Source organism: Phaethon aethereus, assembly GCF_964289735.1.
Source record: "Phaethon aethereus genome assembly, chromosome: 8".
Classification (NCBI taxonomy): domain Eukaryota; kingdom Metazoa; phylum Chordata; class Aves; order Phaethontiformes; family Phaethontidae; genus Phaethon; species Phaethon aethereus.
Window position 1 is genome coordinate 14,276,103 of NC_138584.1, and position 72,089 is coordinate 14,348,191.

At 36.8% G+C, this 72,089-nt stretch overlaps 2 protein-coding genes across 2 annotated transcripts; both read left to right on the plus strand.

The window, feature by feature from the left end:
* Positions 1–267: 267 nt before the first annotated feature.
* On the plus strand, positions 268–59,134 carry CDC14A (cell division cycle 14A; the record flags this gene model as incomplete). Its single annotated transcript, XM_082003287.1, has 16 exons — positions 268–484; positions 1,070–1,160; positions 11,562–11,637; positions 19,129–19,221; positions 24,572–24,651; positions 33,345–33,411; positions 35,601–35,663; positions 38,248–38,335; positions 38,624–38,854; positions 41,239–41,377; positions 44,135–44,291; positions 46,620–46,735; positions 47,314–47,361; positions 48,983–49,111; positions 50,023–50,345; positions 59,121–59,134. The coding sequence occupies exons 1-16, from the start codon at positions 379–381 to the stop codon at positions 59,132–59,134; spliced, it is 1,821 nt and encodes a 606-aa protein (XP_081859413.1). The 5' UTR covers positions 268–378.
* A 4,182-nt stretch (positions 59,135–63,316) lies between these two features.
* On the plus strand, positions 63,317–64,401 carry GPR88 (G protein-coupled receptor 88; the record flags this gene model as incomplete). Its single annotated transcript, XM_082003301.1, has 1 exon — positions 63,317–64,401. Exon 1 carries the CDS (start codon positions 63,319–63,321, stop codon positions 64,399–64,401), a length of 1,083 nt encoding a protein of 360 aa, XP_081859427.1. The 5' UTR covers positions 63,317–63,318.
* Positions 64,402–72,089: the final 7,688 nt, after the last annotated feature.

Below are 72,089 nucleotides of genomic sequence, written 5' to 3' on the forward strand. Positions count from 1 at the left end.
AGGCGCCGTGAGGCGGAGGGCGGGGCTGCCGGACCGGGGGGGATCACTCGCACGCCTCGGCCCCGGGCCGGGCGAAACAAAGGCTCTGTAACGCGGTTGCTAGAGCGCCGCCGGTCGCCTGGTAACCGCCCGCTGCCTCTTTATCCGGGGGCGTCCCCTGGCTGGGGGCGGGGTGGAGCGTAAGTCCCTGCGGGTACCCGCCTGCTGGCTCGGCGGCTCGCCGTGTCCCGGAGCTAGTTCTCGTCCCTGCTCCCGTTCCTATGCGGGCTGCGGCAGCGGCGCTCCTAGTAGCGTGGGCCCTGGCGGGCGGCCCCTCCGGGCAACGGGTCACTTCCCAGCTAGCGGGCTCCGGCCCCGCCGGGGCTGCCCGGGAGCGCCATGAGTTCGGAGCCGCCCCGCGCCTCGCTGCTCCGCGCCTTGTTTAAGATGGAGCCGGCGGCAGCCGCCTCCGAAGTGCTGGGGGGAGCCTCGGAGTTCGTGAAAGGTGAGAACGTGCCGGGGAACTGTCCCCTGGCCCCGGGGGTCCCGCTCGCCGGAGCCTCCCTCAAAGCGTAAACCCGTTGGCTTCTTCCCCGTCCTCCCCGCCTCCCTCCCCCGGCTCCGGGGGCTTGGCTGCGTCCCCTCCTCGCGCGCGGCTCCGGCCCCACCCGCCTTGCGGTTTGCGCGAGCCGCCTGCCCCTCGGCTGCCGCGGGGCACGCCTGAGCGGCCCGTTCCCCCTCTCTTTTCCGGTAAGAAGCGGGGCCAGCACCTGTTGCTACGTGTTGCTGCGTTCTGGGTCAGGAACCTTCCCCGCCCGCCTGAAGTCGCTCCCGAGGGGTGTCCGGCCGGTCAGAGTGGGGCGGGGGGGGTTCCCGCGTGGGCAGGGCCCACGGGCAGAGCGGGTGCTGCCGCTCCCGCCACCGCTCACGCAGGAGAAAAAGGACGAGCGGTGCCTCTTCCGCTCCCGGGCCGCGGCGGGGCGGGCTGGGCCGCGGGGTGCGGCGCCCACCGGCGGGGTGACAGGCGTGCCGTGGGGAAGTGGCGATCTGCTCTCTCCGTCTGACGCTGTTGCCCTAATCTGTCTTTCAGATCGGTTGTACTTTGCTACTTTGCGAAATAAACCGAAAAGTACGGTAAACACCCACTACTTCTGTACTGACGAGGAACTGGTCTATGAAAAGTAAGTGTTGTCATCTGTTGTGTTTTGCATGTTCAAAGTGATCACCTAAGATTCTTCCCAATGCGTTTTAATACTATATGGAATATTTTTGCCACATTTAGCTACTTGCACAAAGCGTGAGTATGAAGTTAGCCTGAATAATTTAGAAGTTAGCTAAAACTAGTTTAACAAGATTGATATTTTAAAGAAAAACAGAAACAACTACAAGACCAGTTAAATGGCTTAAATTGTGTTTGAGCTAGGGGAAGGATAGCTGAACTTTGTAAGTTTTGTTTTTTGGTTTTTTTTTTTATAAGGTGGAGAAGATCTCTTAGACTAGTTACATCTTATTAAATGGTGTCTTTAAATAGAAGGCTATTGTTTGGTATGAATAGATGAAACAATTTGTTTTATATGTATTTTCCTGTGTAGAGATTATGAAGTGATCACCTTTTATAGAGGCTCATAAGAATACAAAGCTTAAACGTGCTTTTGAAGAACATCTGCAACTGTTTCTATAGTCTGCAGAAGGTTTTGAGATAGCACTTCCTGTTGCCTTTTGTAGCTCTAGAACAGCAAAAAAAGTATTTTCTCTGAAGTAAAAGCTTCATGTGTTTGGAAGACAGTGACAGCGCATAGAAAGTCAACACTAAAATTGATGATAGTTGTGAATACTATTAAAGGACGTAAAATACAGTAAATGCATAAAGTAATAGCTCTATGCCGTGGTTAAAAAGTAGTTGCTCTACTGTGATCCCAGATCAACTGTTTCATGTGTGACGATATATCTAGCCACTTGACAAGCGGGTTGCTGCAGCACAAATGAAACAAAAATGTGCCTTAGTTAAAATACAACTTTCTTTCCATATGAGTTGAAGAGCTTGTGAGCATCAACTATTCTTCTTCCCCGTCTCCAGTACTGCTTCTGTGAAGATGTAAACCAATCTTCTTTGGTTTCTAGCTTACTTGCTATGCACAGCTTATAGTTTTAGGGTTTATTTTCTACACATGTTTTTGAGTCTTCCTTATCTTCATCTGTGTGTCTTCTACTGGAGTTCCTAATGATTTGTTCCCAAAGTTGACTTTTGTAATTAATTGCTTGGGTTGGGAGTAGGTTATGAAATGATCACTAGCTAATCTAGGTTGGAAGGGACCTCAGGAGTACTCTAAAGTCAAGGCTGACCTACTATTAAAAGCAGAATTTAGCTGGAGAAGGTCCTGAGCAATTTGTCTTATATGAATATGTTCCACTTTCTTTAATGAAAGAAAAATTTGATCTTGTTTCTCTTCTAAGACTTCTGTGTTATGCTTGAAACATAACTTTGTTTGTAATTCTTAATATGCTTCTAGAAAGGGTGAAGGAATCTTATATGGGATTTGATCTTGGAGGTAGGAAGGGGGAGCAGTTCTGTACTCTCTTAGTTTGTATCATATTTACCAAAAAAAAGTACTGAGAAATTTGAGGGGGGAAAAAAGGTTATGTTCTTTAACATGTATACAGGAAATTCAGTATGTATACTCCTTAACCCAAATATATGTTAACCACATACTAGAGTGTAACTTGATAGCAGATACAATTAAAAGATAATGGAAGGAAACAAAGTTTCCTTTATCTTCTAGGGCCCAGCTAAAGATTTTGGATGTGTAAATTGTGGTGTATTTTCTGAATTGATAGTTTCTAAACTATTTGGTCTTTTTAAAAAGTACAATCCTATATTTGATACAGTAATAGTGTGCTCCCTTTTGTGCTCTCAAATTAAAATACTTAAACATAATATGAAGTATTCCCCTGATATTTGTATTGCAGCACCCATCACTATCAGTGTATGCAATATTTGGTAGTAAAACCATGCCTGATCTTATTTTTGTTTTTTTCTTCTCTTTTTCCCCTCTCATGTCCAAGGAAGTTTGTATTGTCTCAGGGAAGTAAAAGCAGGTGTTAGCAGAAGAAAATACAAAATGGTAACCCTAACTATCTCTCTGAAATTAGAAAGCTAGAGGCAAAATGAGGAATAGAATGTGAGTCTCTTGGTTCTTGGAGAAATACTGATTTTACTACAGCTCCCCTTTTCCTTATGGTCATGGGTGAGCTTGACATCAGTCTGTTATGTTTCACAGGCTGCACAGCAAGGTGAGGGCCTTGACATCAGGGGTTGTCTGTAAATAGTAGTGGAGTGTAACTTTAATACACCAGATTGGATCTTCTAATTTTCTCAAATGCAGCCTTCTTTCTGAGAAAGTGATTCAACATATTTGTTGTGTGATAGCAGAATAAACACTTGGAAGTGAGTTTTGGAGTAGCTTGGAACAGTGGTTTCCAGAGTCTTCATTCAAAATGGCCTGTGCTGTTCTTGCTGATCAGAATTTCATGTCCACTTCTGCTTTTTAATCAAATTAGTTGTTCAGATTGTTACAAGGAGGAGGATAGGAGATGTCTACTCAAGGACAAAATCCTCAGCACCTCCAACGTACACAACTTTGTTAATACGACTGTTCATTGATTTAAATTTGTTTAGATGCATCATCCTAGTGACAAGAATGTCATACTTCATCGTGCATGGAAGTAAACTGCTTTTCTTTGGGCTGTTATTCTGTTACTTTAGTGATAACTCTGAAGTGTGAAGTATTACAGAAATTTATTTACCCAACTTTACTGAGGTGTCAGTTTGCTTTAAATGAAGCAGCATATGATCTAAAAACCCACGAATATGTAGGTTTGGGGTTGTTTGATTCTGGAGAGCATGTTATTGGATCACATGGTACTTTTAAAATCTCACTGCCTTGGTTCCCTTTTTTTCCCCACTCTTGAAGAGACATAAGGAAGTAATAGTGTACATTAATAGTATATCCTATTCATTAAACAAAACAGCTGTAGTGCTAATTTGGAAGTTTGGGTCTAATTACTTCTGACTTGCTCTTGCAGTTTGTCATGTGACTTATTCCTAAATTGTACACTGAGTGTGGTTATGTAATTTTGAGTACTTTAGTCTTCAGTTTTCACTTGAAGTTGTCAACTGTTCTAATGAATTCATAATACTGTCTTCACTTATTTAAACATTCACACTTTTAAAAATAAGAAAGATAGGCCTAAATGCTTTTAAGAACATCTCAAATGCTAGCTGACTAGGAACTTGCTACTAGAACTGTCACTATTTTGGTTAAATGTGCTGCAATTTATCTTTGAACCTATTATGCTAGGGGAAATGGTATGTGAATTCCACAGCTGAGAGAACAAGGAACTGAATTAATTTATCCAATTCTGATTTCTCTCTTTTTGATCTGATTCTGTAAGATTGTCAGTCAGTCTCTTTCTGAAACTGAGGTCCCTCCTGAGAGGTCTGCACTACTGCTTAGAAGGGAATACAATTTTTCAGGGTAATGTAGTGCAGGTAACAATTTCTTCAGGAAAATTGAGTTAATGAGAAATAATCGAGCTTGATGAAGACTGTCATTTGGCAAATAGACAAGCCTTGCCTTGGCAAGACCTCAATTAATGAATTAGGCACTAGTAAGAAGCTTTTTCTTCTCTAAGAATAGCTTCTTTCATGTTTCACCTTTCAGTAAACAGATCTGGGTTGAGAATACTACACTTGACTGGTTAACTTGGCTTTCACAGATTTTCATCAAAGCAACTTTTTATGTCCTTTTTATTGTTGAGTAGTTTTCTCAAAATCAAAATTTAGATAATGAGAAACAGGAATCTCTTACTGATAACTTATAATAGCAGCTTTCATAAATCATAATGTTTTTATTCAGTCATTTGTTCTGACTTTGGATCTCTTATGAACAGCTTTTGCAGATCTAGTCTCTGACATCTTATGAGCAGCTGTAGAAGTAATGAATATGATATTCTCTGTACAACCTATGTTTTAAAATAAAACTCTTCCAAGACATGGTATGTTACTTGCCCGTTTCATAGCAGTCTTAATGTTAGCTGCACTTTGAGTTCAAGCAGCAGTAGAATAAGACTCTCATATGCTTAGCTACAACAATATTCAGTGAGTACTGTTTAGATTTCGACTTGTAAGGACTCATTTCATTCACTGCATTTGTATATGCAAAGAAGCACTTTCTCTTCCCTGTGACAAGAGTAAGGGTTAACTTGTTTATTTTTACTTTGGCTAAATGATTCTTTTCTGTCGCTATCCAGCAACAGTACTTTCATAGGAAACCTGAAATTCTCCATCGTTCCTGTGGCTTATATCATTTGAAAGGAAAGAGAAAACTTAAACTTGTTACAACAAACAGAGCTGTCACTTCACACAGGGAACAGGGAGCTCCTTGTTCACATCAGTAGCTTTTGAAGACTTGAACTTGACCATCAGATGACCAAGATAATTTAGTAAGCTAAAGTCCACAAAACAGGAAATTTCTCAACTTCTAACATCTATCAATGTGAATGTAAATACAAACCAGAAAAAGTTCATATACTAATACCAGCTTTTGTATGTCTAATTCCTACAGATTAATTTTAAGAATAGTACTCCAGCTTTATTTTGTGTTCCATCTTAAAATGAGAGACTTAAAATTCACTGCAAACAAGAATATCAGAAGATTTAAGAATGGGGAGTGGCAGTTTTTCCTTTAGACATGATCTACTGACACAATTTTCTATATGAAATTTGTGAAGTGCTATGCCTTAACATCTGTGGTCTTCTCTTCAGTCCAGCAGTTTCATAAATTTTATACCCACTCATTGCTTTACCATATTTGTCTTCACTTCTTTGTATGGAAAAGATAAAAGCAATTGCCAAAAGTATTGAGGGATTTTTTTGTTTGCAGGAAATGAGTACCAGGATAAAACAGACTTGTTTTCCAGGCTCCAGTTTTATACTGAACAGGAGTGTAGCTTGATATAAGAACCTCCTTATGAGAAACTTGGCTCGTGTTAAGATTACTTTTTTCCATACAGAGCAGCTTTTTAACGTGACCTGAAGATTGTTCTACAGGAAAACTTTTTATGGGAGAACCTCTTCACTGGTACTTTGTTCTTGATGTCAAAGAGCATTACATCAAAAATGCATATATCTGGAATAGCTCTTTAATTAGCTGTAGTTTGGATCTATGAGTTCTTGTTGGATTTTGAAGAATCAGGATCTTGAGCAGGATTTGGAACATTCAAGGGGAAATGGAGTGAGTACCTGGTGTTTTGCGTAATGCAGAGCCTCTGCATTATTCCTACCTTTAGATGCAAGCAGTGAGGTGATATACCATTTCTAGGGTTATATTTGCTGTGTCATTCTGCGTCTATTCAGAAGTGTGCAATCCCTAATTAGTATTAGTGTGGACTGATTCTCTTGGCGTTCATCCAGTAACATTTTTGCATATAAGATGTGTTCAGCTTATGATTTGAAGCATTTATCTGTAGTAGCCACTTAGGTACTTCTGCAGTAGCTGGTTCTTGTACTGCTTAATGGCTAGATTCAGAGCACATGCAGCAAGGCCTTTACAGTGCAGTGACCTGAATGTTCCAGTAATCCAGCCTAGGAAAGGGGGAGAGAAAAGCAAGTGGAGAATGTTCTTCTCATTCTAATTCAGCCTCATTGCTTAATTTCAATAGTAAGCTGGATTTTTGTAAAATGCTGAAAAATTAGTGTAATTTTGCAGTTAGGAAGCTGTATTTCTGCTAGTTTCTGAAGTTCTTGTGGTTAAATAATTTGCTCTGAGTAATTGAGTAAAAGTAATGAGCAGGCTTGGGGTGCTCCTGTTTTTGGCAGGAAAAGGACTTCATATGGTTGGTGATCTCCAAGGAGGCAAGGTTCCTACCTAAAAGAGAAGTTTGTACTTCAATTCTGGTATACATACTCCAGAAAATGATTGCAATTGCTAAACTGTGCCTCTTTTCAAGTTACTAAACCAGTAACTGAGTAAGCTGCTACGCAAGTAATGTCATCCCCTCTGAGCATTATTGCATTGTTAGTTCTAACTTGGTGTATCTGCCCTATTTCTACCCCCACATCCCCAATACAGTAATTAGGCTTTGGACCATATTCAAACCATTGGAAATGCCTATGGTAAGAATGTATGCATACGCTCATTTTCAGTGTAGCAGTAACACTGAACTTGCACTGGTCTGTCATGAAGAAAAGAACCCTGAAACAGCTTTTCAGGTAGGAATCTCCTATCCTTTCATCTGTACCTCTGGTGCTGTATCAGAAAACCTGTAAGTGAATGGCCACATAAAAATACTGCTCTGCTGTATTCATCTGTGCAGGGAAAAAGCAGCAGGCTTCTGTGGTAAAGTGCAAGCAGAGCAATTTATCTTTGAAGGGTACCTTGATTATCTTGGCCATAAAAAGATTGACTGTGATGTTAATATGGAGGTTATCAATTAATTTCAAAGTCTGCCAGGTTATAGTATTCCTTCATTGACTGTAACCAGGCTCCATCCAATAGTTCAAGATGTGGAAGCTGTTTATCATTCTAGTGCTGTACTAGATGTAGTGGTATTCAAACACTTAGTAAAAAGTGACTTTAACATTCAGAAGAGGTGCCCAAGGCTTCAGCTGACTCATGGCTCCTTCACGTGGCTTCCAATAGAACTGCAGACAGAAACAATAAGTTGCTGTCCAGGAGAGTTGTGGACTACACTTCTTTCACCATTAAATTCACTGGAAGAATGTACAGTAACTGCTTGCATAACAGAGTAGACCAACAAGCTCTTTATGGGCTGGCCGTTCTAGGTGGATGACCATTCCTATGATACAATACAGCAAATACCTCGCATGTTACGGTATCAGAACTGATAGGAAGGATTGGTTCTAGGAGTCTATTGCAAGGAGAATACAGATTCCAGAAACCTATGGTACTGCTTCCAGGTAGTGTTACAATAGTATTTTTGAAGTAGAGTATTTAAATATTCATCTAGTATGTTCTGGGCGTTTGCTACTTCTTAGTTTGAGAAGCATAAGTATAGCAAATATCCATGGGATGAGGGGGAAGAATAATTTAAGCTATCATCTAAGTACTTGATTAAAACAAAATATAATTAAATGTAGATTAATACCATACTTTCCTTCTGTTCCTCATATCTGGTTCCTACCACCATTGTAAATGACTGCCTCAACTGGCTTAAGCTTCAGAGGCATCCTGACTTCTTATTGTGTATAAATGCTTATTAAAACATCTAGTAACAAAGAAAGTCTATTAGCTGTAAAAGAGATGGAAGTAAAATAATATTGGATAGATTCTTATCAGTAACTGTCATAAGACTTGATTTCTTTTATGTTTATTTTCAACTTCTGCCAGATAGAAGTCTTTATTCAGATGATGACTTGGTGTGTCATTTCTTCCTTATTCCCTGTAGCCCCCATTTCCCATCTTCCACTTATATTTAACTCTATGTCAAAATTCTCTTCTTAAGAATATCCTCTGGGTGAGTCGGGATCAAGTGTGTCTCATTCAAGTACAAAAATGTCCTGTTATAGTAAAAGTAACAAGGTTGCATAAGAGCAAACCCTTCTGTTTGGACATTTGTAAAGCACTTGTTTCACTCCCATTTAAAAAAAACCCTCGATCTTATTCCAATTTAGAGGTATTAAGTGGAGAAAGTTAAAATTATACATGTAACAACCTTTCTCCCTCACATATCTACCACAATGTTTTATCAACTAAGCCAATGGCTGGTTAACACTGCCTACAATGGTGTTATGTAAATAGCTTTGGAATTGCCAGTGTTTGGTGTATGGGTAATAATGCTGGTGCAACAGTGACCAAAAGTGCCTTTCCTTTATGATTGTGTTTGGATTCTGAGAAATACCTTCTATCTGCAGCATTAGACCAACAGTGGTAGTACCAGAGTCTTAAACATTGATGCTTCCCCTCCACCCCGTGTTAAAAGCAGCACAACATACTTAATGGTAATAAGTGATGGAGAAATAGTCAGTCTAAGATTTTGACATCTTTAGCTTGGTGGCTGAGAGGATCTGAATAGCTTTATTTTGTAGAAATATAATTACTTCATGGATAGACTCAAATGTATTTTATTGTTATCCCTACCAAAATAGTAAGTACTTTGTCTGTTGTAGATAAATTGATTTGTAAATTAATTTTAATGTGCTTTTTCTACACTTCATTTGAGTTGTATCATGTGGAAAGGTAGAAATGGATATGTGACTTCATATTGATGTACTTCTAGTAAATGAATAGTAATAAAAACCTATTATCCTAAAGCACGGCTGTAGTTCTTCAGTGCTTTTAGATGAACTGTGTGTTCAGTTATATCTTTGAGCTGATCAAAGCTGCTTTCCTCACGCTGATTTAAAAAAGTATTCTGTATTGTAGTAACTATCGTATACCACACTTTTTCACAATACTTGAAAAAGTATTTTTCACAAAATAATCTTAAAATCCTAAATTCTACTCTTCATCGTATATTTAAGTGAAAGAATACTCTAAAAGTTAATGGAACAAGATAGGGTTGTGTTTTTGATTTGGAGAAGGTATTAGTGCACCAGAATGGGAAGAGATGTTAGTAAGCCTTCTATATAGTTTTTCTAGAAGCTACATTCACTCTAGTGTTAGAGCTCCAGTTTTAACTTCTTACTTGTAATAACTTGTCAGTCTTAGAACACTTTTTTTCATTTCATCTCTATTAACTGTATGGAGGGTTTTGTTTTAAAAATAACTAACTGTTGACCTTATCTGTCAGATTTATCTAACAAAGGATGAGGAATTCTAGAGTTAAACCCTGCTTTACTGCCACTGCAGTTTTCCCTTGAGTTAGTTAACTTCTGTGCAACCTACCAATAAAGTCCTAAGAGTTAGACAGCTTAGTCTTTGACTCTGCTAATGAGCTTCTGTAATTAAGCATTATGTCCTAATATTTTGTACTGAGAGGTTGAACTGAATCTTTACAACATCAAATAACAACATAAATGTTTAAGTAGGTGATACTGAAATAGCATTGGTGTGGCAGGCAGGCTACACAACCTAGACAGTAATTGGAGTGATGTAAGTGTCTCTTTGCACTGGGCTTGACTTTTTTGTTTGAGAGAATGTGGGGAGGAGGATATTAATAAAGTTATAAACACCAAAAAGATAAGACACTCCTACTTCGTGTCCACTTACAATAGCAGAATGGCTGAAGCTGGAACGCACCTCCAGAGATCTTCTAATCCAGCCCCTGGGCTCAAAGCAAGGTCAAGAACAACAGGTTGCTCAGCCTTGTACAATTGGGTTGTGAATCTGCAACCTCTTCACAATGTTTGAATGCTCTCAAAGTAAAAGTTTTCATCTTATATTTAACTAGAACGTAGTTAGTTTTCCTGAAAAATAAACCCTCTGCCATGGGGAAGAAAGCTTGAAAGGTACTACCACGTAGTCTATCATCTGATTTCAGTAAATTTTCACTCCTTCAAAGCCCAGAGGTCATAGAGCATAGTTACTTTTTTTTCTTTTGTTATTCTCCAAATTACATGCATTCAGATGCTGATGGCCTGTTTTGTTTGTCAATAGGCAAGAAGTGTCCTGTCACTTATCAAAAGACTTAAGGCAGAACAGGTTAAAATAGTTTAAAGTACATTCTCACTGTAAATTATAAGCTGTGCATCAACAAATTTTCATAGACCATCAAGATAAAGACTTTCACATACAAAAAGGAAATATATTGGAACCCTATAGGAAGCGTTAGGTAGGAAGTGCACTGTGAATCCCTACCAGGAACTTCTATTGTGCAATAGTTCTCCTGTACAGACTACTGCTATTAGCTCTTATCCTAAGGACAGTGATTGCTGCTTCAAAGGTAATACAAACATTTAAGAAAATCTAGAAGAGAGGAACAGGAACAATCAGAAGACAGTAAATGAATAATGATTTGGAAGAACAGCCTAGATACAAGAGGATTGGGGAGACAAAAAGGAAACATAATTACATGTAAAGTGTATATGTAATCTCTGGAAGAGTGGAGGATGGGATAAAAAGAAATAAGCTTACATTTCAGATGGAGATCAAGACTGGATACTATTAAATAAATTTTCTTATGGGTAGTAAAATTTATGTAGCTTATTCATCATGGTATCTAATGATACATTCTTATCTTAAGCAGTTGTAGAACCTTTATCTAGGGTGACATCAGCATGGCTTAAAGGGGAGTAGATCCTGTCTTGAAGTTCTTCACTGTCATTTTGTCCAAAACCAGACTGGATATCATGGGATGAAGAAAATCTCTGTAGTCAGTGTGTGTATATAATGGAAGAGATACTTACTGGAACACCTTAAACAGAAGCTACAAATGTTTTCACATTAATTGTTACTATTGCCCTCTTAAATGAATCAATAAAGGACTTATCTGTTGCACCATATATATTGGCTACTTGGTATCCCCCAGAAGTTACTCATTTGCAGGTTTATCAAGAACATGCATGCTGAAATTTGCTTAGGTCTTTTGTATAAATAATACCTTTTTTGTTCTTTTTCTCCCAGTTTCTATGGAGATTTTGGACCTTTAAATTTGGCAATGTTATACAGATACTGCTGTAAACTAAATAAGAAATTAAAGGTAAGCTTCGTTTAAAAACAATATTCCTATATTTTTGTGTTTTGAAACTCACCTAAAATATATTATCCAGTTTGAAAGGGGTTGTTAGGTGCTCATTATCTAGATGGTTACCACTAAGCTTTAAGGTTATTCTTTGTTCTGAATTCTTTTCCCTCCGAAGGATGGAAGAAATGAGTATGTCCTCATTGTTGCTTAGCCAGTGAGGCACTGAAGGATATGTGGTGCAAAGGTAATTACTCACCACCTCCCACCAGCAGACCATGCTTGGCCTGTCTCTGAGCAACTGTTAATTTAGAAAGACCGTTCCTCAGTTCTATGGCTGAGTGTGATGTTATGGTATGGAACAGCCCTCTGGTCAGTTTGGGTCAGCCATTCTGACTGTGTGCCCTACCAGCGTCTTGCCCACCCTAGCCTACTTGCTGTGGGGGCAGAGGGAGAGACAGGCAGCCTTGATGCTGTGCAAGCACTGTTTGGCAATAGTTAAAACATTGGTGCATTACCAGCACAGTTTTAATCACAAATCTAAAACACGGCATCATGCAGGCTGTGGAGAAAACCTAACTCTATCACAGCCAGACCCAGTACATTGAGGACATAGCTGTATACTTAACCTGGTCCCCAAATGCCTGTGAAAATGATTTGCAGCATGTACAGAAAATATAACAACTGCAAGAAATGAAACAGATGTTTTAATTCAAAAGTACTAATTAATATCGCTTGTGTGCAAATATTTAGTGAGTTTCTCCTTGCTATTACGGATTTAAAATAATTATATTATAAAATATTAGACCTGTTAATGACAGAGAGGAAAATGGGACAACAGATGTGATAACATTGGCCACTGTATAGAGCATTCCTGCATCAAAAATGACATTATGTTTTGGGACTAATGTTTGCTGCACAAATTAAGCCAATATGCAAGTTGATTCACGCTATCTGCTGCTTCCAGGAGCATGCTGACTTAGGTAGTCTTAAGAGGAGGCTCTGCAAACTGAGGGGTTTGTAGAGTTGCTATAACCTTTCTGCAGAAAAGTGCTTCTAGTGAGAATTTACATTGCTTTGTAATATAGAAAGTTAGTTACAAATAAAATAGTTTAAACTCTAGTATTTCTAATTTTGAATGCCTGTGTTCATATTGGGAGTACATTGGATTTGCCATTTCTGTGTTAACACTAAATAGGCTTATAAATACACTATCACCCTATTTTCCAGTGCCACTGTCCCATTCAAACACATGACCAATGATAGTCACTCACTAGGAATCTATTTTTCTACCTTAATTCTGCTGTTTGTGACCTTACATTTGAGATATTAAGGACTGTGGAGAGTGCTTGCTCTGTCAATCAGTTACTCCAGAGAAGTAGAGGAGGAGAAGAAGAAGAAGAACCAATAAAAAACCTACTATTCTAACTTTGACTGTGCCTATGAGAACTAGAGAGACTAGTTCTGGTTTTTCCAGATTCACATTGAGACTGTGATCAGTTTGGGACCTGAATACAGTCTCGGGTATCACTGTTGAAGTGTACCTTCATACTTTTATAGTAGAACTAGAACGCCTTCAGACTGGACTCTACATACCAAGGGTTTCCTCTAGAAAATAAGAACACAAGTAATAAATATCTCAGGACTTGGTGTCTTTTTTAAATGATTCAATATTAAACAGGAATGTCTCTACAGTCTTTAGTCTTGTTATAAGACCATCATCTGCATTGAATGAAGCCAGCTGCTCCTAAGTGGCTTGTAATCATAATGATAAAAAGATTGTATATTATAACAGAAAAAAATACCCAAGAGAGTGAAATTGAAACTAAATTAGTAACTCTGACATTTGCAGGGTTGATTTAGCAAACCGTGATGTCACTTTTAATGTAACTTTTATATTTTTTGAAAAAAGCAAACATTGGCTGTTAGGTGAAGAGTACAAATGGCCAGGAACAGGTCAGGGAAATCTCATGCAGATCAGCTGCAGCCTCAGCTGGGATGAGGTGCTGTCTGTTGCTTCTACCCTACCAGAGGCTAATTCCAAATAGGTTAATTTAAACTACTAATTATACTAGTGCATAATAGAGAAGGGTAACCTGATAGTGCAACCACTTGAAAGTAATACCTGAAATCAAACAGGCAAAGCTTGGAATACCACCTGAGTGACACAGAAACTTGCTCATTAATAGATTTCAGTCTGGCAGATTGGCACTACCCTTGAGGTAGGCCAGTACCTGCTAATGTAAGCTTTGCTCTTCTAATAGTTAAGATATATGCCAGACTCTGTCCTAATTTAGATACTATCTGCAGGAGTAAGTAGGCTTGTAAGACCAAATCCCAGGGCTGAAGCATGCATCTGATGGGTACTGTAGGCAAAAGGCTACTGCTCAGCTTCACTAGTTGAGAATTATGAATTCACAGTTTCTACTCTTCTACCCCTTACATTCTCATGCCTGTCCTTCACAAGTGTTGCTGAGAGGATTCCTCAGGCCTGAACTAGTGTGTGTAAGACAGACATTCATGACCTGTGAACAAGGTATTGATGCAGTGAGCAACTGGCAGCAAAAGTATGGTAATTTCTCACGTGGCACCAGGGGGACAGGTACGCAGCCTGTAATCAGTGTTTTGGAGATGGAAGGGCGATTGGACTAATAACATGGAGAAAGAGTCCTGTTGGGCAACCTGCTGCTTGCATTCCCTTGCATTAAGGCTAACTGTGCCCTGTGACTAGAAACAGGAGTTGGCTCATCATAGGAAGTAAAAGGCACTGCAGATTATCACAGAATCGCAGAATGGTAGGGGTTGGAAGGGACCTCTGAAGATTATCTGGTCCACCCCACCCTGCCAAGGCAGGATCCCCTAGGGCAGGTTGCACAGGAATGCGTCCAGTCAGGTTTTGAAGATTTCCAGAGAAGGAGACTCCACAACCTCTCTGGGCAGCCTGTTCCAGTGCTCCATCACCCTCACAGTAAAGAAGTTTTTCCTCATGCTGAGGTGGAACCTCCTGTGCTGCAGTTTGTGCCCATTGCCCCTCATACTGTCACTGGGCACTACTGAAAAGAGACTGGCTCCGTCCTCCTGACAGCCACCCTGCAGATACTTATAGACATTGATAAGGTCCCCTCTCAGCCTTCTCTTCTCCAGACTAAATCATTATCATTCTCTAGAAATACAGTCTGCTGAGGGATGGTTGCAGTTGCCATACTGCAGCACTTTTAGAACCCTGAGGCAATAACAGTGCTTAAGCCCAGATGACTCCTGCCATGATTTGGTATATACCTGGTTGGATATGCACTTCAGGTGCTCTTATGAAGACTCTTTAAAAGAAGCGTGGTATTAAAAAAGTCCACACAATTTCAGACTTTGGTGTCTGAAAAAGAATTTAAGACTTAGACTTTTATTAAGTTTAAAATGTCTGTGAATAGGAACAGGAGAAATGAGAGTATAAGATCTCATTAAAGCAAAAAATCCCACAAGCTTCTCCTCCAAGTCTCCCAGCTATATCTATTTCTGTTTTGGGGGAGAAATTATAATAGAGGCAGTTTTCTGCTTTCCCCTCTCCTTTCTTGGGGGACAGATGGGGAACGAGAAGGGTACCAGTCTGAAATGTGCTAATGGCAGGCCAACATTTTAAAGTAAACTATTGTAACTTTATGCTGACTGATTTTTAAAAACAGTAAATAGTTCTGTTCTGAAGAGCTGAAGAAAATATTCAGATAGCCATTTGCTGAGAAAGCTGGAGGTAAAGTCCTGATTATGCCTTACAGGAAAACCTTTCTGACCTTGTTATGTTTGTAATGTTTTGATTGCTGATTGCTATGGAGATCATCTTGGCTAGTCAAAGTCAACAGCAAGAAAAAAGGCTTGGCAGAGCTATCTTCCTACTTGTTCTTTGAATTCTGTTTGGGGGAAAAAATGTTTGACTAAGCAACTGTGATTCTTTTGTTTAAAGAAGTCTGATTTCATTAAAACTGCTTTTAAAAAACTGCTATGTTTTATGTGTGTGTAGCCTTACACAATCTCAATAAACTCAGAAGCAGGGGTAATCAGAGAGGGAGTGTTGCTGAGAAATGATACAAGTACAGAAGATCACAAGCAGGAGAGGGAAGGTTGTGACAAGCTTATGAACTATGGGTTTAACATTTCTTGTATGCTAACTGTATTGCTGCTGAATCACAGAAGGGTTTGGTTCTGTTTTAATATAAATAAACTGTTGGGCATACCCAGGGAACTATAGTAATTGCAAGCATCTCCTTTAAGACAGCTTAGATTTTGAGGCAGGTTGCATGTACATGTTTTAATACATCATTTTATATGAATCGTTTACCAGCCTTGTACTCACTGCTGTTTATATTTACATGTTACATATATGTATACACATGTGTGTGTATATATATATATAAAAATAGCATTTGCATTGATCCAGACTTATTAAACACATTGCAGTGATTTATTGCTTGAACAATGCAAGTATATTAAACCACACCATTAAATAAAATACTGTCAAATAATCTGGTGATTCTGAACAGATATCAATCTAGTAATTGTCCATGATGACAGGCTTAGAAGGTGCCATTAATTTCTGTGGGCAAGTAAATGTCTCGTTAAGTCTTCAAGAAACAAGCCCTGATCTGTTGTTTAAAAAAAAAGATAGTCTTACAGTGAAAACATGTTCTTGAATCCTCTCATACACCCAATCAATTGGGTTTATCACCTAAAACAAAACCTACCGCACTTTTCATGTAACTTCTGCTTTTAGTTCAAAAAATTGTCTTTCGAGTGTGTTCCTCTGGGATATAACTTGACAGATACCGTTCTGTTATATTGTTACATTTTGTCTTCTAGTGATGTGTGAAACTGCTAAAATTTTCTTACTAGTAAAAAAAAGTATCTTTAGTGCTTCACAGTGCATGCATTAGTTTTGTTTTAGGAAAAAAAAGATTATTTGCAACTATGTTGCTATGTTATCTCTAATTATAGTTATTCTGTAGACAATCTGTACTGAAAAATTTGGTGTTGAAACATTTTGGGTTTTTTTGAGTTGTGCAGCATCTAAGGGAACTAAAGCCCTAATCCATACGGGTGGAGCTCTGGAGCTGTGAAAACAGTGACCTTAAAGAACTGTCTTTAACACTTGCTGTCATTGAACCTAGCCAAAGGAATAGACTTAGCTTATTAAACATGATCAGAAAATTAGTATTTTTAAAAATAGATCGTAAAGCTTAGTATTCATATTGAATGTGCATTGAGTTGAGAGCTTGTGTATTAATGTTAACAGAGGCATTGCACTGACACTTAGGCACTTACTGTAAAACTTGTTTTTCTGTAACTTGTGTGCAAATAAAAACAGCGGCTTGTTTTATAGGCTTCTGCAAAGTAAAATCCCGGTGCAGTTTTCCTCTGGTTGCTATTCTATAAGCCATTAATTAATGTTGGTTTTCACTTTTGTGTTAAGGCTTTAGTCAGGATTCAAAAAACATTGAAATACTTCATATAGCAATATGGCTTATAAGGGTTAAACACATTTTGAAAATGAAGGAATGAAAATGATATATTGCTTTCATTTAAATGTTCTGGGAACTTTTAAGGTGAGCTGTCACTTTGTGGCTACTTCACATACAAAAGCATCTCAAAATTGGAATGACTTGACATACCTATATGATTAAAAAAATTGATTCTGTAAAATAAAATAAGGAATATGGTCTTATTACATAGAACTTCTGGCTAGCTAGCAGAATGTGCTTTTTGCAGTTTAAAATAGTATTTCAGGTGAACTGTAAACTCTTACAAAGAACTCTGCTTTAAGTAGTAGTCAACAAGTTAAAATTGAAGTTCTGTCACTGTTGCATAACTATTGTAATCTTATCCCACCTACACATCATGGGTGGAATTGCAGTTAGAGAACACTGAAATTAAAAAATTGAGGAGGGGGAAGAAAGGAGGGATCTTAAAATACTGCGATTAATTTTGTCAAGTTTTAATAATAATTGAATGCTTCACTAATTAAATAACTACTTGTGCTTTGTATGTTTGCACATACACTGAGGGAGATGTTGCTGTTAGTCTCAAGATACAACCTCTTCCAGTCAACAGCAACCAGCTATCTCGGGGATTACAGTCCTACTTAGATATGCTCAGTTGCATTAACTCTCACCCCTTCTACCCATGGAAGCTGTGGGTAATAAAACCAGCCTGGAAGGTACAGTTAGAACTACTATTAAAGGGGCTATTTTTGTTAGGGTGGGAGTAAGAAGTTCACTGTGATACATAAATCTATTTTCTCCTGAGTTTATCAGCTATTTGTTTTTTTGCAAAATTTGATTCTGTGGTTAAAGCTGTCCTAAAATTTGCAACAATGTTTACAGATTTCTGGAAGTGAAATACAGTTGATACTACTTAAAGAAAACACAATTCGGCAGCAGCTACCTTATCTCCCACCCCCAAGTGTTATCAGTGCCAAGAGTAGGAAAAGAAAATAAATTGAAATTGTCCAATTGGAGTTAAAAACCTGAAGCTGGGTAGCAATAGCACTGGTATGAAGACAGTTCATAAAATGTGCAACTGTTAAAAATAGAAATGCACTTCAAACATTTAGAAGCAGAATCCAGTATGTCTATTGATGACTTCCTCAAAACTGTAGTAGTACTTCAGCAATCTGCCAGGAAAAACATGAGTGATAGTGTTGCAGAATATAATGGAAGTGTAGCAAGTCATGAAGCTAAAAAAAATAACACAATAAACTGTCCAACTTGCCATTTTTACGTGTCAATTTTAGCTTTCTGGCTTTAAGCGGTTTTGCTGCAGTTTGTCATTATTGTTCTTTTCTGGTGCTTGTTGGTCTTGTTTTCAATGGGAGTTTTGTCCACAGGATTCTCACAGAGGCCTTTTTTTCTTCCTAAAGAAAGAAGAATTGCAAGTGTTACTGGTTTTGTCTCTGCCCAGCCTTTTTTTCAGGCCTTTCACTTGTGCAATCACTTTTTTTATAAATTCGTGCTGTTGAAGCTTTCTAAAGATGCCTGTCACCACGTTTTTAGGTAGTATAGATGGAAGAGTGGTGTTGGACTTAAAATGCTTGTAAGATTGATTGTTTCAGTTCTTCTCTTGTCGTCTTCACAGAATTATGTGCTAAAGAGATTTAACATATAGGACAGTGTTTTAGTCTGAGAATTTCAATGTCTTTAATCAACATTCGTAAGCTATTGTTCAAATATTTAAACTTGGGGGGTGGTGATGAGAATCCACTATTTTATATTGAACATTTTGGTTCAACTGTGTTTTATAGGATATTTTTGCACAGCAGACCAAGAGATCTGCCCTGATACAGTGGCTGTTGCCCTGCACTTATTTATAATTTAAGAAGATTGTTCATGGTATTGGTAATTTTTTCCCTACAATTTTAAGAATCTCTCAAGATTTTTTTTTTCTGACTTATTTTTCAGTTTTGGAAATGCAACTTTTAAAGTGTATTCTTCTCTCAGTAAATATGCTATCTGTCTGGTCTTTTAACAGTATTTCAGCCTATCAAGAAAGAAGATAGTCTACTATACCAGTTTTGACCAGCGGAAACGAGCAAATGCAGCGTTTTTAATAGGTGCATATGCTGTAAGTATTATTTATTGCATGGATACTTCTAACCTTCCTTGAAAGACATCTGTTCTGTGTAAAATAGCATCTCAAGGGATGGACCTTTAGGGAGGTAGGCCTGAAGGAATCTAATCATATTCTTCAGTAAAAGAACTGTACTAGCAGTTTGATCTATTACAATTTGAATATCCAAACTGTGACAGAAGTATATGTACTCTTAAATTTAAGATCTTCTAGATTTTATGTCTTTTCTTCAATTATACAAGATTTTTGAGACGAGAAGGTCTTATAGCTATGAACTCTACCAAAGTGTGGAAGTTAATTGAGAAGGCTTGTTTTAGTTGTCCTGGTGTTAAAATATTAAGTGTAAAATGAAACGTGGAAAACAGTGGATCAGGTTCTAGGAACAGGTTTCCAGTGGTGATTATGCAACTTGGATTGTTGCATTAATCAGCTTCTTAGACACGTTGAACAGAAATACCCTAAAGCTATTGAAATATTTTAATAAGAGTCCTAAGTTTAAGTGAAAGTTAAGTCTTAAAACTTTATTACCAATATGCTGCCTGTTTGTAAATTGCATCTCAGGAAGATGAGTTTTTTTAAATTTCAGTTTTTGCAATGGACTTTAAATACATTTGGGCTGATCATGTCCAGTTGCTAAATTACTGTCCTTGCTCTTAAGAATTCTGCAAAGGTTATTTCTGTCATAAAATTCAGATTAAGAAAAAAAAAATATTTGAAGTCTTACAAGAACAGAATAACATGCAGACTTCTCGGATCTTATGGAGAAGTTTAGTGTTCCTCCTAAATGGCCAAGACTACAACATAAACTGTTCAGTGATGTCAGAAACAGGGTGCTGCTAGGTTTTGCAAAGTCTTACCAGGCACCACAGACAATATTTTGATGTTAGTATTGCTTTGCTTTTCCCGTCATTTGTTTGGAGACTTATTTTAGTTGTAAGGGGGTTTTAGGTAGTCTTCCACGATAGTTAATTTAAACAAAAAAAGTCTTTAAAAATAGTTTGAAAATAGTATTACATGTACTTTCATGCATACCAAAACTAAAGTAGCCTGGTTTGACTCAATTTGTCCCTGGTAGTTTTTGTCTGAGGGGGGAGAGGGAGTAGGTTTAACTGAATTACACTGACTTGATTACATGATCTCCCGGTTTGTCATCAAAGAATTCATTCATGTAGAAATTTATGAAGGAGAGTGCATTTTCTCCTGTCTGATAGCATATGAATGAATTGGAGGGTGGGTCCCTCTTTCTGCCTTCTTAAGGTATTTGTTATGTTTATTTCTGTTTGGAAACCAAGGAACCCCTACCTGGTTGTGTACTCTGCAATCTCGTAAGGTTTGGATTCCCTGGGGGAGAAGAGCAGGAGGAATACTAGACTGTACCAGTGACTCCCCCAATGGGGCAGGGGGAAGAGAGAACATATATGCATGACACTTGTTCCTCAGTAGCAGACAAGTTCTAGTGATCTCTTTCAGTTCTTCAAAGATCAAAACTTTAGTGGACCGAAATCTGACTTTTGAGCGGTCATGGTGAAACACAATGCTTTCATACTGTGACACACTCTGAAAAGAGATCCAGTGAGCTCTTTTTCGTTTTCCTTGTAGATAGCAGATGGGCTGGTCATATTTCTTTCTCACAACTACTTTAAGTATGTATTTTGGTAGTAATAGCTTTTATTAGACTTCTGTAATGCCAATAAAGGGGAAAAGCTGTTGAGTTCTTAAGTTTGTAATTTTATCACAGCAAATGACTGGGTAATAGTGAACTACTATGGCATGTTCTGTCATATGCTTGCAGGAGTGTTTTTCCCTAATTTAAAAATATAAATTAGACTTCTCAGCCCTATCTGAAGCTTTAAGGGTTTGTTCTTTTGTAATCTTAAGCGTATCACACTACTGCTCAAATCTGTAATCCCTCCCTTGGAGGTTCAGCAAGTGCAAAGGCTTTTCAGTTACTGCAGTGTGTACAGCCTCTTTGCTGTTTCAAGCAACACCTTTCTTCAGATTGCTCTAGATTGGCTTCACAGAATTCTTGTGATAACTTAGCAGTGTATCTCTAGAGCGGATCTGTTCTATATACTTCTAATTCGAAAATGGCAGGTGGGAACAAGATGAATCCAAATTGTATTTGAAATAGTGTGGCTGAGTGTTAAGGTGGACTTGCAAAATACTAATTCCCTTCTTGTTCTGTAAACTTTTTAGGATAGATGGTATGAATTTTCTTGGAAGTGCGTATGTGGACAGTATTGCTACATGTCATGTGCCTGCACAGTGTCCCAACTGTGGAGAGCTTTGTCTTTCAACCACATAATTATTCAGGAAGTCAAGAACATAAGAATGGAAATGTCAGAGAAAAAAATATTGTAAAATTTTCAATATTTGCTGAACCTGTTTTTTTACAGGTAGCAGTGCCACATGATATGAGTTAGAGTAGTGACAGTGTGGAAGAGGGAGGAGAACCTTGTCCCTCATAAAACAACTCTTGTAAGAGAATAGTTTCAATCTGGAAGGTGACTGTTTTTTTTTTTAAAGGTTGTCACTCTATTTCTTAGATACAGGTTCAATTTACACAAACTATTCAATACAGGCTCTTTGGGGTTTTTATTTTACTTGTATATGTTGCAGAATGAAAGCACTCTGAAGATTCATTATATTACATTAAAAAATGAAGCTAAGTTTCAGTTGCTGAGTTTTCATTGATAAAGATGAGTCAGAAAACAGTTTCCTGCAATTTTCTTAATGGATATAACTACTTTTTAAGTACTGAAGACATGTACTGTGTTGTTTCCTTCTCCATTTTGTTATCCTTCCTCCATCAGTTATTGCATTGTTCTTGACATCTGCGATATTTTTGCTTTTTCAGGAGCCCTGTTCAGTGTTTTTTTCCCTCCTTTCCTTTCTTTTCTGCTCTTAGTATCTTTTTCTTGTTTCCATCCTGGTGTCTTTATTATGAGCTTTGTGGACAGACAGCTGTTTGGTTAAAATGTCATATATACACGTCTTTGAGCAGAGACAGCTTTGAGGTACCCTAACTTCTGTGAAATAAAAACTGCAGTGTTGAGAAAACATTAATATAGGACATATTTGCCCCTACTTCAGATTTCTGACTCTCTACTGTGTAAGATGGAAACTCATCTTCCCCTGAAGTCCTCTGAACTACCCTCTGAGGATCTTTTGACTATAAGCAGGAATTTAGGCTTTAAATGTAAGCTAATTATTGTGATTATTGACATTGACACAAATGAAAGCAGTATTTTTCTCTGAAATAAACCCCTCTCCCCAAAATCTATTGCACATAATGCATTGTTCTTAAATGCAAAACCTTTGTGGTGAGGGGGACTATAAAGGAATTATAAAGGAGACTTCTTTTACAGACTAAAGGAATCTTTACAAATGACTGAAAACAGAATAGCATTGCTATGCTGCAGGGTTTGAAAGCATGAAGTTGGTGCCATTAGTGAGCAATTATTGCTGTAGACAGACCGTTACAGCTTAAAAATAAAAAGCAATAGGCTCCTCTACTTTTTGAATTAAGTAAATACATATATTCATTAAGTAAACCTCTGAATCTGCTTCAATGTTAGTATTTACTGGTTTGACCCCAAAAACAAAGAATCCAACAAATGAGTTAGAAATAATTGTTCTGATAACACAGAATAAAGGGAATGGTTTTCTCATAGAAATTGTGGTCTGTTTAGATTGTGGAAGTTTTCAGGAAACCTTTGCTTTTAGAGGTTAAGGATGGGGGAATATGGAAGTTTGGGCAAATACAGGGACATTAATTTTGAGAAACATGCAATTTGGGCATTTGCCAAATGAAACTGCGATATTGATAATGCCACAGTATTGAGATTTAATATTTGAAGGTAAGTGGGATTTGTTCCTCCTTTTGGGTACTGATTATACTGATCCATGCTATCAGTGTGACTGATGAGTGGAGCAAGCAACATTGGAGGCTGAGACTGAAATACAACTTCGTGTCAGGGAATTTATCTTTTGAAGACAAATCAGTTTGTGCAGAGGGTTTTGGTCCAAAATTAGATCAGTTGTTCAAAGAAGTGAAATAGGTGGTAGCTCTGGAAAAACAGAGATTATTCTGGACCCTCTTTTCATTGTGTCATGGCAAAGAGGTTTTTCAAACTGTTTTACTTGAGTCAGGTTTTTTTTATCCTTACCTTGTCTCTTCTGTCTGTCTTGCCCATGCTTGAGGAAGAAATGCAAGAAAATCTACCTACTGTGATGGCATCTTACAGAATACTAAGAATGCCATTAACTTGAGATATGACTCTAGACATTAAGCAAATTGCAAATATTCTGGGAGTGACCACCACTTACCTATATTCTAATGTGTTCAAGGTCAAAAGTTGAATAAAGCTTTTACATCAGGAACTAGCCTATGTCTTGGTTAAGAAAATAATTATTAGAATGCTTTATAGTTAAATACTTTATAGTTTTATGATGCTTTAAGAATGGTTTAAGAATGCTTTATAGTTAAAACTAGTTAAATGTGCGTAGAGCTAAAAAGTAGCCATGTAGGTGCTGGTTGTAAGGTGCATTGCGGGGAAATGGCTAGGAAAATTGTATGGTTTTGTTTACAAAACATGTTTGTGCATGTGAAATATGCCACTCCAAACTGGATGAAATATTTTTTTTGTGATTAATGCACTTGCTTGGTATGTATTCCAAGTAAAGTTTATTTTAGGACCAGTTTTATTGTACAAATAGGATTGTAAATGCAACAAGATATGGCTGTATTCTGATTTCTTACTTTAAGTAAGCAAGCTGAGCTGATAGTGTTCAGCGATAGCAGAATAAGCCTTGGCTTAGGGTATTACGTTAACTATATGTTGGTCTCATGGTAACAGGTTCAGCTTGCTGAATTGGATATTTTTATTAATTAGTACTTTGATATTGACAATTGGGAATAAAAAAAATATTTGTGTTGGAAAAATCTTCCACTGAGCTGTGGTGGAGAAATGTTTCTATTGTCAGCTGCTGTGGTAAGGTTATGATTCATGTGAAGTTGGACCGAGAACTCCTAGCATAGATGCCTATTTTTCATCTTAGTACGATGCTGAGTCTGTCTTAAAGTCAGTTGCAACAATGTGATTTTTTTTTTTTAAAGGGGGGAATGACACAAAACAGAAATCCCAGTTTCTGTTGATTTCTGAATCTTTTACTTTGTGTAGGTATGTCTTTTCTGACCTAAAAATGTCATAGGAGTTGGTCATAAAGGAGTATAGTATACATTCTTAAGAGAGTTTAGTGGGCTGGGAGAAGTGTATATATGGTTAATCACTTTTTGGACTCAGGGCTTATTTTTTTAATCTCTTCCCCTCACCCCCTTTAGGTAATATACTTGAAGAAAACACCAGAAGAAGCTTACAGAACACTTTTGTCTGGATCGAATCCACCATATCTTCCATTTAGGTATGTGAACGTGAGAAATGGGCCTAACTTTTGTGTTTGGAATTTGTTAAATATAAATTTTCCAGATTGCCTTCCCAGAAAAGGATTTCATGTCTGATATAGATGTTGTGTCAAAATGACTGATCTCCAGAAGAAGTATTTTTTACTTCCGGTGGAATTACTTGCTCTGTGTTGGAAGAATAAAGCCATTTCAATTTATTTAAGTTTTAAGTAACACTCCGAGTCTTGCAAACTGTCAGGTTAAGAAAATAGTTCTTAGCATGTTTGTGATTTAGCAATTAAAACTTTTTATGATGTATCGTGTTTTACTGTGGGGAAGTCATTCAGATCTTTTAAATTACCTAGTACCTAACTAGCTAGACTTACATGAATAAAGGGGATTTTATGCTGTTATATTGTCTCTATTTTACAGACCAAGTAGTGATGTTCCATTATTAAATTGCTTTGTCTTTCTGTTTTCAGTGAATCATAGATGATTTCTACCAATCTGTCTTTATTCTCTGTACTAAGGTCATATTGAGACTTCGATCTGAGGAGTTTTAGCTATCATGCCTATTTAATAAAGAGACTTCCAGATTTTTTTCATGGTGCGGACCATGAAATGCCCTTGTACTTCATGAATGAAAACACCCACACTATTCTTAGCAAACACTGGCAATAAGACTAAGGCAAGAAGGTCAATGTCCTTTTTTTTTTTTAGGGGAGTTGGTGTTTTACAAGTAGTGTTTACTGTCAGCTGATGCATTTGTAAATATAGACCTACCTTGCCTATATCAAATTTGCCTGATTCTACAGCCACTCAGCAAAGGAAGATCAGATTGTCTCTCTTCTCACAGATTGTACAGGAGCCAGATACAGTATAAACTATTGGGATGGTAGATTTGTATGTGAAGACTACTTTGACTTTGAAATCTTAAACCATTGAACACATAAAGATACTTGGTACTATATATATATATAAAAAATCAGTTATTTTAAATATGTCATTGGTTTTTAACATCTCCAAATTCTATATAAAATACAGGAATGATGATTTAAGTGAAACGAAGGATAATGTATAGTTTTTCTCCACCTTTTAGGTTCTTTGGTTTCTGATCTTGTCCAAGTTTGAAATAATTACATTGCTCCTTTTCCATTTACAGAAGGTTCAGCTATTGGAAAATTGCTGTAAGAAGTTCTTTGAAGACAGCTCTATTATTTGGAGCACAGAAATGGTGTCAACACATTCTTCTGTCTCCTTATCATTTTGGGGAAGCAACAAGTGAAATATTTCCCTGCAGTATTTCCCTTCCTTCTGGAAATTACTGTGTAGCATTTTAGTGGAGTCTAAAAAACCCTGATTCTCCCTTTCATATCAAATTCTCAGCGGTTCAACTTCAGCAGGAATATTTCTTTCATATAAGAGCTTTTAACAGTAAAGTGACTTAAATTATTCAGAATCTTAAGCCTAGTTTATTCAAAACTTGCTTAAAAAGCAAAACTCTCTTAGTAGTGGGGATGTATGTTACCTGAGAGTAGCTGTACCTTGTCTACCAATTAAAAAAATTTACTCTTTGGAATTACAGTAAATTGCTATGTCTTTCAGTTTCTTTCTCTCTTGCCAAAGTAAAGATTAAGGTGTGTAGAAAAGAGGTTCCAGCAAAGCAAAGAACCTTAGTTGTCGGATTCCAAAATTATAAGCCAGAAAAGTTGGGAGGAATAATGTGTTTGCAGAACAGTCTCATATGACCCTATTTGCACAAACCAAAGGATACAGACCTTTGCCTTGCAACCAATTCCTTATAAAAATGATGATGATAATAGTAATAATAATAAAATGCTATTTCTGCTTAACTGGTAGGGAATAGCAAAAGTAATTGGCTCTGTGACTTCTTGTGAGGTTGATAAGAACCAGAGTAAGAAATGTAATCACATGAAACCATTTCATTTTAAGTGCTAAATAATTATTCAAAGCAAATCCTCATGAGTTGGAATTCATGAACTTCTATTCTAGAACAGAATAGTTAGTTACTCTGGGATCAGCAAAGGAGGGGTCAAAAAATACAAGAAACAGGAAGATTTTTTCTGAAGATTGCTTCATGCTATACAACAAAGAGCATTTCATGTTTCCCTGGGGAGAGAATACTGACTGAAAATATTGAAGAAAGCAATGTCCAGCAAAGGGACTAGTCAGTTTTTTGCAGTCTGGTCAAAATGATTACAAAAGTATAATCACTTCATTCCATTTGTCAGCTTCAGGAGAAGAGGGCAATAAATGTATAGAGTAGGCAGTCTTCTGAAATGTAACTCCTCTGCAGTCTTTGTCCATGTGTTTCAAGCCCTGGGTTGCTGGGAGATAAATTATTGGCTAAAACTAAAGTTTTATGGGGAGGATGTGGCTTTTTTGTGGTGGGTTTTCTGTGGTGTTGTTTTTGGTTTTGGGTTGTTCTTGGTATTTTTTTTAATGCAAAGCTTTGCTTATTTTAGAGGATGGGAGGGAGGCAATTTTGAGCAGAGCCTTGCTGTTTCTAGAAGGAATATAGTGTTACGAGCTTTTGCTAGAGTTTCAACATTTTTATTTCTTGAGCGTTCTTTCTTATATGGTGTGGGTCTGGAAAGCACTTAAGTTTCTTTCGGATCTGCTTTGGGCTACGTCAGGTCTTGGCACTGCGTTAGAGCCTAAGCGGATTCTGTTACCTGCAACACAGTTTGTCCTGCTGGGAAAGCAAGCTGTGTGTAATCTCACTGTACTGGAGGTGAGATGAAGAAGGGTGAGGAAATAACTGAAGGATTCTGACAAGACAGGGTGCTAGCTAAGAAATTGTGAGGCTGATAGTTAGGGAGAGGATATTTGGGAGTTGAATTTATAGGAAGAGGTTGGGATACATAAGGAGCTTAAGAATTACTGGGGCTCAGAGAAGGACAAGATTTGATGAGGGCCTGCAGTGGGACAATCTAGATTAGCTGGGAATGGGGAAGAAATAATTTCTTTCTCCTTCCCTGGTTTTCTAAGACCTTTGAGATTTTTCTCCCCCTGTCCATTCTAAGATATTTGAGACATCTCTGGTGCAAAATATAGCATGATACAGAGGCTGAAGCAAATGAACCTATGCTGGAAGCAGTAGCACTGCCGTAGGTAGTATATCTGCTTGACATTGAGTAAAGAAACAAGTTGGTGCTATGGGAAAGTTTGCACTCCTTCCACATCTTTAGTGTCTTGAAAAGGACTAAAATGGCTCTAACGTACAATGAAAAACATAACCCAAATGTCTTGCCTCTTCCCTCCTATTCCAAGGTCTAGGAAGGAAAGACTGGTCAAAATGATTACAAAAGTATAATCACTTTGAGATACTAATCATTGGTATTCAGTACTTACTGACTCAAATTTATTCTTGGAGCCTGGAACTAAGACATTATATAACTTCTGTATTATAGGTCATCTCCATTTGAATAGTTTCAAGTGCAAGAGTTTATCAGTGAGCAATGATCAGTTAAGTGTTACAGCTAGCCTATTTAACAAGTCTGTTAATTTGGTATCTGAAGTGTCTTCTATCTGGAAAAAAACAGACAACTTTCAATATGTAGAAGCTGTGGGATTGTCAGATTCTTTATGGAGTACTGGGATATGTTTACATGAAACGATCACTGGGAAACTGATCTGCTTTCATCTAGTTCAGTGACCTCAAAAACCCTTAATCGGCTTAGATCTTCAGCTGGTATTTCACTTAAAGACAGCTTCAGCAAATATTGTTCAGGGGTGGAAGGGAATCAGAACACCGCTCTTACAATATATATGGAAAATTTTTGGTTTTGTTTTTATAATAGAAAAACTAAAGACAAAGCAGGAGGATAAGGCACTACTGTCTTTGAGACACTTTCATCTTATTTTTGGCTGATTCACTGTCGCTTGGTGACGCTCTAGTCTTTTGAAGATCTTGTGCTGTATCTTCTCACTTCCATTTAAGAAAACAATTCTATGACCATTTTAAATCATCATAAATGCCAGTTTCCTATTGTGAAACTAAGTTTTAGATTTTTACCTCAAACTACTCTTTATTCACTTTATATTAAAGAGAAAAAAACAAATATATTTTAGTATTACTGTGTTGAGTCTCTATATAGGACATGAATTTCAGAGCAAGATTTTAGTTTGTAGCTTTGGGGTTTTGTTTCTTTATTGGCAAGTGCTGGGGAAACAAACTGTTGTTATTGACAGTGTTTAGAGGTTTGATGAAAGGGAAAGCATTATGCAGTATTGAGGTCAGCTACAATAACCGTGAAATCAGATGTGGGATTTGCAGCTCTGTAATGCCAGCTTAGATTCATACTACATCTGTATTTCGTAGAAATATTCACGTTTTTCTCATTTTGAAAGCAAATAGAATACTATCAGGTAATAGTTGGTAAAACAGTGTTTGAAAATCAAGGTGGTTATGCATTTGGCCATAAAAGGCTCGAAGAATATGGTAATGAAATATGTGATCAGCAACAGGAATCAGAGTACCCACAACACTGTAAAACTGTGCAGGAGATGTCTGTATGTGATCTGTTCTATTATTCTGATATGAAGTGAGGGCTTCCTTTCTCTTCTATGTTTGTTTTTTTAAACACAGACTTCTGAGTTGAACAAAAAAGTATAACATTTGGAATCTGAATAGCTTGGTTTCCACTGGTAAAAACACCTAAATGTTTTTGTATTTGCATAAGTAGTCCCAGTAAGTTAAAAATTACTACTGTCTTAAATGTATGCACATGCTTTAGCATTCTGTAGGATAGGATGCTGACTGTGTACAGTGGATAAAAGAGGAAAATAAGTTTAAATAGGAAAAATGCCTAGAATTAATTTTTATTTTGCCTAAAATTTTATGTTTATTCAAGGTTATTAAAGGTATTTTTTTCTTTACAGTGCTCTTCCTCATAACTCTTAGTGTTTGCATTTGGTGTTCCCCTGGTACAAAGTGTGTCCCATTCAGAATCTTACTGTTTTTTATGCAAGCTAAAATTAATATTATTTATATTGCTCTAAAACTTTGAAATACATCTGTCACTGGTAGAAAGAAAATGCATGCCAGTGGATGTAGTGCTATATAATTGACATCTTGAATCAATGTGGTATGAGGATAGCTGTATTTCTTAACAGGATTTTTGTAAAGGTTAGTACTAGTTCTGACAGTATCCAACATTTTTATCCATGGCCTGGAAATTTGTACATCACTAAGAGGACAGCTTGACACAAAGAACAGTGAAATGGAACTAGCTGTTCTGCCTTAGTTTTTAATTATTTAGTTTTCTCCAGTAAATATGTTAATTCAGGAGGAAATAAGATCATATTTTTTAAATATTTGCAAAGCTGCATAATGATTTGACATGACTTCTGACTGATTTCTCTGGGCTAGAAAAAGAACTTGATAACTCTGCCTCAGTCTGGAGGAAGTCCTTTAGGTGGCTGGGGGGGAGATTTGCTTTGGTTTTACTTTTAACAAAGAAAATAAAAATAATTAGTGACTTAAAATACCTTAGACAACTCCCTCTAATCAAAAAGATACTTTACTTGAGGAATTTATTTAAAACGTTCAGGAAATCACCTCACAATAAACTCTTAATCTTTGCCTTTTGGGTATTTCAGGGCCGTTCTAGACATGTAGTTGGCAGTAAGATTGGCATTAAGCATCTGTCCTCTCTAATACTTCTGCAGAATGCTCTTTGACTAAACTCTAAAGGAATACTAACACTTCTCTGGAATAATATGCAATTATCTATTTTATGGGGAGATTAAATATAAAAAAGTCGCTTCATAAGTACATTATGGCTTTGTTTCATAAGTAAACTAGCTTTTTATATTGTTTTAATATTTGAAAGAGCTCTGTAAAGTGCATTTTGTTGCGTGCTGTGTGTTCTAGAATTGGTGGCGTGGGTTTCATCTCCTAATATTGAGTCCATATGCACTTGCCTTACCTGTAATTCGGATATCTCTCTAGAGTATCAATGGATCCTTATGCAGAATCCTCATGGATTATACCTAAAAATTCTGCCAGATTAATTTTATTTGTTCTTACACCTAAAATTGAATACCTGTAGATAGCTTAGCTTAAAATTCTGGAGCAAAACAATAAAGTTTCAGAAAGGGGTTTGCATCTGGAATTGATTCTACCTTCTAACTTTTCTGCTTCTGAAAACTAGAAAAGAAAAAAAAAATACTCCTGGATATACCCTGAACAGGATTTGGAGTCCTAAAATAAAAATGTTTGTGGCTTGAAGGAGGAAAAAAAGTGCATAGATTTTGTTCAATTTTCTTGTTTTCCAAATTATGATACAAGGAACTTTCATGATTTGCTTCTGTTTTCTTACCAGAAGATACTAGAGGGGCAGAGGGAGAGAAAGAGAGAGACTATGGCAAGGTCTGGTATAATACGCTCAGTATTTGCCATGGTTCATCAAATATCATGCTTTCCCTTGAAGCATTGGGTACTATTAAGCCCTGCTGCTAGGTGTTATTTCACTACCATGCTGTACTGTCATGCAAATCTGGTGTTTGTTTATGGTTTCGTTACATTATCGCATTCTGCCACGAAATATAGATAGGGGTGTGAGTTTTTCAGTGTGTGCTGCATTTCTTAAAAAAACAAACAAAAAAACCCCAAAACGCACATTAGAATACTGCTATTCTTTGAGTTTCTGGGAATTTGGGATTAGGTTTAAACAGCTTTTTATTTGTTCATTCCAAAAGTTTGCCTATTTAGATATTTCCTGTCTTTCAGTCTTTCTATTATTTCACTGTGTGTGGATGGAAAGTGTCAGCAGAGCTGTTTTCTCCAGTCAGAGTACACCTACTTTAATGGTTAGGTGCACAGCAACAGAAATAAGATGTTTGAGGCATGGATGTAGGCCATAGATGTTAGCTGCCAGCATCCATGTGCAGTCCCCTGCTAATAGCTCTCTGTGGGAACTGTAGCTAAGAATATTGTACACCTGGAGTTGTGATAGGCTTATCTTGTGCATCTAGGTCACATTCAACATCCTACCTCTTACCCCCTCTCTCACTCTTGCAGTGCTGCTTATTAATGGATTAGAGATTATGTGGCTTTTTTACCCAGTATTGTTTTTATGTACTGCAGTATCAGATGCCATATCGGTTGAAGTAGTTATATACATAGAGATAATATTCTTGTTATAGCAAACTAACATGTAATATAGAATGTGTTTGCTACAATCGTATCTTCCATTCATATTTCTCTAAATACTTAATTTTGTGGTTTGCATTGTTTTAGGTTTTGTTGTTTCTGTCAGACCCTTCAGAAAACTGTTTCAGTTTTTAAAGATTTTCTGCTATGTATATGTTCCCATTGGGACCTTAAGATTTTTTTTTTTTGCTCTGAAGACCTTTTTGTTTGCTAAAATGCTTTTGTGTTAAAATGATCTGTTATCCAACTTCCCTCGTAAAAAATGTATTGTCTATAAAATTTGTATTTTACAGCTTTAGTATGTTCTGCTTATCCAATGTAAAGAAAATACTTTATGGCTTTTCAGTTTGAAAAACTTCTTTGTTGCTTTTGGATATTGAAGGCTTATTCACACTTTAAAGTTCCCTTTCTAAAACATTGTGGCTAAGTATTTTTTACTAATCTAGTAACTTGAAAGCTTTTCTAGAGTAGCCTGCCTGCAATATGACACTACCAAAATTGTAGCTTTTAATTTTCTTAATACATTTCCTTGCACTGCTAGCTCAAAACTGCTATGCTTACTCGACTCTTAAAGAATGGGTAAGAATATTCCACTCTTAAAGTACTTGGGATTGAAGAGGCATATCAATATAATAAATTTTATACTACTTATACCAAATAAACTATCAAAAAATGAAAGTTTTCAATGGAAGATTGAACTTTTGAATCAATTATAGATTAAAAATGTATCTGGCTGAAACCTAAAACTTTGCTATTCTGATAAATTGCTGTTCTTTGCATTCTGGATAAGATAGCTTAGAACAAAACTAAAAGATTTCTTTAATGAGTGATTTAGGAAATAATCTGCCCAGGCAGAATTTTGTTAAAATGCGAACTGGTCTGAAGCAGACTTTGAAAAGTACTCTTTCCTCCCCTCCCCCCAATACATTTACTTTTTTGGTGGTTTTATTTATTTTTATGTTGGTGTCTCTTACTAGAGAGATACTTGCTTTGGGGTATCCTGTCATCGTTTAAAGACAAATTGTTGTTTTCATAGTGGCAGAACTGAGGTCAAGTAATTTTAAATTCAATTAAATCTGGAGAATTTTTAATCACATCTGTAATCAGGCATCAAAATGAGAGCTTGTAAATGAAATCCAAACTAGTAGTCTGTTTGCCTTTCCTTGTTAGTGTAACTCAACTGAGACTTGAATAATGGTTAAAGCAAGTTTTGCTTTATCCTTACATAACTGAGAGGGGATGCAAAGCTTCCTGTTCCAGAATGGCGTAAATATTTTGGTAAAGGGCATGTAGATAGACAATGTAAAATATGCACTTAAAATAATTTGCAGTATCTAACAGCATTTACACTGAGCTACATCTTTGGCAGGGGAATGCTTTAGCATGAACAAGCTTCTAAAAAGATGTCGTCTTCGAACTTTAATTCACGTTTCTTAGAGGAGACTGGATAACTTGAATGTACTCTGTGTACTGCCTTTCCCTGAGTTCTTAAAATAATTGTGTATATTAAATTAATTTGTATTAAATCTATAGGGATGCTTCATTTGGGAACTGCACGTACAATCTTACGATCTTGGACTGTTTACAGGGAATAAATAAGGTAATAACACTTTTCCTTAGCAAAACATTTAAATGGACTTTTACACCATGAAGGAAAATACTGTTAAAATACGTTAGAAAATCTGGTTTCAAAGCAAAATGTGTGTGAATGAGTAGTATGCTGTCATGAAACCTAAGTTACCGAGGACTGTATTTGAGTAGTGAGAGAAGAAGATTACACTTTTACCTGGCTGGCCTGGCCTTTGACAGCTTTCTGAACCTCACCTTATGAATCAGAATGTGCAAACACACCAGGCCTGGCTGGGGGCCCTTCTAAACGCAGCCGTGCGAGGCAGTGCACTAGATCTGCTAATAGGGCATTTGTAACCACTGGTAAAAGGGAATAGCATGGGTTGATAAAGTCAAATGGGACAGACACCTTGGTATTCTGTGATTTGATCTGAGCAGTTTTTGCGCATGCTTGGCTCCAAATTCCCCCAAAACACTTGGTTCAGTGTTTGACACTAATCTTTTTCAGAACTGTTTAAAAAGAATGAAAACTAATGTAACTTACTGTTGTTTTGATGTGTCGCTTTCAACAGTCCTGGTTCTGGGGAATATTAAGCTCCAATATTGCTTTTTAAAAAGCATCTTAATTTAGAACTTTGTGCTATACTATATACTTCATATGATAAGCAAAGATTAAATTTTGTTCGTCATTTCCCAGTGAACTCAATGAAGGGAGCAATGTATATGAACAGTTCTGTACAGACATTTTATAGACTATTTGTAATTCTTAAAAGTATGGCAAAACAAATGTTTCTTATAAACTGGTAAAAGAGAGATCCAGCTTAATATTTTTAGTTCTGTGGGGGTGGGAAAGGAGCTGTCAGTTAACAGCAAGACTCTAATTCATGGCATTCTCCAGATCCTGAAGCTCTGTGAAGCAAGTCAGTGCAGTCACTGTAATTTATCTGCAACAAACACATCAAAAGGACTTTGAGAATCAGTTTTTCCTCCTTTGTTCCCATAAAACTTATTACTGAATCTTTGTCCAGTTCACCTACAGAGATAAAAACGCTTTGAACAGAAACTGTATGCTTTAATCTAAAGTAAAATCTTAGTCTATCTGGGTAACTTTGATGTTTGCATGCACATATATTGTATATGTGTAATTCAGGGGGTCTACAAATTCTGGAGTGCAGCCAGCCAATGATGCTTAAATGAAATACATTTTTCAAAATCAACGTTCAGACAAATCCCTCAGTATCTTAGGTTTCATGACAGGTCCAGTTGTTGAGTCTGTATTGTCTATAACAAAGATATTTTTGTTTTGCTTTAAAAAAGGTGCTCTGTATGTAGCAAATAAGCACAGACTGATTATTTTTTAAATCATAGATCTGTGGTGTGCTTTTTTTATCACACCTTAATCCCAGAATGTTGTGTAATATCTATACTTCTCAGAATGCATTAGGTTCAGTAAACATATGCTGCAGAACTGTCTTCCACATATTTCTTGGAAGAAATTTGGGCTATGAATTCCTTATTCATAGAATTGTTTTTAATATGGTATTATGCACAGATCTTTGGTACAAAATTGGCATATTTAATTATAGTACAGTATTCAAATACAAAATGTCTTTCAATCTTGTAATAAATACTAATGTATTCTAGTGAACTTCATTCTATCAGTGGAATGTGTATTAAAAACAAATCATAAAATACAGGTTATACACAGTACTGTGTTCTGTACATGCCATTTTGCCTGGGTATCATAGTGATAAAATCAGAGTATCATATTAAGTATAGAAAATCAATAAACTCTTAATGTTCTGGTTTTTTTACGTTGAACGGCATGAGAATGTATTCAACTTAGAAATCATTGAATGAGTATATGACAAAAAGGGAATTGCTTTTTAATTTGACATCTGCCTTACAGAAAAAAAACCAAACTGTACATAGTGGGGTTGGGAGAATCAATTTTATGATTTAAGTGATATGCAACAACCTTATGTCCCATCGTAATGTCTTTGAACGGGAAACGACGAGTCTGACATGCTTTAGCAACATTGTTGGAGTTTTTGTTGTCTGTGGTGTTAATCTGTGCAAAATGTAACGTCTTAACATAGAAGCTTCAATAAGCTAAAAGCACAAAGATACAGTGATTTAGTTTTGATTCTCAAAAACAGTATTATAAAATGAGATTATATATCGTATTTCAGAATAAACTGACACCTTGTTGCCTTTTAGGCCTTGCAGCATGGATTTTTTGACTTTAAGACATTTGATGTGGATGAATATGAACACTATGAGGTTTGTATGCTCAATAGTGAGTTGAATGTGTTTGGTTTACGTAAAATAAGTTAGAATATACAGTATCCCACAACTTAAAACATACTGGAAACACATTTTAATTCAAGTAAAACCCAGTGTTCATATGTAAGGTATGCACATACAAACCTGTATATGAAAAACATGCAGGATAAATATCCTTGCAATTGTACTGGACCTGGTCTTTGGAACTGCCTGAAGTTCCTGTAGTTGCATTGGTTAAGGAGAAAGATTTGTAGACTAGAGGTGTACTAAACATTTGAACATATATTAAACTCTAAAAAGAGAGTTGTGTTGCTTTATTGTAGCCAGTATTCTTCCCCCCAGCCCCTCTATTGCAATTTTCTCATTATCTCCAAGTTTTCTGAATAAATTTGCTTAGTCTGAAAATGTCTATTTTAAAATTTATTATCTTAAGTTGAATATTTCTAATATCAAGCAAGTTTTAGGAATAACTGCTTTTCTCAAATCTTTAACATTTGATAAATAACTACTTTGTTTTACAAGCAGGAAGATATGGGTGATTCAGTATATATCTGAAATACAGCTACAGGAAACGTTTCATAAATGTTTAAGAAAGAGGGTGAAGTCAGGAGACAAACAGTGGAAAAAACTTAATTTACAACACAAATCTGCAATAGGCATACTACAACATATAGATATTCACAAAACTTAAAAGCATTTATAAAAGGATTTCTGTATAGTCTAATGTTCTGTAATGATTAGATTGAGAAAATGGTATAGCTTTTGCTGAATTACCGAAATTAAATGAAGAGTAACTAAAATTTGAAGTATGAAATTGCTGCGGTTTTGCTTACTCGATGTACAAAAGGAAAATGTTTGTTCTAAAAAACAAATGATGGCTGAGAATTCTGGGAATTAGGAATAGGTGTTAATCTGACTGAAAAAGTATTAAAATAATTTATTAAAGCTATCAGATTATCTTGTTTAATGCTTAACATTATTTTAGTTTGTGAAAAGTATGTATGTGTGAGTGATGTTTAAAGTATGCTGCCCGCTGTCTGAGTTTAAGAAGCAAGAACTTGGAATCATCTTTAATTTTTCATCCATTTTTGGTATGTCTTCTCTTATTTTACACATTGTGGTCAGCTTTGTATGTCTAGATATGTCCTGTGCTGTATTTCTAAAACTTTAAATGTTCCAAGTTTTTGCTATGTTAAGTCTTCAAATGTGTAGTTATGTGGAGAAAGTTGCATAAGACTTAAAGGGAGCAGGCTAAAGGAAATTCTATTTCATGTTTATAGTTCTTTCATCATAATCACATTGTCAAGGCAGCTAATTCCCCTTTTGTTGGACTAGATGTAAAATACTCAAGTTATCTTTTTTAAGTTGTTTGCATGTACTGTTGAGTGTATATATACACACATATACATATATATCTGTAGTTCAGATTGGTTAAAACTTAAAATATTCACAGCAACCCATATTTAACTATATAAAGAACTACTTAATTCACAAATAAAACTGCTAGTACAAATAAAAAATTACTCTTAAATTATTGAACAGGGCTTCTCCATTAAAGGGGGTAGAGGTGCTACAATGTTGAGATTGCAGTCTGTGATACAAATTTGGAGAGGCGAGGGGTCCTGACTTGGTAGTAAGTTGCATAAGGACTAGTTAATTTACAGGAGTTTTCACTGGGTGAAGACATTTGGACCAAGCCTGATGGGCTTAGCTAAGCAAACAGTTGGTGAATCTATTACAGTAGCATCCATTATCAGAATTTTTCACTCATTGGGATGTTTTGATTTGCTGAGAGCTAAAAACAGAAGCTTAATAATGCAGTTGAACCGAGTGCCATGTCCTTAAAAGTCATGCTGAGAATAACTGCATTGCCAAACAAGGAATTGAGTGCTCTTCAATTTAAAAAAAAAAAAAAAAAAGGTGGCAGTTTTGAACTTTAGTTATATATTTCCAAGGAATCTTGCAGTTTTTGCACTGATAAAATTTGCACAGCCTTTTTAAAGTTTTCATTTAAAAGCGAGCAAGAAATGCAAAACTTCAATTTGAAAGCATCTTTTAATTTAGTCTTTTTATTTAATTTATACTTTCCTTCTATGATTAGTGGCTCATCAGAGCTGAGGCCAATATGTAAATTTCAGTTTCTATAGGGAAAGGCTAATTGTTTTTGAAGGCTAATTGGTTTTTAATTTGTTTTCTGTGAATTGGGTGTTTTAGCCAGTGCCTTACAGGGAAGCATTTTTCCATATTCTTTGATTAAAACATACAACAATGTTGATGTTTGTCAGTGTTATAAGTAGGTGACTTAAAACACTGAACCTTCCAAGGGTTGGATATGAAATCTTTCTGCTTTTATTGGAAAACTTCAGCAGATTTTTTTGTGTTTCATTTTATTAAGAAATTTCTGAGAAGCAGCTTATAGTTAGTTAGTTTCTGCCATATAGGTAAGCTAGCTAACTACATTTGAAGTGTTTTGTTTTAATGCAGCAAGACCATAGTAAGAAGTACAATAAAATCTTGAGTAATTTTTTTAACCTTGTATGTGCCGATATAAAATGCTTGTTCTCTTCTGAAATTTTTATAGCGAGTGGAAAATGGTGATTTCAACTGGATTGTTCCAGGAAAATTTTTGGCATTTAGTGGACCACACCCAAAAAGCAAATTTGAAAATGGTATGGTGTACACTTTAAAGTTATTCTACAATCTTATTTTTTCCAGCATGTTAAACAGTCACAGCAAATGAGCAGAAGATGATAGAGGATTATAGATTAATTTTCATCTTCAGAAATAATCATACAGTGAACACTTTATATATGATCATAGAACTTAATTCCAAAGCTTTTTGAATTCTTCTTTGCTACAAATAGTATATCATTCAAAAAAAGTTTTGGGGACAAATTTTATTAGTAGGACTTTGTACTTCATTTATGACATTAAATGATTGTTGCTTTATTTTACAGGTTATCCTCTTCATGCACCTGAAGCTTACTTTCCCTATTTCAAGAAACATAATGTCACATCAATCATAAGACTAAACAAAAAAATTTATGAGGCAAAACGCTTTACTGATGCTGGTTTTGAGCATTATGACCTGTTCTTCATAGATGGAAGCACACCAAGCGACAGTATAGTTCAGAGGTTCCTGAACATCTGTGAAAATGCTGATGGTGCTATTGCTGTACATTGTAAAGGTATGTGCACTTATTTACGTAAGTATAAATACATAAAGCTTATTCCAGAAATAAAGTAACGCTTTCTGGTTGTGTTAATATTAATAATATAATATTGCTTCATGATACTTGAGTAAGTATATGAGAAATATTGGTTATTTTCATGTGCATATTAAGTTCTTTCATCCTGCACTACTACTTACTGCAACTGACAATCTGTTGTTCATTGTTCTGTTTTTTTCTTAATATCACTTGAAGGCATGAGTTTTAGTTGATGGAGGATTCTCTTTTGCATTATGCTTTCACAGCGTTATGATAATTGGCTAGGAAATGCAAAAGACTGAAAGGTTTTCTCTGTACTTTTAGATTGTTCTACATTTTTCTGTGAGCATGACTTCCACATTTCAAGTTAATGTGAGTTATTGTGATGCCAGCATATCAAGCCAGCCTATTTCAGCAAATCAGCCAGAAAATACACAAAGCATGCTTAGTCAAGAATGATTAACAAAAGCTTTGAAGGGTTTGGCTTGACTTATGTTTAGAGTTGTGTAAGGACATTGTCGAGATGAATGTCTTGCTGATCTGAAACAAGAATAGTGCTATTCATTCATAATTTTTCCATGGACAATAAACATGCATATCAAAGATAAGTAATTTTATTTGTTAACATGTTGTTACTGTGGCCAGAACCCAGAAATTCTGGCATTAATAAGCTGGACATCTGCTAACTGACTAAATGAGAGTATAAATTATGGATTAGTAGGAGTTGATTGTTATTCTCCAGGCTTAGTTGCTAAAAGAATAAAATATACTTTCCTAGTGACTTAGATATGTACTTGCTAAACTGAAATATTTTTGATCTTTCATTTGACCATTTCATAAGCAAACCAACTTTGCTTCATTATTTTCAGGTTTTTTACACCCTTTTATATAAGCCTGTTCAAAGTTAAATCAACAGTTAACTCAGAGTTAATGTATTGTCTGTTGTTTTCTTGTACTCTTATTGCAGAAGTATTCCAAGCACAGCTTCCACACTATATATTGCTTGTCCCAGAAGTTACAGAATGGTTTAATGCAAAGGGTTGCTATGGAAAAATTTGTACATTAGCAGGAACTTAAAAGAACTGAAGTCTTAGTGATATATGCAGTTGGTAGGTGTTACCTGCAGTTTTCAGAGACAAAGACATTTTCTTATTCAGGTGTATGTTTAGTATAGTACAGCTCTGGGTTATCTATTTGCATGTTGCATTCCTTTTGCATTTAAAAAAACCACCAAAAACCAACAACCACGAAACAACCAAACCAAAACCCCAAACTCTCTCTAACAATACTTCCCCTTTTGAATGAGTCTTCAGTTATTCTTCCAGTATACAATGATGGAGTCTCGCTATTTGTTTTTATTTATATATTATTTACCTTCATACTTTTACCTGAATCATATTAACTCCCCAAAAAGTTACAGCAAGATTTAGTTATTGGTTAAATGTAAAGAGCTTGTAGTTGTATATAGAATTGCCAGCAAGGATGACTGTCTGCTTAGAGGGCTTCCATTTAGACAGTTGTTGGTGCATAAAAAATAGCTGGCCACCATGAGACTGTAAATTGCAAATATTGTATTTGCAGGAAAACAAGGTTTAAACACGGAGACACTTTACTAGTAGATAAGACACAGGGCTAGAAAGAGATTAATTCTTACTCTATAGTTAGAGATTTGTCTGATAGTAAGAGCTACTTTTTCTATTTCTCTATTCTCCCCTTAAAACCAGGATTAGTTTGTGATTTGGGGGAGCAATAGGTTAAATTATTTTAAGCTATGGATATATAAAATTATATGCTGGCCAACATTCATAGCTGCTTATATAGGTAGCAGTGAATAGTTTTATATATTGGTTTCACAACAAAACTGATACAAAAAGAAAAAGCCACTGGCTGAGAAGACACATGCGGCTATCTGTTCTGATATGTACATGTATTTGATATCAAATACATGCCTGTATTTGAACCTTGATTTGTTAAGTATATGTGTTGGCCTCTCAAAGGTACTTTGATTTTGTTGTTTACTGGTTTTATAAATATGAAGTTTGTATCCAGCTTGGTCATGGCTTTTTTAAAAATATCAGCCTTTTTTTTTTTAAATTTAATTGTGCAAGTGCCAAGAGTGATCATTGTTGCATGTGTTCTTAAACACTGTTAACTTTTTGTAAGTATGATATATTTATTCTTATATCTACAGCATTGAAATCCAATTATATGATAAATAGGACACTGAATCAGAAATTATTTCTTCAAATATTAAGTTGGTAAATAACATTGCAAAGAAGTCTTCTCATATCCCTTGTTTTAATTTGATAATTATGAAATGCTCATGACTTCATATGTGAGTGTTGATATTTTTGTTTCTGTAGCTGGCCTGGGGAGAACAGGAACATTAATTGCCTGTTACATAATGAAACACTACAAGTTCACACATGCTGAAGCCATTGCTTGGATAAGAATATGTCGACCAGGCTCTATTATAGGACCCCAGCAACACTTTTTGGAAGAGTATGTATACTTTCTTTGCTACTAAGAATCAACTGCTTCTCTACATCCTTACCCATCTAGCACTATTTATAGGATCTACTTTCTGTCTACAGATGTCATATATTACTGCCTATTGCAATATATTTAAGGTTAGTTAATTTGGGATTGAGATTAAACTTAGTAGCAATCACTTTCGCTGGAGTTCTATGCATTTTGTCACTGTAAGGGACAGAGGGTCTCAAGAGTCTACTTGTTTGTTTCTGGGGGATTTAGGAGTTAGATGAAGGTGTTGGAAGTGTAAAGTCCAGATGCAGACAAAAGATTAAATCAACAATAAGGATTTATGTTAAAATACTAACATAGAAGGAATAGGCTTTATATACTTTATATATAGCCTATGATGACATTTAAAATGAATCTTACAATAGTATAATTTATATGTTTTCTCCTTTCTTGTAAGTAAAGATTGAATAAGTATGTAATGGACAGCTTACGATCTCTGTCAGATTCCTCGCGTAATGTATGAAGCGTTTCTGATCTGGAGCTAATAATCATTAGCAAAACAAATACATGGTTTTAATACAGCTCGTTCTCAAAATTGACTGTATACTTGGGTTGAGAACACTTCATGTAGAGATAATTTGAATGGGTGATGCAAGGTTTGATCCTGACTGGAAATGAATGACAAAATTGCACTGGCTTCAGTGATGCAGATGTTAAGTTTCATTTCACAGTGGTTTCTACATTGTGCATTTGCTATTATAGTGGTTATGCTGATATTTTTGAGTTGATACCATGATGATATTGGAGGCATTTTCACTGTTATGAGAAAAAAACATTTTGAGAAAATCCACCACAAATTGGTCTCTCTTTGGAAAAAAAAAAAAAGAGAATGCGACAGCTCTGCTAGATACTGTATAAATACAATAAAACATGCACGGACCTTGCCTCTTAAAATGCATAGGATATCAGAGAGAAAGAAGGAGTATTACTGTAATTGATAAGAGAAACTGAGCATGAGTGAGGATTCCTATTTATTTTCCAGTGCAACTAAATGGGCGCTCTGTTATTTGAGAGGTGACCCGCCATTATTCAAAATAGTGTGAATCTCAAACTTTCACAAACCGTTTCAGGTGCTCACTGAAGGCAGATTAAACTTCTCCACACTGTGCTGATGCTTGGATGATGCACACTTAACAATAACTTCCACAGTAGAGCAAAATTAAGAGAGAAAGGTAGTAGGTAGTGTGATTAGTAAGTCCTGTTTACTTGAAAGATAGGAAAAGCAGGGACCGTGTCTTTTCTGAAGTGGCATATAAATACTTGGTTTGATTTTATAGATAGGCAAAGGTCCTTCAGATTTTTTTAATTCATACCTACATTATTCATAGCGAAGAGCTCTAGTATTGTTCAGTAAGAGTTTTCTGTTGTCCTAATGACAATAGAAACCTGTCTTGACAATTGGACAAAATTCAAGCAATGCCACCAGTAATGTCAAAATGGGATTGAGAAAGAAGGAGCAAACATCGGTTGCATCATTCGAATATAAAATATCTTGCCCTCAGGGCCGCAAAGTTGCATCTGACAAAAAGATAAAATCTTGCAACTTGGATCTGCCAGCCTTCATAGATGCCAAAGCTTCATCTCTTGGCTTCTTTGAAGTTTAATAAGAGAGGTTTGAGTAGTCTTTTTTTTTGTAGACGCCCACCCACCCAAGTATGTATCAAATCAGTTTGTTACTGTGAATGTAATTAATCTTGAAAGATTTCACAGGTATTTAAATTTAGGTATGTTTTCTAGGCTACTTCTGTTAGGTGGAGTAAGTGGAACTCCCGCTCCCTCTCTTCCTCTTTGTCCTTTCTCTTGATGTTTTCTTGGGATACAGTGAAATTTTTCTGGAAGTGCTTATCTTTCCTATTATTCCTGAGCAAGTTTAGACAGTTGCTCAGACTACTTGGCTCTTAAACTTTGCCATAATATTTTTTTGGCCAACAAAAAAGTTTCCAATAAAAGTATGTTCTTATTTAAGTCTTCATTCTTTTTTTCTTCTGTTCAGTATAGGAATTTAATTTTGTTACAATAATATGTAATGGGATCTCAGTTCCTGAATAGAACTAGCATGACAGGTACCTACCCAGCAAACTTCCTCACTGAGAAATAATGCAGTCTCATCAACAAAAGCCTGATTAGCTCATGTGCATTGTAGCAATTTCTTTTTTGCCACCTGTCTGAAGGATATAATCTTTCATTTTCTGAAAATTGATACTAGAGTCCTGTTCAACTTTACATGACTATTGTCACTTCCACTGTGCAGGTCAGCTGTAGTTTTACTGCACAATAGCTATATACACAAAACTGATGCTAATAAGAAGTTGGAAAGTGCTGTATTATCATTTATCCTATACATTATTTATAGAAAAGTATTATTTTATATGAATTTTTAAGTTGTGTTTTAAAAGCCTTTAAAATACCATTGCAAATTCCTGTTTAGTTAATCTTTTTTTTTTCTAGTAGGATTTTGTAAAATGAAGTTTTAGTTTCTGTAATATTTCTGTGATGACTACAGACTTACTTGGTGATTCTTGTTTTTTGTTGTTGTTTTCAACCACTGAAAAGGTTTGGGGTTTTTTTGTGATAGACATTCAATTTTTTTTTTTCCAGATAAGATGTACAGAAGATTCAAATGTTGGCAATCTGTAAGAGTAGCATGTTTTCATATTGTTTTTTATGTGTATGCAAATTTGTTGATACGAACTGATTTGGTTTTGTATCCTAAAGGAAGCAAGCAATGTTATGGCTGGAGGGAGATCTCATCCAATCAAAGCAGAAACGACGAGTAGTTGATGGAAACATTAACAGAGTTCTTTGTGGCTTGAATGACATTTCAATCAGTGACAGCTTGAATAAAATACAAGACTTGGATCAGTACAGGGAGGTAAGAGTTCTCGGGGAAAAAATTTTAAACAAGCAGAGATGGAGCTGATCTTTTAATAACTAGCTATAATTTTTAGAGTTTTTTAGGCTTGTATTAGTACTAGATTGCTTTTTCACAGCTAAACTTTTTTTAATAGGTCATAATTAGAACAAATCTCTACTTTTTTAAAAAAGCTTAGGCTGTATTTAAAACTTTTACAGGTTAGTTTGCAAACTTTAAAAGGTTTGCATTATTTCAAGTCATTCTTTCAGGATTTTCAGTTGTTTATTGGAAAATGGAGGAAAAAAATTACAAAGTTTTCCTCCTGGAAATCTATTTATTCCAAGTTTCTAGCTAATAATGCATGAGTGCATAGATGTCCATCCCTTTATCACATTGTTATTGATTACTGATGTGATGTGTACATTTAGGGTAAGCACCTTATAATCATTTATTAAAGCATGGGCATGAAGTGTGAACTAAAGTGAACATACTTCTGCTTCTGGGCTAGTAAAAATCTTAAACTGTAGCTTCCTAAACTGTAGTTTCATACAGTGTCTGTGAGAAGCCATTTAGAGGAACTATGTACTTGATTAATCCTGTATTAACTCTGTAATAACTAAAGAGCATTTACATTGCTGGTGGAATCCTTTACTTGATGTAAAAGACCATGGACGTAGTGTGCACCTTCTTCAGATAGTTGTTAGTATAAATTAAAATAATCATCTATCATGTGATCTATCATAATCTGGAAGAGCACCTTGAATGTATTTCGGAAAGGTACTATTTCTTTTTTGGAAGTTCAGTTTCAAACAGCTGGCACACAGCCATGTAAAAGTAATGAGTTTTGAGTATATATGAGTAAAAGTAATGTTTTTGAATCTGAGCTACTACTACAACTTTACTGCTTCCAGTATTCAGGGCACCTTTGCAAGTAACTCAACTACCTGCAGAGTGTGTAGTAGCCTATGTAGAGGTTTAAAATATAAATTCACACTGCTGCTTTTTTCTACTGTAGCCCTCTCTGTAATATGTATAGGTCAGTTTTCTACAGATGTCATAATGCTGTTTAACACTCAGTTTTCAAAACATTTTAACTTATCTCTTCAGATAGTTGGTTATAGTTCAAGACCTCATTATACTAGGCTCACCAGAAGCTCAAAACAAAGTCATGTTCTCCATCCCAAAAATGCGTAAGTTCTAAGGCTCAGAGGACAGAACAGCTATGTGCAATAACTGTTGGGCAGGTAAAGACAGTGAAACTTTATCGGCATTGAGGCTGAATGACAGGGAACAATGCTCTAGCATATAATCTTCAATGAAATCTAGCTAAAATATAAATATTTTCCTATAATTAATGCAACACTTGGACCCTCATATGATTTGATTAACTTCTATCGCATTACTTCTTCTGTTAATCTTTCTTCTTGGTTAATAGCAGAAGCTATTGGTCTGTTTTGTGCAGAGCAGTGAAGTCACTTAGGCACAATAGGAACTGCAGTCATACAAACAAATACTTGATCTGAGGTCAAATGAAGCATAATTGGTATAAGTCTTTTTCATCTGGCACTTTAAAACAAAAAAAAAAATTACAGTTCCCTTCTTGCTTTGTGTAACTTCCATATTTCTCTGCTACTTAATATATTGTCTCTACTTAATACTTGGGTCTTAGAAAAGTCTATTTTGAGATCAGTCAGAAATTATAAATAGGCATTGAAACAGTGTTGGCATACATTTAGTATTTCTTAGAGTTTATAATATTTTCTAAAGCTGGAAGTAGTAGGATAAAACTTTGAAATGTGTTTATCCTATATTCCTTATTAAGTTCTCATAGGGAATTTTTTTTCAAAACTGTATTTTTCTAGACGTGATGAGAACTTTTTATTTAAAAAAAAAAAAATCTAGTAATTTAGGAAAGTTGATTTTTAGCTCCTCTTGCCAGACACACAACTGTATCTAAATTTCTTCCTCATCTTCTGCGTATCACAAAATTTTGTGTTACTGTTTCCCTTCCACATTGATGGTAAGTTTAAAAGTAGTTAGGAAGGAGTTGAAGTTTAAGTTCTATAAAAACAGACTCCTTTGAAGTAAATACTGGTGTTACTCAAGCATCCTGAACTGACTTTGTGGTCAGATTCTGCAAAAAGGCTCTGTGAATGTGCATTTGTGCTGTGACACATTTAATTTACTGGAACTGTGCAAAGACAGAGTAGTGCCCCATGTATGCAGCAGACTGAAGATTAGTCTTTTAAGATACAATCTTTGTGAAGGAGATGTTCAATACTCTGAAACTACACTGCTCCTAAGGATTTGATATGTTTTCTTGCTTGCATACTTTGTGTTTCCTAGAATGATTTTGAAGACAAAACAGGTGTGGAAGCTCAGAATGGCATGACGCAGGGAGATAAGCTTAATGCCTTAAAAGGTCGGAGACGGCCATGTTCTGCTACAACTGGAGCTCTGAGGTAATTAATTAATTCTGAGGTAATTTGCAATTTTAAATTCAGTCTGTGCTATCAGATCTTTATGGCAAGTACATGGCCTTGCTTAAGGTAGTGGCACTAGCTGCATCACCTTCTGTGGTGGAAATTTGTCTAGGTATACATCTATTAGTTGCAGATTTGGTTTATTAATTTCTTTTTTCCTCTGTTTCCCAGTTCAGGATACCTGCTTATTATGTAGCAGTAAAAGACAAAGTACAAAAATATTTCAAAACCTTAAAACTTATATCTGTCTAGCACTATAAAACTTGTGTCTCAAATAAAATATTCTTCAATGAACTTAGTTATCTTTCTATGATTACTTTTCTAGACTCCTTATATAAATTCAGAATTTTTCAGAACCAATAAAAATGTGAAGCTTGAAAATAAACGTTTGAAGTACCTCTCTATTGTTTAACTGTAAATTAAAATAGTGATTGTCAATAATTCTTAACTGTTGTTAGTCTTGTACTTCAAAGCCAGTATGAGACATGCAAGTATGCTTTGGGGGAGGGGAAAGGCTTTTTATTCTTTGATAAAGACTGCTGCTTTGGTTTCTTTAGGCTGCAAGACATGAAACTGCACACAAGGTCAATATCACAACCTTTCAGGTATTAACTTTAAAATTATAGTTCTAAATGTATACTACTCAGGTCTTAAATTTTCACTGTTTCAAATTACACTTATCACATCAGTTGATTAGCAATTTCAGAATTCTGAGAAGTGGCAGGTAACAAACTTTTCTAAATACCTGTGAATGGGGGGTGGAACTTCAGGGATATCTCGAATTTTTCCTAATAGACAATTAGCACATACAAGTAACTTCCTCAGTCACATTTTCTAATATCTATGCAGTTATGCTATGAAGGGTGACTAGTTAACTCATAACCACTTTATCTCTGTAAAATTAAATACTTGTCTAGAAAGTCTACATTGGCTACATATTGCCTGCATATCACAATTTTTGTCATGTGTGTTTCAGTAGATGAACTAGAGGTATTGCTTAGTGGATACAATCAGCCTTTTTTTTTTTTTTTTAAGAAGCCGTACTGGATAAATATTGAGGTTTAGTACCTTTTCATATTTTAATACAAGGTCCTCATTGTACACTTTACTACAAGCTTTGTTCAGAACTTTGTGGAGCCAACAATATTTTCTTCTCATTTTTCTAAATGTTTATTTAATTTATGACCTGTACTAATCTCAAATCAGTACTGACAGTGCCCCTCCAAAAGAAAATAAAATGTAGAAAATTGACTTAATTTTGAGAGTTATAGGAATGGCAGAACTGAGTCTTTCGGGTTTTTGTAACCATTGTATCCTTTACCCCACTGCATCTAAAATACAACATGTAAGACAAAATATCTGTCTTTATAAAGCATTAATATTGAAAAGAACTCATTATCTTCAGTTTTGTGACAACCTGGATTTTTGAGATTGATTAGTCCAGATGTCTAACCTTGGAGATGTCCATTTACCCTTTCTTGGTGTAGAATTAAAGATATTTCTGCTCAATGTCATTCCTTCTGTGCTTGTAGCTTGTACCCAAGGTCTTTCGTCCTTTAAGAGCTCATCATGGTAATATCCCCTGGTCTAAGGATGGAGAGCATTTCATTCTGCTGTGAGGCTATTCATTTATTAGTTTTTAATAAACTAATATGGACAGCTATAATGCTAACATTCTTGAGTAGTCCAGTGTACCATACTTACAGCTCATTATCTATGAAGAATTTGGTTATTGAGAGTCCCACCCTAGAAAAAAGAGCTGTATGTACTGTGCAACTTTATAAAAATATTCTTGCTGTCACCTGGAAACAGTGATGTTCTCATGAAAGCTACAGTGTTGGTTTTTTCTGCTCGTACTTGCTTTATAGCACAAAAAGTGTTCTTTCTCAAATTTACAATATTTAAAATTTATAATGAAATTTACAATAAACTTGATACAAAATGGACACTTAACCTTCACAAATTATCAAGGTGAAAAATAGCCTGTAACTGTATAATATGGTACAGCAGGGGAAAAACTTGAGAGTGGAATATTCAAAAGGTTTTTTGAAAAGATATTGGAAAACAGCCAAACTGTTGCATTTTTGTTGTTGATTTCTCAGTAGTCAGACTTGAGAATTCCCACTTTTTAAAATACCTGTCTATGTATTGAAAGATTGTATGTGTTTGAGATGTATATTTCAATTTTTAAAATCTTGCTCCTCACTAAAACTCTGCACTCTTTAGACTGAATACTTCAGGTAGCACAGAAGGATCCACGTCTCCTCTGAAGGCCTCCAAAGTGATGGCAGTTAATTCACCATCTGCAGAAAGAATAAGCAGAATTCCCACATCCTCAGGCTCTAACCTTAAAAGGTTTTTTTTTCTTCTTCTCATTTTGGTACACATAATTACTGTATACTACAATGGTTTTCACCACATATGCAGTCTATAAAGCACTTGCTCTTCTTGCGTGTAAGAAGGGTTAAATTCACTCACAAAGTGACTTGCTGTTCCACTACCCAAACTTTAGTTGCCTGCAGATTTAAAACCAAACAAAATCCAAAACATGAACTGTGAGAGTTTTGATGGGATTATATCAAGTCAGAAATAGTATTAGGTTGCTCAGTTTGTTTTTTGATTTTTTTTTTTTTTTAACTCATGAATTTATTCAAAATTTTGCAAGTATTCCCACAAGTCTATTAATTTCAGAAGAATACTGAGTGGTAATTAATTTTTATGAACCCTTGATTTATTGCTACTTAATTCCATTATTACTATTGTACCAAGTAATTATGGATGCTAAATGAAATTTAGAATGATGCATTTTTAATAACTTCTGGGCACATATATTTACTTGAAGAAAATAACTGACTTTAAATATAGGGTGTCCTGAAATACCTTTTTCTCAAATTTTATCATATTGCTTCTTGGTTACTTGAGGACCTGTATCACATTACTGGTTTCAAGAAACAGAAGAGGACTTCTTAAACTGTTACGTGTACACAAAGTACTTCAATGTAGATCAGACACAGCCTAAACCTTTTAACACAATCTCCTGCATGGGCATATGGTCTGACAGAGGTGAAAGCTGGCCATGGTACTGCTTGAATAAACAAAGTTTGGGAACTCCTGACAAAGAATTCTGGTTTTCGAACCTGTGTGCAAACACAAATTATTTCAGAATGGTCTGTTATTATCTAAATCTTCTGAATTGTCTGTTGTTTTTTATACATCTGTACATACCTTGTGTGTATTTTTCCCCCCCGCATGTGTTTTCCATTCAGTGTTTCCATAAGCTCCAGACTAGCCAGTTCACTAGGGAACCTGTATGCTGCTTCAGATGATGATGAGAGCAAAATGACATCATCGTCCTCTAAGACAGGTTTTTCTGTAAGCCAAATCTCCAGCCACTTGAATGGCAGCTTGCAGCTGCCTCGCAGAAATAACCATGAACTGAACAACAACTTATACAACAGAAACAGCACTAGTGGCAACAACCTGAGCAGCCAAACCAGTTTTCACAGCGCCACGACAGATGAGTACGCATCAACCTTCCTTTATGGGCCTTACAACTCCTCCAGCACAATACCAGACTCAATCAATTCCTGTAAGTTCATAGTCACAACAGCACTTTCAGGCATCTGATCAATGTTTATCAATGCTTATCTTCCTTGCTTCTGCGAGCAAAGCTGTCACAAAAAAAAAAATCTTAACCCAGCATAATTTTCTGACTTGCTTTAATGTTTCTGAGCAGCACCTTTGTCTGTTACCTTTTTAAGTAATTATCATTTCAGCTGCTTTATTTCCCATCTCTTTCAAGCATTAGATCATGGAGGGTTCACAAAAATAAATTGCTCTTGAACTTAAACTAACACCTTTTCTGATAGCTTTTTTTTTTTTTGTGGACCTGCTTACCCTTTAGACTTTTTTTATTTCAAATTATCCATAACATAGTTTATAAGTTTATGTATCCTAATCTTCATGCAGTAACAGATTTAAAGAAACCTTTGTATGTATCATACTAAATGGAAGGTACAACATTCTTAAAGATAGGGCTCATTTGAAAGATGAATCAACTAGACTTGAAACCTAGTCCTTTTCTAATACCAAATATGAAAATTATTTTAGAGAAAGATATTTCTGATGGACTCACCATTTTAGTTTTCATTCCTCAACAACTTTGCTGCCTTGGGCTTATTTTGTGCCCTTTTTCTGTATGAAAGAGTCTATAAAAAGGATGCACGGATAAATTAATGCAATTTGAAAGTGATTCTATACAAAATTCAGAGAAGAGAGTAGAGAAACTTCAGTTATGAAATCTGAAATAAGTTCAGCTATTTTAGGGAAATAATAAACATATTTACTACTATAAATCCAAAACATGTTTAAAATATGTGGTTTCCAAAGATCTGATATCTTACTAATTATAAAAATTAGTGCAGTGTTTTTAATAGACTATATTGCCTACAATTAATTAGACCTGTCAGCCTTTGTTTAGTAGTACTGACACTTCAGATTTTTATTTTTTTAGCACTGGAAATAAAATTACTTCATATAAACTTAACTTCAGAATATTACACTTTCTGTGTCTTTGCCACTGATAAATTGTTTCTGTACAAAGAAAGTTTTAGTGTTATACCTGCTATTGTTTTTGAGTGTGATGAGTCCCCTCTCTTAAAACAGCTAATACACACAGTGTATGTAACTAGGATGTCAGCCGAAAAGATCATTTGTGGCTTGTGTTCTTTTCCTGAAGAAGTGGGGGAATCTACCCTCTTGTTAACGTGGCACTCCTTACAGTTCGGAAGCCACGTGTTTATAGCTTGAGAGTATGAATTGTACTTTATGAGGATAGATGACAGTAGGAAATAAATTCTTACTGTTCTATTGTGGAATAAAGTTGCATATGTGACTGAAACCTAACTAGTACATGAAGTACACTGAAAATTAAGTTAGTTGAGAGAACTTAATTCTGTATTCCCATAAATTTAATGGATACTTCCACTGAAAAAGGAGTAGAGTAACTGTGCTAGGATGTGCTTGACCTAAAGCAATGCTTTCAGACACCTTGTTTGAAAGTACATTTAACTTCTTATCTGCTACAGCTTATCTGGAAATAAATGTTAATATTCCATGATTTTAGGATCACTAAGTGTCTCCATTGAGTTTAAATTTGAGTTTAAGCTTTACTTTAAACATCAGCAGTAACTTATTTGCATGGGAATTCTTGAATATTGCCACATCCTTTCAAGTTTTTGAAGTTGTTTTACGTCTTTAATTTGGCTGTGTTTTTACTTGCTACATGGGATTGAGGTAAACTATGTATAATTGAGATTTTTCTCAAGTTGGATATAGAAACTAGCCCAGTTTTCTTATGATGAAACCAGTTCTAGAACAAGACAGCTGTTTTAGTTTAACTAATTTGGTTTAATTACTCCAAGTGTAAAGATGAGAAGTGAAAAGCTGTGTAGCAAGCCGAGGATGTTTGATTTGAGATACATCCATGAGTGTTGTTTCTTCATGAATTCTGATGGTTCTGGAAAGTCAACTCTTTTAGGTGTTCCCAGTCTTTTATCCAGCATGGTTACAGAAGTTCAGTCCTCAGGAGGACTGACAGAGGTTCCAGTTGAGTATACTAGAACTTAAGTCAATACACCAACAATAGTAGAGAGCACACACTCATCTGAATAACTACGTGGTAAAGTTTCTGATATCTTTTTTTAATTTCTCACCTTCAATATTGTCTCATATTTAATGTATTTGAACATTAATGCTCTAGAAAGTCAACCCATCCCCATTCTTTTCTGTTGTACCTTCTATAAATTACATGCTGCCAGCAGCAATTCCTAGAGGTTTTTTCCATATTCTACTTACAGCTGTGTATTATGCATAACTATGTAAACCTACATGTAGAGCCCTAAGGGGCAGAAACGCCTTAACTTGTAGTGTAACTCAGTCATGAAAATAAGCTGATACTGTTCACAATAGGCCAAAAGTTACAGCAGTACCAAATGATAACATAAACTATTACAGAAACAATCAGCACGTTTCTTCAAACAGCTGAAAAGGTTGAATGAAACTATAACATCTTAAAAACTAAGAATTATTGTCACCTTTGGAAAGGTAGTTGCCATACCTTTATGCTACAACTAATTTTTAATACTGAAAGCAAAGCTAGTGGGCTTGTTCCATAAGCATAGGCTGAGAAATTAAGTAATGGTTGACATTTTTTCTTCTTTATGTCTTGATATTTACAGAACTCTAGGTTAGCACTATATTTCTATTTAATCTTGTAAACCCTCAAGGTTCAACATAATGGAATTGACACAAATTCCCCAAATATATGTGGGCAGAGGGGCTGGGTTGACAATGCAACTGTCTCTTCTAGTATTGTAGCACGCGTTTCCTTCTTAGATAAGGGTGACTAAAATACTTAGGAAAAGGGAGAAAAGCGAAGAATGTTGATTACTGCTTAACCTAAGGAAGAGGAGAAGAGCAATTTGTGCACAGGTGAACAGCCATCTTGACATTAAAGAGGGACAATAGCTATGTGCATCTTAGTAAAGAGGGGAATGAATTGTTCCCTTGCAATAAAACCATTGACTTAAAGTGATTTAAATGAAGTATGTTAGGCATAGTTTGAAGCTTTAGGTTGATTGGGAAACATTTTTGCAGAAAAAAGTAACTTTCTAGAATGCATGTTTCTCCTGTTTTAAGAACATTTTTAATCTTACTACCTATCTTAATGACTTAGTAATGCATGGAAGGATGTAAGGGTGTTATCTTTGAACACTTCTTGGCTTTATATCATTTGCTGATTAGGAGTAGAGGTTATACACAGTCATGTTTAAATGAGATGCTATATCCATATATTTTTATTTTATAGGTTTTTATATATTGTGATGTGAGAAGCAGCATTTCTTGGAAAGAATCATGCCATGCAAAATCTATGTAGCAAAATACAAGTTTCTGACTTATCTGTAAAATAATCCTATTTCAATATAATAATAGTTTAACTGCTTTCCTGCTTGGAAGATGTTTTTCAAATGTCCTGAATGTTGCATGTGCTTCTAAATATACCATATGGCCCTGTGTATCTATCATAATCACAGTGGAGCACACTAAATTGTTACCTGTTTTATGTACAATTGACTAAGTTTAGTGCAGTTACTGTGATGTCATGGTGTTTAAGACAAGAGTAGATTATTTGATCATTTAATCTCAGAATGCCTTTAATCTCTGGTAGTGAACCTCTGATTTACTGGCTAATACAGATCCATCTTGATGGTGGTTTATTTTGAAGACAATATAATTTTTCTTGCTAATTGGTCCCACTGGTTGAATAGAGTCATGCTTAAAACCATTTCACTTCTAATCTGAAACTTGCTGTATCTCTTTATTAAGTCACTTTTATAGTCCTTTTATTACCTTATTTTCTTGTCATTAAGATATTTCATGCTAGTCATCTCAACTTGATTGTCTTTTGATAAGCTAAATTGGCTCAAAGATCCTTTTGGAAAGTATTCAAATACTTTACAGTTTTTGAAAATCCTTTTTCAAGATGTAGATGCAACACTCTAACATTTGTCTTCCAGGTTGAGAAAGCTGCTACTCAGTGCTGTCCTGCTTATAAATCTATAGCTTGTGTTAGCTTCTTTAACTGTAATGCATTGGGAGTTCATGGTGGGGGGAAGTTCTTGCCATTCAAGATACTGACTTGTATCTTAGTCCAATGTCCTGCATTCCTTGGGTTTTTTTATGTGGAACTCTGCATTTGGCTCTATAAAAGCATCCTTTTTTTTCCTCCCCTTTTTTTAATGGGACCAATTAACCAATCAAGGAAGATTGTTTTGTCTTACCACTGCAGCCACTAATATCTGCCTATTTTGGTTTTGATGATATTCCTCAGTGGTCTTAAGCTCATGAACAAAATATGGAGTAGCATCAAGCCTTAATACCAATTCTGGCAGAATTCTGTTTAATGATTTCTACTTCAATGCTTTAGATTCTGGAATTACTTGGAAGTTTTGTCAGCCAAATCTTACTCTTGTTGCAGTAAGTGTTTGTATTACATTGCCCTTTTTTCTAATTGGAACACATCAGATAATGACAGAAGTCTATTACATATACTGGTGGTTATGTTTATTCATTTAACTTGTCTCATCAAAGCACTCTTAAAATGATATGAATTATATTCCTCTTCTTTTTATTAACAGAATCTAATTTACCAGAGTTAAATATCAAGCTAACCATCTGTAATTGTATAGGCACTCTATTTTAGAAAATAATCTATCACTTTTGTTTCTCTTTCTCAGTTTGTTGACTATCAACATCAGTGGTGCAGGAACATTTTAAGATGGTTAGGACAGTAAATTTTCAGTTCTAATTAATGTTCTTTAATCTCATTAGTGAGGAAATTGTGAACTTATTTTTATGCAATGCAAGTACATCTTTCTCTTGCGTACTGGGGGGAGAAAAAAGTTATTCAAGTTGTTATTATTTCGTCAGTTTTGTAATGAAACATTAAAAAATTAATAATGTTGTTCCACATTCTATTTAAAACGAACTAAAATAACCATGATTATAGCTTCCTATTGTTGTCAGACACATATTTTTTCCTAATAGTTTTTGTCCTTCATCAGTGTAAGCTTTATAATCCACTTCCTTTTTACCATATTTATGCTGTTGTATGCTGATGAACTAGAAGAAAAGTTTCTTTTCATCGAATAGAGACCTTGCCATTCTAGCCAAATAAAATATTTTATTTGCAAATTTTACACATTGGATGTTTTGATTAAACAGAACCTCTTGCAATTATAAGTTGCAGAGATATTCTTATTGAGTATAATCACATTTAAAGTACCACAATAAGATTTTTACTTTGTTCTTACAGTAATTATGAATCCAAATAGGACTCTTTAAAATGTATTTTTATTGAAGAGTATGTAACTGGGTAGTCTTAAGATGAGTCACCTTTTGCTTCTATAGCTGCCATGGAAACTGGCAAGATGGAAAAATTTAAAAAAATTGAGAAGTGTAGCAGTATTTTAAAAATCATATACATGATCTTTATTCTTATAGCACTGTTTTTCTTAATAAGAACTTACCACTAACGAAGATAGGATAGTCTTTGCAAAAAGAGACAAACAATAGTGCATCTTACTGATCTGTAAGTACAGGAGACTCAGAGGATTGCCTCAAGTGCATATGAATTTTTTATAATATATCCTGATTTATTTTAGTAGATTTTGTGTACTCACAGTAATTCTTGCCTGCTGCAACATTCCTGTTGCAACAGTGTTTTGGGAGAGTTGATGCACAATTCAAAAAATTTTAAATTAGTTTTTGAAATTATCTGGAAAAAGTGCATGTTCAAGTCCTAACAGATAGCCCTAAGTGCTATAGGGTTGTTCCCTCTTAAAAGTTAACTCACCACTGACTTGGTCCTGAAGTTGAACGCATGTGAATACGGTTCTAGTGCTTAGATAGATCTGTGGCTTATTTTTGCTTCCAAGAGGCTTTATGTGCCTCCTGTTGAAGAGTAAAAATTATAGTGATCTAAGCAGTTGCTTCAGCATGAACTTCAGTAGATATCATTAACTGTAATGAAGCTATTTAATTCTTATTTCTATCTTTAAATGTCTTATACTTGGGTATAAAATGCCAAGCTTGACACTGCATGGGACCACTGTAAGAGTACACACGGAGATTTCTATTCAATTAACTGTTTTATACTCTCATCATTGCAATTCAGCAGTCAATTTCCTTTGTTTTTTTCCTTCTATTTTTACCTCTATTTTAAATAAGATTTTGTTAAATACCAGCATGTGTATGTGACTTGCAAAGGTGGATTGGGCTTTTTGTTTTTAATAAACCTTTCAGAATCATAGGCCATACTTCAAGTCACTGCCAACAGGAGATAGGAATGTAAATTTTAAAATGGAAAACTTCTTGAAAGATTTAAAAAAAAAAATCACAATTACAGGCTTTGAAATATTACAGTCAATCTCTTTGGACAATGTGAAGACATTTAAGAGCACAAATTACTTAACTGCAAAAGACAAAAAAAACCCAAACCCAAAAAACCCCACACCAAACAAAAAACCTCCCCACCCTCCCCAGCTATAATATAATTTTTCAGACTCAAAATTAGTCTGCATACTTTACAACAGCTCAGTAGTTATGGATATCACCATGTTTTTAGTAATAGGAACTTTATGGGAAGTCACATCAATTAATCTTAATCTGGAAAAAATGCTGCTTTGATATAATTCTTTCCTGTATTCAGGAAAGGCTTTGAAACATTAGGAAGAAGTCATTGCTATGCGAAGTAGAGCTATGGTGAGAGTGGGAACACTGAAAAACATATTTCACAATTTGAAAATAAATAAACCCTGTCTACCCATCTGTAATGAAAATTAACAAAACATGCTATCTTGTTTCCAAGCAATCTGTGCTGCATGGATATTTGTTCTTTTTATATGTTGCCATTAATTTTCTCCATATTTCTGTAAGTTGGATTCCTAATAATTTTAAGAATTTCAGTTTAAACTTCAGAATCTTTAGTTTATGGTTTGCTTTTTATTTAAATTATAATGTAGACTTCATGGTTACTACTGTCTGCTAACTAAAGGGCTGCTCTTCATAGTTCTTTGTCAACTAATGCTAGCTGTTCCCAAGATCACCAAAAGTGTACAGTGCTTTCTGGCCATCTTTCATCTGTCCAAGCTTAAAGTAATCTGTTACTTTAGTACAACATATGAAAGTATATAATTAGTTTTCATAATTTGTTAATCAACTTTATTTGTTTTGAAGGATCCATTTTAAATACTGCTCTAGTTAAGTGCAATCATCTTTCTGATTCTTAAAATACACATCTGAAAATGAGAAAGCTTTGAGGGTCATTGAGAGCAGAAGTTTCCAGTGCTCATTAATGAAGGGCTGTTCTTTCTGCCTCACTTATGCACATGTAATAAACAGCTTGACAAATGCCCTCATCAAAGCTAATAATCCAGAATGATTATTACAGAATGGAGTGGGGAAAAATAAGCTTCTATGATTGTGTATTCCATGGTGATTCTGAGCCTATAATGAAAAAAATACTTGTTACATTCATTTAGTTCTACAGTAAAGTATTTTCTAGTAAATGATACCCTTCATATTGTGAATCCATTCAGTACTAAAAACAGACCCTTTTTAGTCAGTGGTATTCAAATCTTTATATGCTGACAGCTCTTCTTTCAATCTAGGAAAGAATATCCAGATGGTCTCAGATCTTAAAGATGTGAAAATGCATTTAAAAGACAACTTTGGAAATATACACAGACTTAAGATATAGGAAAAAAGTGGCTTTGTGATATTAATTAGAGCTCTAAACATCTAAACAACATAGTGCATCTATTATGCACTTCTAATAGGTTTCACTATGGATGCCAAAGAACATTTCTATAGTGACTAGTTAGAAATAGTAGGGAAAATGGAAAAGATGACTCCAAGGTTGTGAGCTTTCTTGGGATTCATGTTGTTCTCCAGTAGTTCTCTCTAATTCTGATGAATTGATGCAGTTTTAAAATATGGTTTGGGTTTTTTGTTTGTTATTTGTTTATAACCATACTAGTACAGCAAAGAGCACTCTCAGATAAGACTCTTTATTCATCAAAACGACTTCCTGAACACATCTGTATAGGAGGTAATAAAACGTTTGGATGCTGTCTAAAGTGATTAATTACTTTATAATAAAACCTTCAACTTCAGTAGAACCAAAAATGTAAATAAATAGAGTAGACAAGGTTATGCCTTCCTCTTAATTGTACTGACTGCTTGCTAATCCAGGTGAACAATTTGCAGTGCTTCGGTTTCATCTGGTTTTAGTAATCATAGATAAATTTACTCATGTGCATAATAGTACTACTGTAGCTTTTTTTCTCAGTAATTAGCTACACCCTATATGTTTCCTATGTCATTACCTGAATCAACATCTAAAGTATCCTGTATTTTTTACAGTAGCACTTTGATTCTCCTTCAGGATAAATGGAAACAATTCAATTATAGTAACTGCAATCATACGTCTTTTCAACATGTTTTTAAGGTATTGTTTTAAGGTAGTGTTTTAAAGGGCTTTTAACACTTTCTTCAGGAATCTGTAAAATTTGTTTTGAAAAGTAACTGTAGATATAGGAAGGCTGATGGACTTTATCCAGTTTTTGAGTTTCTTCTATTTTATTCATCTTTACCTATGCAGAGATTCAGATCCCCTCCAACTCTCTGTTCATTTTTCTTCTTCCTGTCCTTCCCCTACTCCCTATCCTTAAGTGCAAAATGCATATTATATACAAGTATAACCTCCCCAGTGGGTTTTAATCAGTTTTTCTTCTCTGCACAGTCCCTTCAGTCTGAGTATGTTCAGTAGTAAAGCCTTGCTGCTTTGGTGAAACCTGTTGAGCTCTTAAAATCGAAGTCCTTCATGAAGGAGAAGAACCTAAGGAAGGAAGCTGCTCACTTGGAGGAGGAATCTTCAATACAAGACATTAAAACCTTAACACCAAAATGAGACTTCTTAACAGGCAGAAATTTCTTGTTAATGACTACTGCAGATGCACTGATGTTGAATTTATGGAAATTATTTTACCCCATATTATATACAGATTTAAATTTTTAATGTTGAGACAGCTTGAATATCTTTCTAATGAGTTTCATTAAGACATTTATTAACTTGTGTACAGTGTTAAAATATGTATTAAGAGAATATTTTGATAAACAATATATATAAAATTATGTAAAAATTAGAATATATTTTAATTTAGTGGTGTTCACTTTGCTACGAAAGAGTATTTTAAAGAATTTTTATGTGTTTATCGAAGATGAACTTTTTTTATGAACAAGATGTTTTTCTTGTTTTATGGGTCCATCGTTATTGCTAAAAGCCTAATGTAATTACTTTTTCACTAATCAGTCTTTTAGTAACTTATTGGAATTCTAACTAGTGAGAGACTAGTTATCACACTGTCCACTGAAAGCACTTGATATAGATAGTTTGCTTTCCACTTCTAGCTGCTAGTAAGGAAAGGTTTCATAAGGAAACACTATGAAAGAAAAATAAAGGGAAAATATTTGTTGAGATGTAATATAACTTACATCTTCCATTGCAAAGAGAAAGTAATTTATCTGATTCAATTGTACAATTAATGCTTTCTTTCAGTTTGTCTTAAAGGAATGTTTTAACTTTTTTCTTTTCAATGTAAAATGTTACATTTTGCTATGCAATATATACTGCAAAAATGAAGGCAGACCAAACTTAAGTTGGTAAGAATGTGTATGTACAATGAATTTGGCAGTGCTGCATACTTACATGTCTTTAACCTACATTTGGCAGTATGTGTACAGTTTCATTAGCAAAGCATACTAAAGTAAATGTTGGAAGTATATTAAATTTCCACTTATCAATTTGATGCTTCATAAACTTTTTAATTTGAAAACTGTTGTTACACATACAGCTAATGTAACTTCCTGTATCACAGAATGTTTTTGTCAGTGGTAAAGATGCTCTTTAATGTATAGTTTAATCAGTGTGATTAGGAATGAGACTTGGAATCAAGTCGTATTACAGTGAAGTACTAGAGATCATGTGTAAGATTTACAGAGCTCCACAAGTGCATAGTAAACAAAAAAAAAAGCAGCTGTGAGGACTTGATTTGCCACTAATTTAGAAGACAAAAACAAAACAGACTTTTTACCTATAAGTTTTTCTGATATCTATGAAAACTTGAAAATAAAACTTGGTTGAATCATCAGTCTTTGTTCCTGAAGACTTGTGAATGCCCAGCATTTGCTTTACAACTGAAATTAAGATAAAGTGCCACATTATTTTTTTTTTTTAATACCAGATCACAAACTGCTTGGAAAGTTGTACTGAAAGTGTTAATCAATACTGCGAGCAGCTATATAAATCACTGAGTAAAATTTACATGCAATACTGCTTTCACAACTGTGTATATGTAACATATACACACACGAAGTAGCATATGTGTGTGCGTATATATACAATATACTGTATATGAATTATAGATTAATGGTAAGGTAATTCTACCTCTTAGAAAGAATTTTGTCATGTACTTTGTTATAAATAGTTTTCCTTAATAAAATACTGTTTCATTTTGAAATGTTGAGATATATATATACATACAGCTAATTGATAATAAAATGCCTATATCATCCAGCTTCCTTGATTCTTGGCTTTTCTTGCTTAGATCTTTTTCTTGCTTAGAGGCATCAACCTCTCCCTTATCCTTTTTCTATTGATTTATTATACAAAATACAGTAAATGCCAGCTAATGTACAACCCATTTTTTTGTTCTTAAAAATGAATGATAAATATAGACAGTATTCTGTAGCAATCAGCTTCTTAACAAGTTTAGGGACAGTGAAAGGTCAGGGAGGTCTTTAGAACGCTGTAGCTTTTAAGAAATACCTTGAAATTTGTTTCATATACTCTGTTCACTTATCCTTGAACTTTACCATTTCTGTTGCCTCATATATCTCCTTGTTCTGGGAGAACAAGCTGTAGCACATGAGATCTTTAAAAAGAGGTTTGATAAACATGTAAGGATGGAAATAAATCTAGAGGTCTCTACAGGGCCTATGATTGTGTGGCTAATGCCTTATGAAACTGTTAATCATCTCTTTAAAGTATGCTTTATGGAGCTTTTTGGTTAGGGAGATATTTCTTGTTACAGATTTAGAGAATATTTTTCAATTACAGTACTGTAGAAAGAGGCGGATTTTAGTTTCTGTAATAACTGTTCTCTACTGACAGCTAAACAATGAAAGGCCTCAAAAGGTTTGGCACTTGATTAGATCTACACTGTAAAGTGCAGCAGGCAAAAAATATGGTAATTAAGGGCCTGATCAAGTAAATCACTCAGGTATGTCTTTAACCTTAAGCACATGAGCAATCTAATTAATTAAAAAAGAAGATAGATGTTTGTGTTTGTAACAAATCAACATTTGGATCAATAGTCCTGTCAATTGCAAACATGAGCCTTTCTGTCAAATAAAAGGTGTGTTATGTTGCAACAAAATAATCCATTGACCCACACAAATGAACTTCATTATCGTAAAGAATTGATACTGTAACTATAATTACACCCTAATATATTATTTTGGTATTGTCATTTGTTAGCATTGTGAGTTTAACACTACCTAAAAACACCTTATAAAGATACCCTTGGTCAATATACAGGTCATACCTTATGAGCTGAGATTGCTTACTTTTGTAGGCCACATGTAACTCAGCTGTAAAAGCAGCTTTTTTCCTAAACTCACCACAAAATTAATCAGCATTCCTTTTCTGAAAAGCTGTTGAGAGGAAATGCAAGTTTTTACTCAGTTTCTTATTAAGTCCTGTCTAAGGTAAGGTGAGTTAACATTTTGTCCCTGTTTAAGTAAAGCACTGTAGAGTTCCTGGGAGAATCCCACTACTAAGTCTTCTCCATTTGGGAAGGGACTGTTAAGCCCTACTCTTCAAACAGCTTTTAGTCTGCCTAAGAACCTGTCACTCACTGCGGGAACTTGCACTGTGAATTAATTTTGGTGCGAGACCATTTCAAATGCTATACTTACTCTGTTTTATCTGTGTGCTTGCTGACACCAGCATTCATCTCCGGCAGGTTGGTGATGCAGGATTTCCTGCAGCCTGAGACAGGCAGAGTTTTTTTGAAGAAATGTAGAATATGTAGATTGAGGACCAGCTTCCTCCGAGAAGTACTGTCTTACCAAGGATCTGTATATTCTGTTTGAAAGATTTAATTTGGAAAGTATAGTGTTATTATAGACCAGTTCTAAAATTAACTTCAAGCTTGCAGAAGCGTAGTGTGCTTTCTCTTAACAAAAATAAGATCAGAAAAAATCCATTTAAGTATCTAGCAGAGGAGTTTCTACAGTAAATGGATTGTATTTCAGACAGAAGTGACTGATACTGGTTTGAAAGCTTGCTGCAAATGAAAGTTGTGTAAATGGGTTAGAACCAGGAAACTGGTAAGGCAAAAAGAGAGTCAGACTGTAGTTGCAGTATTTCTGGAGCGTGATGGGGTTTGGGTTTTTTTTCTTCTTGATTTAACAAGTTGAAAATCTGCTGAATAATTCATGAAGAGTGGAAGGGCTGAATCTTCCTGGAATGATATACAGTGTACGTACTGTGGCACAGGAGAAACTGCAAAGCTTTGTATCGGTTGCTGCCGTTTCTGCTGCCGATTGCAAGGTGCTGCGCTTTTGGCATTTTTACAGCTACAGACTCCTTAGTCTGGTCTGCTAACAGCTATCTGCTCCCTATGGACCCACCTTCGCTAGCTACAATCTGTGGGATCTCTTGCTACTTACCTGCCTTGGACATTGCTGTTCTCTGGATCGTTATTGCAAACTGCGTTTTCTGGACCTTGCAGCTTGTATGACTGAAACCAGCCTTAGAGTCCCTCGGCTGCACATCCTCCCTTGTGCTCAGTGGGGGACTCCTGCAGCAGGACCTTCTGACCCAGACAAGGATGGGATTTACAGGGAGAAGTCAAAACTGAGCTGCATTCAGCGAGATGCCCAACGCCTCTTCCTGGAGTGCTAGCTCGCCTCTGCTGCTGCTCTGGGAGGACTCCTCTGGGACCCGCATCTTCCTGTCGCTGCTCTATGCGGTCTTAGCTATCTCAGGGACTTTATCCAATGTGATGGTCATCTATTTAGTCTTCTCCTTCAAGAAGCTGCAGACAACCAGTAATGCCTTCATCGTGAACGGCTGTGCGGCGGACCTAAGCGTGTGTGCCCTGTGGATGCCCCAGGAGGCTGTGCTGGGGCTGCTGCCCCCCAACGCATCCTCCCTTCGCTCAGCGGAGTACAGGCTGCTCCGCGGGGGGCTCCTTGGCCTTGGCCTCACCGTCTCCCTGGCCTCTCACCTGCTGGTGGCCTTCAACAGGTACGTGCTCATCACCAAGCTGCCCAGCGTGTACCAGGCCCTCTACCAGCGGAGGCACACGAGCTGCATGATCGGGCTCTCTTGGGCCCTCGCCCTGCTCCTGGTCCCGCTGCTGCCCGGGCTCTGGACCCCGGGCTCTGCCCAGCAGCCGCCCCCGCGGCAGACGGACGGCAGCGCCCGCTACACCGCCCTGCTCCTCGCCCTGGCCGTGCTGGCCCAGACCGCGCTGCTGCTCCACTGCTACCTCGGCATCGTGCGGCGGGTGCGGGGCAGCGCCAAGCGGGTCAGCGTCCTCAACTTCCACCTCCTCCACCAGCTGCCCTTCCCGGCCGCCCCGCCACCGCCCCGCCGCGCCCAGCGCCGCCTCAGCAGCGTCTCCGTCCTGCTGCTCTGCTGCGTCTTCCTCCTAGGCACCCAGCCCCTGGTGTGGGTGAGCCTCCTGGGCTTCTTCCTGCGGCCGGCGCCGCCGGCGCTGCAGGCCGCCAGCTGGCTGCTGCTCTGCTCCCTCTCGGCCCTCAACCCCCTGCTCTACACGTGGCGCAGCGAGGAGTTCCGCCGGGCGGCCCGCTCCGTCCTACCGCGCGGCGAGGGCTCCGCCGCCGCCCCGCGCCCTGCCGCCGCCGCCGACCCCGCCACCGCCCCCCCCTGCCCGCAGCTGCCGCGGCGCCGGGGGACGGCGGGCAGCGCCAGTTCCGCCGCGCCGCGCTGAGGGACCGCGGCTGGGCGCGGGGGAGGGCGGGGGCGGCCGGGCAGAGCGCGGCACCTCCTCCCCGCCCCGCCGCTTGGCGGCGCCCGCGGGCCCGTCCCGCGCCGGGCGGGAACGGCCGCGTGCCCTCACGCCGCTCCCCGCCCCGCCCCCGGCGGTCACCTCACGTCCGGAGGCCCGCTCCCCTTGGTGCTGCCGCCCGGTCCCCTCCCCGGCAGCGCGCCGCTCCTCACGCATACCCTTGCCGCTCCTTTCTGGCCCCACGCTCCTCTTCCCCGCTCCTGTTCCGCCGCGCTGACAGGCAGCCCCAGGCTCCGGCTGCTTTGCACGGGTAGCGGAACGGGCGCTGAGGTGAGGGTCGCCCGCCTGCCCGCCCTCCCGCAGCGCGGCCCTCGCCGCCCCCGCAGCTCCGTTCCCGCTCACGGCAGCCGCCCGCCGCCGGGTGCCGGCCAGGATTCCAGCCAAAAGCGGTGGATTTAGAAATCTGGGATGACTGGTAAATATGGCAACGTACGTAACTGTTGTTAGGAGATTTTAGTATGAGACAGGCACCTAGACAGCTCTTTTTGAGACTTGCTGCAAGTTTGTTTTTATAAAATTTATGTAATTCTTTCAGCATTTGAAGTAAACCTCTGAAGTGAGCTCCCTGAACACAAGGTTCGCTTGTGAAGGTGCACACACACGCGCGCGCATGCGTACACACACACCTCCACCAGGAACTGCTTCCTTTCCCCCAGGTTTCCTAACCTCTCTGCTCCATGCAAGAGCCTCCTTCAGTTTTCCCCTGGCAAACTTCTGGATGATGCTGTCTATAGAAACTGTTAAAAAGAAAAACACATACGCCTTTGTGGTGATCTGGTTTGGATATTTCGTTTTGAAAGCTCTTTATACATGTCCTGTTTTGACAAAGGCCTCAGCTTTTCTAATGCACTTGATAAAATACAATGCAATATGGAGACCAGTGTTGTCCATCTAACCTTGTCACCTGGTCAGTTATCAGTTTGTTATGTTTCTATTAAATACATTATTGCTGAAGTGCGATTTTATGGCCTCTGCTAAATATAAAGCAACAGATTCTGTGTGGCATTTGGAAGGGCGACAGCTCCTCGCACTGAGGGTGGCGAGGGAAACAGACTGCAGTGGTGAGTGCTGCAGCCTCTTTCATCCTAGGAATGGACCTAAAATCCTTGTGTTTCCTTTGCTGTTGCTTGACCACCTTCTTCCTCTTTTCCAACACAGTTGCTGTTGTTCTCGTGGTGATGGTACTTAGTGCTGTTTGCCTTTTGGCACAAAGAAGGTAGTTGTTTTCTGAATCCATGGGCATCAACGAGCAGTATCACCTGAATTGTGCTATCTTGAGAAGACAAATGGACACATGGGAACATAGGAAAGTTCTTCACATCAAGAGTTTGTTGCATTGGGTGACAGGTATATGACCTCGGCAACTCTTATGAGGATATTTGTGTGATGGGACAATAACAAGGAAGAGACGAGCACGATGGGTGTAACATAAAAGGCCCTATGGCCATATTTTATAATGCTCCACACTTCGCTTGCCTTACCTGATGCGATTTGCGTTTCAATAGAAATTACTTTAAAAGAAAAGGAAGAATTTCATTTTTTCCCAAGTCTAAGACCTGTTAGGCATCCGTGATACAATAGTATATCTAAAATCCCCATACCAATATTTTATTTTTCTAAATAAAAAAATTCCTCACCATCACAGAAAAGATTCTTCTTGAGGTCAGGATTTGACAAAGACAAGGAACCAAGGCTTCAAAAGGAAAATTAAAAAAAAATAAATTACCTCGACATCCTGAAAATGTATCAACATCTTGAAAACAGCTTTAGCCACTTGCAAGGACCAGTGGAAAAGTAAGAGAAGTTTCCTAGAGTCTGAGGCTTACTGAGCGCTTCTTCCTCCATCTTGAAGACAGTGTGAGAGACAGTGTGCCATTGAGTGACAGCATCAGAAAGATGGGGAGGGCTGGCAAGGAAACACGAACATACAAGATATGCAAGATTTATTTTTATCAACACTGTGCACATGTGTTGGAGAGTGGAGGAGCCACTATATCCATGTTGTAGTCTCTCATCCTAATAACAGCAACCATGCTTTTGCTCCCTTTGTGCAGCAAATGGAGAAGGAAAACTGTTCCAACCACACCTATGCCAATTCTGGAAAATATTCTGCATGACTGCCAAAGTAAAGCTAAACCAAGAACACTCAGGGGTAAGACCCTGTTCTACTATAAAGTGATCCTTAGGCTGGAACCCCTAAAAGGATGCACATTGCCACTTCCCACTGTGGCTAAAGGAACTGAAGACACTTGGTAAAGCTCGGTACTGGGCCCATAAACAAAAGAACAAACTTTGAAATAAAAAATTAGGCAATATCTGCCCCCTGGTTTTGGCTGTGGAACATGTTAATCTGGAATTTAAGCAATAACCTGTTTCAGAATTCAATGTCCAAACATCAGGTAACTGGAACTTCTGGGCTTCTTCCCTTGTAAAATAGCATGCAAGTTGAATCTGAAATGCCTGTATTTTATATAGACCACGGTTTAAATGCAAACATGTATAAAAAATGCTCTCATGTACAAAACTCCGGTCAGCTATCCTTATGCTATGCATTAATTCCAGAGAACAGCTGGAAATCCCTTGGAAAGTTTGATGTAATTACATCTGACTGTAAATCTTTGACTGTTTTAATATACTCAGGTGACCTAAATAGCATTACGCAGAAAAGAGTTTTAATTTGAAGTAATTAAGAAAGAGTAATTGTCTTAAGATCAGTTTCTCTGAGAAATTACTGCTCAGAAAAGTCCTGTATGCCTTGTTCTACAGCCATAATCTTTGTATTTCCACATTGTAAATACTCCGTGGTAAATCACAATGGAAGCTCGGCTTAGCTCAACGTCTCCTGGCTCTGTGGTACTGCTTCTTGGTTGAGAAAATTGATCTGACTCTCAGTTTTTGGCATCTATGCTTTACTTTTGCAGCTGATTCAAATATGTCCACTGCTAGTTTAATGGTGACTTTTCTTCAATATGAATTTCTGTCATGCCTAAACAACTGATTTACAGATGGAAGGGATATGTTGCCAATTGTCCTTTAAAATGTCTCAGCCAAACAATCTTTCAAGAGGTGTAAATGAAGATGGTGGGAAATCCTGTCAGCAAGTCAAGCGAGGTTTGCTGAAATTGAATTGCTCCTTTCATCTGGTGTTGTGCCAAGCAGGTTGTCTGAGCATAGGCTAAAGCTGCCCTGCCTAGAATGGCTGGTCAGCTGGCTTCACATATGAGGGGTGTGATGGCGTTAAAGCATTGTATTTATTGTACAGTAGTGCAGATCAGCCGCTTTGTTCATGTGCAATAGGTGCCTATTCCTTTGCTATTTTCTCAGTCCTTCTGGAAACGAGAGCACCTGGGAGTTAGTAATAGCCTGGGTGATTTGTGGCTAGTTCTACTGACGTGGCTTGACAACAGCCATTTGGTGTATTATGGCTTAAGTAAGTCTGCCACTCAGTTTGCAGTTTGTCCATGCCAAAATACATGCGGGACCTGCTTTTTGAAGGTAAAATTGTGATGCCTCAGAATAACACCCTAAGGGAGAAATGTGGTTATTGGTGAAAATTTCTTGCAGAGGGTGTTCATGAAGTTACAGTTTGGATTAAATCTTTTGAAGTTACCCTTACTTTAGCATAGTTGTAAAAAGCCATTGAGCTGCTTTGTGGAGTCATGTAGCTACAATAATATGAGCCTCCACCAAAACTGGATAATCGTTGCCCTAAACAAAGGTGCGTAAAAAAGTGCAGGCAGCAAAGTGAAGCTGGGAAAATACAACAAGAGGAGATAAAGATAGCAGGACAGGGGCATTAACAGTGTGATCCTGAGAAACAACACAGAGAAAAGTCTGAAAGCCGAAAGAGGCCTGGGATTATGATGAAATAAACCATCTCAAATTATTTGATTCTTTATATATGTGAGAAAACAGAATTATCTGCTTTTCGTAATAAATAAAAACATGCAATTGTATTCTCAATTTCTTCTTTTAACAAAGCATTCCATACTTCAACAAATTTTCTTTAACCTTTGGAATCAAAAAAGCCTAATGGTATGAATTGCATCACTGTTCTTACGGAGACTGCGTTCAACAGCATTACTGGACTTAACACGCAGGGATAACATCTTAGCTAACCTCCAGATTCAGTCAGCCATAAGCACACTGTGAACCTTTTTTTTTCTAACTACCAAATTGATGCTATTTTTAAAAAAACCCACATACAGATTATTTTCAAATGAAGACGTTTAAGTGTAGCATTTCATTAAAGAAAAAAGTGACAACATATACTTTAGCTTTCTATTTCATCTTAAATCACATAACTGGATTATTGCGGTATTCTTTAAATTCAGAAGTCCCTTTCCCAAACGGCAGCAAAAATAGCTTTTCTCGTGACTGCTTAACTTCTAAGAAAGCTACCTTTTTTACTCTTTTTATGTCAATCCTTCCCATGCACTGTCATCATTTTACCAGGGTAATAGTCTATTTTCTTTCTTTCTTTTTCCCTTTCTTCAGTGTTTTCTGCAATTTCCTTCACTAACGGAAAAGTACTTGATCCTGCTGATCAGGGCATGAGTCCTTGAGCATTGTTAAGTTTTGGGAGAAAATTGTAAAGTAAGACCAAATAACTGAGGGACAGGTCCCACACATTTAAATTTCTACTTAAAACTGAGTAGGTTTTGAAGGTGGGTTTTCTCCTGTGTAGAGTAGTGGACAAATGCTGTGTCTATATTTACAGGTACTTGCATTTGATTAAGGCTATGTAAAAAACAGGGGTAATACGGAAAAAAGTCACAAGTAGTTTGAAGGCTGGAGAAAAAACTTCGTAGCTGAAGAGCTCATTATGATTAACTTGTCAAAAGTGACCTCATCACAGAATACACACTCTTATGCAAGTATTCAAACCAATCTGTAATCATACAAGGTGATTTAATAATCTCTTCTGGCTTGGAAAACATGACCTTAAAGGAAAATAGCTCTGCTTTAAGAGTGTGGGCCACCTTGTTTGTTATTGTCAATGAGTTCCACGGCAAGGCTTCCTGTGCAGTCTTTGCCCTGCACCTAGTCTGGGCAGGTATTCATGAAATTAAAGAACTGGAAATAAAATAATCCTGAAGAAAAACCACTTGTGACTGCTTTCTGGCCTGAAGCTTTGGGTTTCTGAAGAAACATAATACTAATCCCTCCAGGAAGGTTAATGTTTGGTGTTTAGGGCAAACGATAGGGTATCTAACCCACAACCCCACACCAAGCTTATCGTAAGTATAGAGCCAAGCTTTTCAGAGTTGTTTGGAAGGAAAGCAAACTGCCTGTTGAAGGAGGAGCTCAAGCCAAACAAGTGAGCTCTGTAGCACCATAGGCTGAACTATGCCTTTGTGGGACAACAAAGGTTGAAACAACGAATAACAAAAATGTGCCTCTGCCAAAGTTTTTCAGCATTCTTTAAATGCCATTTTTTCCTGTACTTCTGTGAGATCATCCTCTGCTTCAGAAGTTCCCCTGCTGCTCTGGAATTGAGAGCAGATAAAAACCGTCTTTAGTATTAATTATTAAAGAAACACAAAGGAAGAAAGAATAATTCTCATTCTCACTGGACAGAACCAGCTGCTGTGGCTCAAAGACCAAGGTACAAGGAACAAAGATGGAGCTGCTGTTATTGAAAAGCTTCACTTAAGACCAAAGACACCTTGTGTTCGGAAGCAGCCCTACAAAGTGAAACAGCTGCTGGTGAAAAATGCCATCGCAGAGCCATACCAGAGGTGGTTGTCACATTTGCTGTTTTCTGAATGGACATGGTGGTGGTGTTTGCTTGTGATATTGCTGTTAGAGAAGGAATTAATATTTGTAAAAACTAGCTGTGCAGCTTGGGCTTCCTAGTAAGGCCAAGTTTTGATGACTGCAGCAGGACTTGGCCTTTCTGTTCCTTCTCTTCCTGAGAGTTCAGAGAGCAGCTGAGTGAGGAAAGTGGAAGTGCAGTCCTGGGGGGAGAAACAGCAGGAACTACCATACCTGGAAGAAATATCTTTGATATCTTGCTATTTTATCCATAGCTTCATGAATCTGCCATCTCAGATGGAAATTTCTTAATTGATGTCATCAGGCTGCCTGGAGTCTTAACCTGTCCTGCGACAGTCTCAGGGAAGAATTAAAAATGCAGATATGCTTCAGGCAAAAGCTGCATCCATCCTGATCTGTTCTGAAGCTGATGATGCGATGGCGGTGCAATGTCAGTCTGAAAGCGGCGAAATGCGCATTAACAACAGAAGAAAGCTATGAAAGACAGAGCTTGAGAGACGAAGTTGATGAATCAAACAACAGCCAGAGTTTTGCAAACCATTGCAACAACTTTGCTTCATGTTTGTTCCGCTGAGGTGCCACAGTGAAAAGTCCTCTTAATTTTCTTATGCCCCCTTTGTCTGCCTTGCCTCAGTGTACCACAGTGCTGGGATAGCCACTTTCATCTCACCCTAGAGCCTCTGACACTGACTTTGATGTCATTTCATAAAACGCTGTTTCTCTGATTCTTTATAAACTTCGCACCTTTCATTCTAAGGTTCAGTGAAATGGCTGTAGCAGTGTTGCAGCTGTGGAGACAGGAGCAGCAAGGTTTGAACAGAGGTAATAAACAGAAATATTGTGAAGATATGAGAGTAGTACTTCTTCATATGTACATTTGAGTATTACACGTGTGTCTTCTGTTGCATTTAATCTGTTTGCTGTCTACACATATTGGAATAGCTTCATTGCAGGAGTGTCCTTTTCCATTAAAAAATCTCTTTCAATTAATCCTTTTTTATAAAGGTAGTGATAAAATCTTGCAGGGTTTGAAATGTGCAGCCATGTTAGCTCCTCCAGTGAGCATAATTGTCCCTCTCTCATTCAAAAGAGCTTCTTCTTATTTTACTCTAAATTTTTTTTCCCCCCGATTTGCGGCATTATTTCTCCCAGACTGATTACATGAGAGAGTTGGTAGACTGCAACATGGGAAAACAAAAGAACAGCCTCACTACTGCTTCTGTTTGATTTCAAGGCAAAGGCACTTTTCATAGCTTTTGCTGTGGCTATCAGCTTTTTTTGCATAGTATTAAAACAAGACAGTAGAACTATCCATCATGTTAAAAAAAAGAGATAAATAGGAACACAAAAATTATTCGTTGTATGTGATGAATAAATGTAAGCTCTCTGGATTCCGCAGTAGGTATCTTGCGTGTCTCTTTGCTGGCTATTGTAACTGTTATGTACATGCTAGCACAATTAGGAAGGTCGCACACAAATATAACAAATGATGGCTCTGAGCTGAATTAAAGGCATGAATTAATTTCTATCTCATGCATCATTAAATATTGCTATTGTACTGTCTACTGATTATCTATATTATACCTGTCACCTGATAGCAACCATGGTCGTTATGGTAATGTCAAGATTATAATTATAGTCCCTTCTGCAACGCAGTCATACTATGCTAAAAAACGTATCTTTGAGATGGTAGTGTCCCATGCTTGGTCTCAGCCCAAACACGAATACATTTTGAGATTTTTGAGGGGAAAAATATTTTGTTTCTGAGTTATTAACATTCAAGGAAAATTATATACTTATATGTACATATATGTGTATATATTAAGACAGAT